At 45.9% G+C, this 71,936-nt stretch overlaps 1 protein-coding gene across 1 annotated transcript; it reads left to right on the forward strand.

Annotated features, from left to right (window-relative positions):
* Window positions 1–13,013: 13,013 nt before the first annotated feature.
* Window positions 13,014–42,623, forward strand: ERCC6 (ERCC excision repair 6, chromatin remodeling factor). Its single transcript, XM_075257776.1, has 21 exons — window positions 13,014–13,109; window positions 16,081–16,443; window positions 16,610–16,730; window positions 18,521–18,632; window positions 18,747–19,446; window positions 20,609–20,734; window positions 22,923–23,081; window positions 23,642–23,777; window positions 24,011–24,181; window positions 26,440–26,616; window positions 28,028–28,144; window positions 28,222–28,317; window positions 29,136–29,354; window positions 30,335–30,445; window positions 30,959–31,078; window positions 32,660–32,754; window positions 33,457–33,602; window positions 35,608–36,078; window positions 36,420–36,609; window positions 36,996–37,074; window positions 40,344–42,623. Exons 2-21 carry the CDS (start codon window positions 16,082–16,084, stop codon window positions 40,758–40,760), a joined length of 4,125 nt encoding a protein of 1,374 aa, XP_075113877.1. The 5' UTR covers window positions 13,014–13,109; window position 16,081; the 3' UTR covers window positions 40,761–42,623.
* The last annotated feature ends 29,313 nt before the right edge of the window (window positions 42,624–71,936 follow it).

The raw sequence follows: 71,936 nt of genomic DNA on the forward strand, positions 1-71,936 counted from the left end.
AAAGGCAGTCCCAAATAAGCTTGTATTTTTTATTTTGTTTTCATTGCATTTTTGCCATTCCCCAGTCTATGTGGAAAACATAGCATTCACTGGTAAAATTAATATGTTGTGTCCTTCAATAAGCAGGTATGGCCCAGATAAAATGAACTCTAATTCACATTGCTGTGAATCTAAGTAAGTGAATCTGTAAGTCTAAGGCCCCGGGTGGCATCCTGTAGCAAAAAAAAACGTGATGGCAACGCATCTTCCGCATGTGCAGTATAGGTGGATCATCACTGCAGAGAACAGGGCAGCGATATAGAAGAGCGCAGGCTGTCTCACAGAAAGGTAAGTATATTGTATGATGGGGTCAGGGGTTGGGCTGAGTAGGTAGGGAAGAGCCGGATAGTTAGAGAGACGGTGGGGGTGTATGGCAGGGAGGGAGAGAGGAAGGAGGGGGGAGTGAGGAAAGAGGGAGGAGTGGGGAAGGAAGTGGGAGTAAGGTGAGAGAGATTAGTCAGGAAGTTACATAGCAGGAAGCTGAAGCCAGTAAACAAATGCAGGAGATACCAAGGGCTCACAGAGAAACACAGAAATTACTCAAAATATGGCTAAAGATATAAGGCTAAGTTCACACGTGAATTACGTGTGGCGAAACTTGGTCTGGGAAAAAAAAAAAAGCTTCCTAATTAGGAAGCGGTTTTTGGACCTTGAGGCATTTTTTGGAGCATTATCTGGAGCGTTTTTTGGTATAAACCGCTTCAGAAAACACCAGGTGGTTTTCACCTCCCGGACAGTGAACGGTTGCGGTTTTTGATCGCGGTTTAAGGGTGAATTCACACTGAGTAAACGCTAGCTTATTCTGAACGTAAAACACGTTCAGAATAAGCGGCGTCTAAAGCAGCTCCATTCATTTCTATGGGAGCGGGGATACGAGCGCTCCCCATAGAAATGAATGGGCTGCTTCTTTCACTCCGTGCAGTCCCATTGAAGTGAATGGGGAGTGCCGGCGTGTACGCTCCGGCATGAGCAGAGCTTGCCGTATACGCCGGCACTCCCCATTCACTTCAATGGGACTGCACGGAGTGAAAGAAGCAGCCCATTCATTTCTATGGGGAGCGCTCGTATCCCCGCTCCCATAGAAATGAATGGAGCTGCTTTAGACGCTGCTTATTCTGAACGTGTTTTACGTTCAGAATAAGCTAGCGTTTACTCAGTGTAAATGCACCCTTACAAAAAAAAAAAAAAAACGCGACATGGTTTCCACTTCCCATTCACTTCTATTGACTTCCTGAGGTGGAATCCGCCTCAAGAAAGCTCAAGACACTCGCGGTCTCTATAGACCACCATTGTGAGGGGCAGATTATGACGTGGATTCCGCACCATAATCCTCCCCCTCTGTGCCCGTGTGAACGGGCTCTAAGGGTGCATTTATTTACCCATTAATAGCTTTTGCAGACATTTTTTTTAATAAAAAACATTTTTGCCCAGAAAACCCCTTTAACTGGTAAAAAGTGGGGAGAAAATAAATTTATAGCAAGCATTGATGGGTGAAGTGAGGGAAGTATGATTTCTGCCACGTTTTGCACAAGTTTATTGCATCACAATAGAAAAATAATGATTGAGAAGTAAATAATTACTACGGCCTCTTCACATTTCATTAGTTTAGATAAATATCTCATAACACAAAATCACAAAATGTTGCTTTCGGACAATAAATTGCACCGCACTTATCTGCTGTAAAATGTCTTCCTATGTAGAATTTTACAAACTCTTGCGCTTGCTTTCTCTTCTATATTGTTGTCTCTTTATAATTAGGATGTCGCACATCTGCTCTGTGATTTTTTAGGACCCAAGGGCCACGTCTTTCATTGGCAAGGATTTGCTGCTTTTTGTAGACCAGGCAGTGCCTGCTCTGGTCCCTGCTAAATCTCCAAGTAAGACTGAGGCTCATAGCTTTTAATTACCATCCTGTGGCTGGGGCATCATCTTTCATGAGCTTTATGTAGATTCCTATTACAGGGTACATCATTAGTGGACTGCCAACATCTCACTTGCAGCTGCACTCATCATAGGATGAGCTTGATATATGTCCAAATGTAACACATACACATAATATACAGTTATTACAAACCAGCATTTAACCATCATCCAATATGCTGAAGTTCAATGTCTACAAATCTACAGATGTTCAATGCACAATGTTGGATTGGGCATAGAAAGCAAATTGAAATGAATTGTAAGTGCGCACTGTGACTATCGTATTCCTATTAATGCCTGCATGTATGTCATTCACACTGCCAATGTGGTAAATAAAAGATGCATTCAGATGCAGTGCTTGCAACAGGTAACCAGGCGCAATCCTAATAGGAATTTCACCAAAAACAAGCTGGAAGTAATACTTATACTTTTATACATATTTAGAATGATGTTTTTAGAATAAATATGCATCACTCATTGATATAAAGTTACCTTTTAATAATGAAAACCTTTGGTAAAAAATTCCGCTTTAACCAGGAAGGATTCAAATCGACTCCAATATATATAAAAATAAAATTTAACTTTTATTGTTGTCCATAACAAGTAAAAAGTTACATTGTAACTCAGAAGATTAGCTGAATAATGCTGCGCGTTTCGGTACACATGTACCTTCCTGGTTGGAGCAGAATTTTGTATTGACCACTGGTTTGAGTCCACACAAAAAAAGAACGGACATGCTCATTCTTCAGGCCGAGTCACCTTCGCCTGAAGACACACTCATTGGGCCTAATCCGGAGCGGAGTGCGCGACTGGATGATGGTGCACTGCACTGGCATCCAGTCGCGGCTACCCATTTTTTAGTACAGAAACTGAGGTGGCCTCCGCACTATGCACTCAGCCTAAAGGGAGTCTGTCAGCAGGAAAATCGGTATTGAATTGTAGGGTGGCTTCCAAAGATGCCTTTCTTGTTCTGCATTGTAACTCCATTTATATGAAAATCTGTATTTTATTTATATGCAAACTAGCAGAAACGGGCTTTGGGGGCATTTCTAAGGTTGGGGCAGTTATCTAGAGCCCTTTTCAGTTGATTTGCATATGAAAAAAGGATTTTCATGGAAGTGGCTGATTTCCCAGGTGGTTCATAGACATGGCTGAAATGGGCACACTCTGCCATGGCATGGGGTCTGATTACTTGTCCGGACGTCATAAGTATACAGGAAATGTTTCAGAACCTGCTTGATCCACTCAATACTTTGGTGTTAAGGATTTCAGAGCACTCTGCCCTCAGTCTGAGATAATGTACCGTATTTTCCGGACTATAAGGCGCACATAAAATACTAGAATTTTCTCAGAAATTGCAAGTGTGCCTTATAGTCCGGTGTGCCTTATATATGGATCTGTCCTACCTCTAATGGAAGTTGCAGAAACTCAATTTGAAGCTGTCTCTTCCCCAATACAACTGGTTGGGTCCCGGTCGTGCTGTCGCTGGTCTCTCCGCCGCGCCGAAGTGACCGTTTCGTGACTGCTGCACTCTGTGGCGCCCCCTCGCTGCCTTACATGTTCTTCACAGCAGTCTGTTGTGTGGGCGGGGCCTGGGCCTGGGCCGCAGCCCCGCCTAGTTTCTGTGTCACACTGGAGAGCGGGGAGCGCATCATCCCCCGGAGCTGCTGCTGCTTCTGTCCCCTGTGTCTCACACAGAACAGAAGCAGCAGCAGCTCTGGGGGATGATGCCCTCCCCGCTCTCCCGGCAGCCGCGGGCAGGAGGTCTGTGGGGGTCTGTGCTGAGGGCACCAGCATTACTGGCAGTGGTGTTGGCTCTGTGCTGGGTGCCCGGGCAGTGCTATGAGCCAATCAGAATGTCTGCATCAGAGCAGGCCCCGCCCCTTAGACGTGTTAAGCCCCGCCCAGTTTTGGTAAACTTGTGGGCCCCGCTCACACACCAGCCCAAGCCTCCACCCACACAGTAGATAATTTTAAAATGGTCAATTTATAAGTAGCTCAACCCCTATACAAGTGTGAGCACCCCTGCTGTAAATGGTTTGAGCACTACGGCCACCGTACACAGGAGCTGTGATATGTACAGCTCTGTGTGCAGCAGCCCAGTGACATAACTGTGCTTCATTCAATATCCAATGTACAGCGTCTTATAATTCAGCACATCCTATAATCCAGCGCATCCTATAATCGCACCCTATATGGTGCGCCTTATAGTCCGGTATGCCTTATATATGAACCTAGATGCCTTAGCAGGCATTTTTTGCAGGTGCGCCTTATAGTCCGAAAAATAGTATGGTAGGTAAAAAATGCATAAAAATATCTTTATTCAATTCATGGCCAAAAGTGAGAATGTTTAACATCTATATGTGTTTGTTGGGCATCCCATTCCACAGCCATGGAGGTTAAAATTGCCTTGTACCCCACTTTGAGTTGATATGAGCCTCGACTGTTTTTGGAAGGCTTTCCACAGGATTTTTTTTTTTTTTTTTACCCTTTCCCACCGATGGCATTTTTTGATTTTCGTTTTTGACTCCCCTCCTTCTAAACCCTATAACTCTTTTATTTCTCCGCTCCCAGAGCCATATGAGGTCTTAATTAGAGATGAGCGAACACTATTCGGAACAGCTGTTCCGAATAGCACGCTCCCATAGAAATGAATGGAAGCTGCCGGCACGCAGACTTTGCCGGCGGCCGGTCACTTAACCCCCCGCATGACGGCTATGTCCATTCATTTCTATGGGAGCGTGCTATTTGAAACGGCTGTTTCAAATAGTGTTTGCTCATCTCTAGTCTTAATCTTTGTGGAACAAATTTTGAAGATTTGAAGAAAAAATGCATTTCTGCGACTTTGTTACGGGCTTCGGTTTTACGGCGTTCACTGTGCAGCCAAAATGACATGTCCCCTGTATTCTGTGTTTTCGTACGGTTCCAGGGATACCAAATTTATATGGTTTTATTTACATTTTAACCCCTTAAAAAAAAAAACTGTGTTAAAATTTTTTTTTCTAAAATTCGCCATATTCTGACAGCAATAACTTTTTCATACGTCTGTGTACAGGGATGCATAGGGCGTCTTTTTTTGCGGGGCCGGGTGTACTTTTTAGTTCTACCATTTTCGGGAAATGCTATTGCTTTGATCACTTTTTATTCTAATTTTTATCAGAATCAAAAAAGTGAAAAAACAGCAGTTTGGCACTTTTGACTATTTTTCCCGCTACGGCGTTTACAGTACAGGAAAAATATTTTTATAGATTTGTAGAGCGGGCAATTTCAGACACAGGGATACCTAACATGTATGTGTTTCACAGTATTTAACTACTTTTATATGTGTTCTAGGGAAAGGAGGGTGATTTGAATTTTTAATCCTTTAAAAAAAAAAATTATATTTTTTTTCACTTTTTTTTTTTATTTATTTTTTTTGCATTTATTAGACCCCCTAGGGGTCATGAACCCCAGGGGGTCTGATCACTAATGCAATGCATTACAATGCTAATGCATTGCAATACATTGCAAAAAATCATTTCTTTTGCAGGCTGCATAGACCTGAGAGACTGCAGACCAGCTGGGAGTCTTTACAAGGCTAGTGATTTAAAGGATTCAGTCATGTCCCCCTTTCCCTTCTTTCCTTAAGGCTATACATAGAGATTAAGTCTGAGGCCCCAATTTGCGGAAACTAAGCTTCTTTTGTTGCAGATTTTGCTACAGTTTTCTGAGCCAAAGCCAGGAGTGGGTTGATCAGAAGGGAGGAGTATAATTGCTTCCTACATTTGTTGCATTCCTGTTGTAACCATTCTTAGCTTTGGATCAAAAAAACACAGCAAAATCTGCAAAAAACAAAAACAAAAAAAAAAAACTGCGTTTCCGTAAAGTGGAGCCTTAGCCTAAAGGAGTTTTCCAAACGTCGAACTGCAGTTTCCATTGTTTGGACATACTTTTGTGTCATTGGCAAACAGGAAACCCTTACCTACCAAACCTTCTACTATGTTAACTACAAAAGTATTAAAAAGAATATTAGCGACCGCAGACCCTTAAGGTACACTAGTTGTGACTTGTGCGTCCTTATAATGCACACCATTAACACCACACTGATATCTACCGTATTTTTCGGACTATAAGACGCACTTTTTTTCCCCCAAATTTCGGAGGAAAATGAGGGTGCGTCTTATAGTCTGAATGTGGGTTTGCAGCATGGCCGCGCTACTGCCACCGCTGGTTTTCTTCAGCGGCAGTAGCGCGGCAATCCGCAGGCCCCGGCAGCTAAGACACTCCCCGGCATCTGCTGTAATAGACCGGCTGATGCCGGGGAGTGTCTTAGCTGCCGGGGCCTGCAGATTGCCGCGCTACTGCCACCGCTGGTTTTCTTCAGCGGCAGGAGTGTGACAATACTGCAGGCCCCGGCAGCTAAGACACTCCCCGGCATCCGCCGGTCTATTACAGCAGATGCCGGGGACTGTCTTAGCTGCCGGGGCCTGCGGATTGCCGCGCTACTGCCGCTGAAGAAAACCAGCGGTGGCAGTAGCACGGCCATGCTGCAAACCCACTGCTCCTCCGCAGGTCCCGACAGTTAGTTAGCCCCCCCCCCCGGCCTCATACCTTTAGTGATGCAGGCCGGCTCCTGCACGGCGAGGCCGCAGGAGCCGGCCTGTTCCGATGACAGCCGGGAGCCTAATGAAGGCTCCCAGGCCTGTCATAGATATATATTACTATCGCGGCTGGTCTATGACCCTCCGCGATAGTAATGTATAGAATCTCCCATAGACGGCAATACACTTGTATTGCCGTCTATGGGACTTGCAATCAAATGATTGCAGGTTCAAGCCCCCTAGGCGGGGGATATTAAAATAGTAAAAAAAAAAAAAAAAACCACTTAAAAAAAATATAATAAAAAATAAAATAAATAAAAGTTCACCTCCTTTCCCTAGAATACATATAAAAGTATAACATTACTGTGAAACATATACATTAGGTATCCCTGTGTCTGAAAATGCCCGGTCTACACCTGGCCCCACAAAAAAAACGCCCTATACATCCCCGTACAGCTGCAGGGTCACCTGTCAATGTGGCCTTGCAGCTGTTCCAAAACTACAACTCCCATATATTAAATATTTTACCATTTTTTGCCTGAAAATTTTTTTTCCCTATTTTTCTCCTCTAAAACCTGGGTGCGTCTTATAGTCCGAAAAATACGGCCGGCTGGGAATCCACTGAAATATCAAGAGATTAAGTCTAATTTTTAATAATTCAGCTCTTTATGTGGCAATGTATGAAAGGGTTTACTGAAACCCAAGTAGTATTGATCAAAATTCCACAGGGAACACTAACTCAATGTACTAACAACTCACTAGTTGACAAAATAAAACTAAATTTTATTGGTATGTATTAAAAAGATCCAATCCTGGGTAAGGCGATTTATCTACTAGATAATAAAGGCAATATAATATTTTATGCCGATATCAGTGTGCCAAATCACTGCAAAGCACCTGGATGTAAGTGTGTATATATCTATTCTTACTGCAATACCACTTTGCTATAGGTGCAGCAGAAAGAAAAATATATAAAACCCAAAGCTATATGATGAATTGCTGAGGGAATTAATCATTCAGATCAGTCCAAACCCTAAAAACGCAAGGTGGATAGATCTCTCCAAATCACTATGCGCTGTGTACACAAAGCCATACTGCAGCAATGGCGTATGACCTATAAGATCCTACTGGGTCTACCTCACATATACTCAGTTGGCTCATGGCATATAGTCTAATTAAACTCCCATGTGTTCAGCCTCTTGGAGCCAAAATGTAGAGTTCTTAGCTCAAAACGCAGAGTGTGGCCACTTATCCATACACCGAGTTGCGGACTCCAGATAAAGTGTTCATGCACCAATAAATACAAACCCTCTCTGACTTGTTTTTCTCCCTATCTCTACGTGTTTCAACTTGTTGCTAAGATTTTGAATACCCACGTCCACCATCATGGCGTGGGGAACGGTGGTTATTACTGCCATTATTATCTATCCAGTGGCGCTGTAGCTCTATTGAACAACCTATGGGTTGTTATAACAGTGTAGGGAATAGACCGCTCCTATCACTGTAGGGCTACTATAGTGGAAAAGTACAGGGTCAGCTACATCTGACTTTGGTACCAGTCTTTAATTGTCAAACTATATTTCAACACAAAATCTCCAGAGGATCCCCCTGAAATGGGGGTGAAACGCATAGAGATAGTTTTAGTTTTATTTTGTCATTCTACTAGTGAGTTGTTAATACGTTGAAATCCAAGTAGGCAATATCCACCTTCATCCAAGTAGGCAATATCCATCTTCATCCAAGGAGGCGATATCCACCTTCATCCAAGTAGGCAATATCCACCTTCATCCAAGGAGGCGATATCCACCTTCATCCAAGGAGGCGATATCCACCTTCATCCAAGGAGGCGATATCCACCTTCATCCAAGTAGGCAATATCCACCTTCATCCAAGGAGGCGATATCCACCTTCATCCAAGGAGGCGATATCCACCTTCATCCAAGGAGGCGATATCCACCTTCATCCAAGTAGGCGATATCCACCTCCATCCAAGGAGGCGATATCCACCTTCATCCAAGGAGGCGATATCCACCTTCATCCAAGTAGGCGATATCCACCTTCATCAAAGTAGGCGATATCCACCTTCATCCAAGTAGGCAATATCCACCTTCATCCAAGTAGGCGGTATCCACCTTCATCCAAGTAGGCGATATCCACCTTCATCCAAGTAGGCGATATCCACCTTCATCCAAGGAGGCGATATCCACCTTCATCAAAGTAGGCGATATCCACCTCCATCCAAGTAGGCGATATCCACCTTCATCCACGTAGGCAATATTCACCTTCATCCGACACTTTTGTGACATAGTTAAAGTAAATCTAATCCAATAGGAATAATCAATCTTCAATAAAATGTAACTTTTAATACAAGCCAATAAAACCACATGAACTAGAAAAATCTAAATACACAACTCGCACGTACAAATAAGGTCAAGACGAGGACCGTGTACTTGAGACACAGCAGTCTCCAAAAAATTAAACCAGACAACTTACCAAATGATAACGGAGTAAACGCTGAAGACGACACATGTACTGCAGACCAGGCCCAATGTCAAGAGAAAGAGTTCATGTATAGAATAGTAGGTGCACAGACAGGGAAGGTAAAACCAAGGGATAACATGTCCTTGAGGATTTCCTACAAACTAGGCAGGGTAAAGGGATTCACATACACCCTAAGCCTAACTCATGGTCACCACCCTAATAGCTAGTGTCCTGACTGGAACCTAACCCTGTAATCGGGCACCCTGAAAAACTCCTGAAAAATTCCTGAGCTTTTCGCGCCATTTCCTGATGTACAACTTGAAAAAAATTGGAGATCCAGTTGTGCACCTATGGAGTGACTTATATGGAGTGTGACCATTGCAGGGGGCATACCTATGACAGGGGCATTGCTAGGAGCAGAGGTATAACTAGCAAAGATTGGGACCTATAACAAACTTTTGACTTGTCCCTATGGCATAGTGCACCCTTTACTGGCTCCCACACCGTATACCGCCCAAATTACACACACTATAATGTCCCAAAGTAGCCTGCAGACAGTATAATATCCCATAGTGGCCTCTGCACAAGGCGTAATGTCCCATAGTGATCACCCCACACAGTATAATATCCCATAGTGGCCCCTGCACAAGGTATAATGTCCCATAGTGATCCCCCCACAGTATAATATCCCATAGTGGCCCCTGCACAAGGTATAATGTCCCATAGTGGCCTCTGTACAAGGTATAATGTCCCATAGTGATCCCCCACACAGTTTAATATCCCATAGTGGCCCCTGCACAAGGTATAATGTCCCATAGTGGCCTCTGTACAAGGTATAATGTCCCATAGTGATCCCCCACACAGTTTAATATCCCATAGTGGCCCCTGCACAAGGTATAATGTCCCATAGTGATCCCCCCACACAGTATAATATCCCATAGTGGCCCCTCCACACAGTATAATATCCCATAGTGGCCCCTCCACACAGTATAATGTCCCATAGCGGCCCCTCCACAAACTATAATGTCCCATAGCGGCCCTTCCACAGAGTATAATGTTCCATAGTGGCCCCTCTGCACAGTATAATGTCCCATAGTGGTCCCCCCCACACAGTATAATGTCCCATAGTGGTCCCCCCACACAATATAATGTCCCATAGTGGTCTCCCCACATAGTATAATGTCCTGTAGAGGCCTCTGCACACAGTATAATGTCCAATAGTGGCCCCTGCACACAGTATAATGTCCCATAGTGGCCCCTGCACACAGTATAATGTCCCATAGCGTCCCTTCCACAGACTATAATGTCCCATAGTGGTCCCCCCCACACAGTATAATGTCCTGTAGAGGCCTCTTCACACAGAATAATATCCCATAGTGGCCCCTCCACACAGTATAATGTCCCATAGCAGCCCCTCTCCACACAGTATAATGCCCCATAGCGGCCCTTCCACAGAATAAAATGTTCTATAGTGGCCCCTCTGCACAGTATAATGTCCCATAGTGGCCTCTGCAAATAGTATTATGTCTCATAGCGGCCCTTCCACAGAGTATAGTGTTCTATAGTGGCCTCTCTACACAGTATAGTGTTCCATCATGGCCCCTATGGTGTTCGTTGCAAATATTGCGACTTTGGCATAACCCGAACTTTTTGGCTTAGACCATCCACATACTATTATTATACTCTGGGATCTGAAAATAATATATAATGATAGGAGGCCCAGGTGATGAGAAAAACATAAAATCCAGTGGTACACACCCCTCCTGCACTCCATCTCTACTCCCTGCTGTTCAATAATGTCATAGACATGTGTCACGACGGCGTCATTATCCGATGTGGAGCCGGCTTGACCCATGTGACATCTGCGATTTCACTACAGAGGCCGAAGACATCATGGAGTCGCTCCAGAGAGGTGAGTAACACTGGTTTTCTGCTTGCTCACCACCCCTGGGCCTTCAATCATTTTACTCTGGTGTCTAAGGAGACTCCAGAGTATAATAATAGCAGTATTTGTTGTGGTTCGCTAAACAAATAATCTTGCCACAGGCCCGCAGCCTTACTTACTGATGCCTGGTCCTACTGACAGTCACCTCCACTTCTTCTACTTCCCTCCAGGGGGCCCTAGAGATATGATATGGGTTGAATGGGGCGCTCTGGAGGGCATAAAGGGAAGCAGGAACGATCATCAGTAATTAAAGGGATTCTACCATTAAAAACTTTTTTTCTGTGGATAAGATGTTGGAATAACCTTTAGAAAGGCTATTCATCTCTTACCTTTAGATGTGATCTCCTCCGCGCCGTTCCTTAGAAATACCAGTTTTGACCGGTATGTAAATTAGTTCTCTCGCAGTGATGGGGGCGGGCCACAGCGCTGGAAATGCGATGGTGGCGTCCCCATTGCTGCTCGAGAACATGATCCTGCCACGCCTCTATCTTCGGCTGGATCCTCCCCTTCTTTCCTCGTCTTTCTTTAGCGGCGTCACCTCCGACGCCTGCGCAGTTGGCTCTGCCAGTGAGACAGTAGTAGAGCCGACTGCATATGCGCGCAATTATGGCCTAGGAACTATGGCCGCCGGCCGGCATGCGCAGTCGGCTCTACTAGTGTCTCACTGGCAGAGCCAACTGCGCAGGCGCCGCCGAAGAAAGACGAGGAAAGAAGGGGAGGATCCAGCAGACGATAGAGGCGTCGCAGGATCCTGTTCTCGAGCAGCAGTGGAGACACCCCCATCGCATCTCCAGCGCTGGGGGTGAACTAATTTACATACCGTTAAAAACCAGTATTTCTAAGGAATGGCGCGGCGGAGACCACATCTAAAGGTAAGAGACGAATAGCCTTTCTAAAGGCTATTCCGACGTCTTATCCACAAAAAAAGGTTTTTAATGGTAGAATCCCTTTAAATAGGGCCCATTACCTGCTGCAGGGGCTTACCGGGCCCCCAAAAGTTATGGGCCCTGGCTAGGTGTAAAAGGGGTGCAACTAGGACATGTGCCCCTCCAGTGGCGTAACTAGGAATGGCGGGGCCCCGTGGCGAACCTTTGACATGGCCCCCCGATGATCTTTTCAGACCCCAGAGTATAATAATCGGAGACCCAGGGGAAGAACAACATAAAAAAAAAAAAAAAACCCACTGTAACTTACCTGTCTCCCGACTCCCCGCTGGCGGCCATCTTCAATGACGTCAGGGACGTCATGTGACCGGGAGCCTGTGTCGCGACGCATAAGGACGCAGGCCCCGATCATGTGACTTCTGAGACGTCACACAAGTAGGCTGAAGCCTGCGCGGAGCCTGGAGAGGTAAGTAACACAGTTTTTTATGTTCAGTTACCTCTCCTGCACTTCCGATCATTATACTCGGGGGTCCGAAAAGACCCCCGAGTATAATAGTGCTTGTGGGGCCCGCAGTGTCACTTACCGATCCCGGCCCCTGCCAGGATCGGTAAGTATATAGGGCCCGTTAGCGGCTGGAGTAACTCCAGCCGGTAACGGCCTATTAAAAAAAAAAAAAAAAAACGCAGCGGTAGCGGCTGAATGTCCCGGGCCCTGTGGCAGCTGCTACTGCTGCTACCACGGTAGTTACGCCACTGTGCCCCTCATATTAAGAAGAAGGAAGGCCAAGTAGCCAATTGTTTTGGCCAAGGCATTTGGATAAAGGGTCAGGCCAGCATAGTGCGCTCATTAGACAGAGCTATTGTAGAGTAGAGCATTGCATCTGCTGCGGACAGTAGGTACTATGTGCACCTCCTATCTGGGGACAGCCGAGCACTTGTGACCCTACACGAGCACTTTCCTCCATTCTCACCGTTTAGCACTGCTATAATTCCAACTCTAGCACAGCATGAAGAATGGAGCGCTACAGCGACACTACACAGTACAGAGGAGGCGACTATACCCCGCGTCACCACTAGCGGTCACCAGAGAGGAGTCGCCGCCTCATTCACTTCATGGACAAGGGACAGACCTGAACCGCAGTGCGCATGCGTCTGCGGCACAACCGGAAGTGACTGCTTGTGTAAGCTGCTGGACGGAGAGAAGGAACCGGAGCGGTGCCGGAGCGTGTGCGAATAACTCTCCGTTTACACTGCGATTAGGTGACAGTAAATATTTATGTCATGTGTGAGCGTTATCGCCGACTGTGAATCAGTTATATAAAAAAGTGCTTTTAGTGAACGAGAGGAATCCTCCATTGTCGTTGTATGAGGGCAGATCTATTAAATAACATCACGTGGTGCTGGAGAGAACAAGAGGTTTATATAGAATCCTCCTAAGATTAGGACTGAGGCTTCCTGGTGACTTTGTCACTGTCAGAGATCTCCATGTTTCTCGCCCTTCATTACAGGTGATGACAGTAGTATATCAGTGCACGACGTGGCGACAAATCCATCTACTTGGGTTCTGTGGGATAGTAGTGATGTAGTCGCAGCAGATGGCGTGTTGTGACACGACCGTATTCGCTTTCTTTACTAGTGATGGAGGGGGTACGACATGGGGATCATCTGCGGTGTAAAGTGTTTGCTTGGGCAGGACAGTGTCACATTACACCTGCCTGAGATTTGCCCCGGCACATAGCTCCTACCTGCTTGTGTGTATGGGACCATAGCAAATAATGGATCAGTGAGTTAGACATTAAAGTCATGGCAGGCCCAGGACATAGGATCTCCTAAAGATGCGGATTCACATCTGCTTTGGAGACTCTGTTGCAGTCCTGTAACGCTGACTTTTCTGTCCTGTCGTTTCAGTTCAAAAGAATAAACGTCTGGTGGATGCCATTATAGTCATTGGGGTCTGTCAGGCTGTATTGGCATTTAGTGTTTTAGTGGCCCATGTGACACATGGGTGCAGATGGAAACATAGCGCAAGGTCTTATTCGCACATCCAGGGCCAGTTTTGTCCATGAAAACCGGTCTGTTATTCAGCTGTGGGAATGTCCATCACTCTTCTCTTCCGTCCATATGTCATCCTTTTCTCATGTCCATTTAAAAGAAAAAATGAATAAGACCCTGGCTACACTGGTGCTATGTATAACAGTGGGGTGGCCTCTGACGGTTCAAGGGGATTTCTGGTCTTGCTGTGGTACTATCTGCTTCTGTCCTCTGTATGGGCTAGTTCACACGTGAACTGCCCGCGCGGGTTTTGACACAGAGAGAGACGCGGCGAGCCGCGTCTCTCTCTTGTCAAAACCCGCCCGCCGCGACCATCGCGGTCGCGGCTTTCACCTCCGCTGTCGGCTCAAATGAATGAGCCAACATGGAGGGTGCTGCAGCCGGGCGGAAGCCGTGCGGCGCAGCCCGCGCGGCTTCCGCCTGAAGAAAGAGCATGTCGCTTCTTTTCTCCGCTAGCAGCAGCCCGCCGCTAGCGGAGAAAAGAAGCCCGGCGGTCTTCATAGACCACCATTATAAGGGGAGGTTTTGGACGCGAAATCCGCTGTCAAAAACCTCCCCTTATACTCACGTGTGAACTAGCCCTAAAGGTTCTGGCACTGAAGGCAGCCCAGATCAGCTTTTCAATTTTGGGTGTAGGACCCATTGATCTAATTCTGGTAGTCCTGAGGACTGGTCATCAGAATTAACTAGAAAACTCCTTCAAGACCAATCCTCCAATAACTGTATTCTTATGTAATAATAATACATTTTATTTCTATAGCGCCAACATATTCCGCAGCGCTGTACAATTTGTAGGGTTCAAATACAGACAGAAAGATGCATTACAAAGAAAGTCATTTCACACAATGGGACTGAGGGCCCTGCTCGCAAGAGCTTACAATCTATGAGGTAGTGGGGGTAACACAAGAGGTAGCAGGGGCGGCATTGCTTATACAGTGGTCGGACAATTTCGAGGTTACTATCATTACATAAACATAAGACTTTATGAGCTGTCGACAGTCATGTCCTTTAACATGTGGATGGAGCTTGGACCTATAAAGTTAGCCTGAGATGGCATCATATCATGTGGGGAAATGTGGGAGCGGGGACAGAAGAGGGTTAAATTTTGGGGATTCTAATTATAGTATGGAAGGGTTTACGTTAGACATTGTGATAGGCCTGTCTGAAAAGATGTGTCTTTAGTTTGTGTTTGAACTGTAGAAATTGGGAGTTAATCTGATTGTCCGGGGGTAGAGCATTCATGTCCTTTTAAGGAAAAGTTTTTGTTGAGTTTTAAGGTTATAAGAAAAAAAAGTGAAGCAATGATATTATTATTATTTATATAGCCCCATTAATTCCATGGTGCTTTACATTTGGGGGTTACATACAATACACAGAATATACAGGTAGATATAATACTAACAATGACTGACTGGCACAGTGGGGTAGAGGGCCCTGCCCGCAAGGGGTGTAGAGACAGAAGGAGAGGGGGAGACTGTACAGATGGCAGTGAGGTGATAGTGTTATTGGAGGTTGTAGGCCTTCCTGACTAGGTGAGTATTCAGGGCCTTCTTGAAGCCTGTGATTGTGGGGGTCAGTCTTATGTGTCGTGGTTCAGAGTATGGGGGATGCACGAGAGAAATCTTGGAGGCAGTTGTGTGAGGTTTGCAAGAAAAATAAGATTGCAAGAAAAATAAGTGAATCATTAAAGGGATTGTCTGAGACCCAGGGGTAATGGAAACTGATGTCTGGTCAACAGGATAGGACATCAGTATCTGATCGGTGGGGAATGTCACCCAGACCCCACACTGATCAGTTGATTTGGTTCTGGAAGCCATACACAAGTTAAATGGTTGGAAGCATCTCTGCTTCTATTCAAGTGGATATGCCATAAGTATTCATTACCCTTTGGTCTCTGACGGGCCCTTTAAGGAAGCATCAGGGATCTACCAAACAATAACATCTACGTAAGATCCAAGATGTGCTTGAATGTGTCCTTGGAAAATCTGCATCTGAGCTCTTCCCTGCCAGGTGATACTAAGATTAGCTTCTTTTCTTTAGCCTAGACCACTATGGATGCTAACATTGATCCCTTTAATATACTAGACCACCAAGGATGCCTAATTGACTGTTTTAGTACCTTACACTAGTGGTATGCCCCATTGTGTGAGCCACTTATTCATTTGCTTGTCATTTGCAGAATGCCAGAGGAAACAACACCTATGGAAGAACAACCAGAGGCATCAGACTGTGCAGAGCCACAAGATAGCCATGAATGTCCCGGACCATCAACCGCTTCAACGCATTTTCCTTTTCCTCATGCTTCTGAGATATCATCCAGAAAATTACAGTCCATCTTACAGATTGATCGGCATCAGATTCAAGCTGTGGACACGGCACAGCAAGCCCTGGAACTCCAGGGCCTTGGTCTGGCAGTGTACGACCAAGAAGTGTTGGAGCGTGGAGTCCTGCAGCAAGTCGATAATGCCATCAATGAGGCCAGCCGAGCTGCACGAGTAGCCGAAGCTGAGAAGGAACAGCAGGAACTCAAGGATGAGTTGAGGTAAGAGACATGTCAAAGAGATTTTCTGATTTTATTTTATTTTTTTTAATGGATTACAAGAAATTATAGTTGATTTTTGGCAAAGTGACTATATATATATATATATATATATATATATATATATATATATATATATATATAATCAATTTATTTCTTTTCTTCACAGCTCATGTCTCATCTCCCTAAGGCAAATCAGCAAAATCATCGATCAGCTTTCACCACAAGCTGCAACATGTAAAGAGATTAGCAGAAAACTGGACTCAGTGAAGCGGCAGAAACATAATAAAGTTAGTTATTTTATGTGGGTTTCTTTATTTAAAACTTACTACATGTTTTCTATTTGCATGACTGTAAGAGGAGCCCGAGAAAAAGTAAAAGACTTTCTTAAATGAAAATGTAGTCTGGACTACCTTGTGGCCAGATAACATAACATAGATCACTACCGTGTTTCCCCCCAAAATAGGACACCCCCTGAAAGTAAGGCATGCGGGGGGGGGGGGGGGGGGGGTCTGTTGAATTGCAAAATATAAAGCACCCCCTGAAAATAAGGCATGCCCAAAAATCATTGCAGCCAGCTGAACACTGTGCGATGTGCTCCGTGTGCACAGGAAAGCCGGCTGCTGCCTCTGCTGTTGTACCCACTGTCCCTGCTGCTGTAGGATGAGCTGGGAGATGCCCGCTGTGCATATACTGCGCGGAGTTCACTCTCCCAGCTCATCCCAGAGGCAGCACACGGAGCATATTGCACAGCATCCAGCCGGCTGCAATGCCAGTGAAGTGAGGCTCTCCAGTGCAACCGCTGGAAGCCTCACTAAACCCCGCCCACCACTTCCGCTGCCAGGACAAACAGCAGCACCCGCGCTGTTATAAAGATGGGAAAGGTAAGTAGGATACCCCCCTCCCCTACACTATCTACAACCGGCGCTCCGCTAAGGAAGTGCCAGCATGACTGCCGGTTGTCATAAGACGTCCACCGAAAATAAGACAGGTCCTATATTTAGGACGATAATTTAATATAAGACACTGTCTTATTTTCGGGGAAACACGGTATTGAACATAGATCACCAATGCCGCACCCGAAGGAAACCATCAATGTTGCCTAGCTATAACCAGTTGCTGCAAAACATTTACTGACTGAAGTGGGTGGAGTATGGACAACCTCTGCTGCTATCTCTGATGTGTGCAGCAGCAGCAGTTGTTTTTTTGACTGCGGGTTCAAAATACAGAGCTTTGGGGTTTTTTTGCAGTCTGTGACTGGAGATGCACAGGCATACCTAGGAGCCAAAGACATCAATTGATGAGGAATTTGTCTTCTGAATTAGTTGTAAAGTTGTTTATTTTAGGTGTTTTGCAGAATCCTGTGAATGAGGGGCTAAGGTGTTTCTTGTGGGAAACCCCATAAACTTCAGGACATATTAGTCTTTATACTCAACTCTTCTGCACTGTTTACTTTGTGAATCTCCCTTATGCAGAAGATGGCACAATTTTGTAATGTGATCGTTCGTGAAGTTCCATAAAACATTCAAACACACTTTGCAGTACAATGACATGATGAAATTTTGAATAGTCATAATTTGGTGGCATGTTAAAGGAGTTATACAAAAATGGGAGGTCCTTTCCCCCCACTGCACTCCCATTCACTTCAACGGGAGTGATAGTTGAAGTACAACACTAGGCTTTCTCCATCGATCCCATGGAAATGAATAGGAGCGCCAAAGATAACTTTGTACTTTATTTCAGCTGTCTCTGGTGCTCCCATTGAAATGAATATACCCTATGCTATCCTATGGATAGAAACCAATAGATTTTCCTTAAACGTACAACTCCCAATCTGCTTTCTGACTACGTGGCTTATGTTTCATAATAGGGGCACAATGGCGATGTATTCACTTTTGCTTGTGCCATTGTAAATTGCATACGTTGTTGATATGAAGAGGCATTGGCATCATTCTCTACCCCATTGGAACCTTTTTCAAACCTATTATTTTTGGTTTTATGTCAAGATATGTTATACCACATGACGCCTGCTCAGTGGCCACTACTGATGCTTTTGTTTTATGTGTTTTTACCCTCTCAGGAACAGCAGCTGAAGAAAATCAAAGCTAAACAAAGACGTCTAAGAGCAGCTTTGGGGATCAACCAAGAGGAAAGTGAGACAGAAGAGCCGCAACTGGATAATCTTGGTGATGGTGAGCCCTCAACATCTACTCATGTCTCTCTCATTTCTCTCTCTCAATCTTGGTGTCAGATTTTCTTGTCTTTGAATAGTATAAGCATATCCACATAGTTGTTTATTTCACCAGATGGGTTGCCCACATCCTTGGGCAGTATGTTGATGCCTTCCCAAGACAATGAGTGGGAAGAGCTTATCCGCACAGGGATGATGACACCCTTTGGCACCAAGATCCCCCCGAAAGAGGAACGTAAGCCAAGAAAACTGATGCTAAATGAGTCCTCAGATTTTGAGAAATATCTTGCTGATCAAGCACAAATGGCTGCACAGAGAAAACGGCCTTTTCCTTCTAAAAAAGGGAAAAAAGAGAAGATGAAAGCAGAGGTGGAGAAGGCGAATAAAGTTTTGAAGTCGGGGAATAAAATGACCTCCGTTCCGTCTGCTGAGAAAAGATTAAAGAAAAGGATTAAAAAACTACAGAGCAAAGCCTTGCAGACACAATCCAGGGCAGGAATCCCACGTAAAAAAATGGATGCTTTGTCTTCACAAGGTAGTCAAGGAGATGATAGTGAGGGGTCAGTTTATTCACCTGATGAAAGAGAGCAGAGCATGGAGGAAGAGGAAGATGAGACCATGTATGATAGCCCAGGCTCTGAATATGAGCTGAAACCTCTTCAGCAGAAGAGAGTTACAAAAAGGCCAAGACATCGGGGTATGGACCCAGAGTTTCTTCCAAGTTCTGATGAAGATGGAGAAGAGATACATCGCTCGTCTAAGGATAAACGATGCAGAGATGATGGTGATGCCAAACTGTATAAGCATCGCATACGGTAGGTCGCCCTGCATTGATTGAATATATTGGCTTGAAAATATTCTACTTTTTGCTTTTGTAAGAATCAGTAACGTGAGTGTCAGTGACGGGATGTATTGTTAGGCAGAGGTTAACTGTGTGTGAGCACCAATATAGCCTGAATATCATTGGGTGGAATAACATAGTCTACACTGTAATGCAAACCTATTTTTGTAACATACAGTCATATAGCAGTATGATGAAGCTCATATGGACTCACTTTTGCCCTTCACCAGGTCACTTACATTTTCTTAGTATACACTCTGAACGCAAATACTCCGCAGCAAAACTAAACAGGCTGCTTCTTTTTTCAGCATCTGTCACTGCCTCTTATTGAAAACAATTAAAGGCAAATTCCATGGAATTTGGAGCTGAGATTGAGGAAGAATCCACCACAAAATCAGCTCCGTACTCATTGTGAGCATACCCATAGTAGTCATTGCATGCATGGTGTGAATGCAGCCTCGAGGACACTTTATTAGTAATGATTTGTATTGTTTTATTACCCTAATTGTCCAGTAGAGGGCATAGGAAAGATGACTAATGGGGTTATACCATAGTTTTATCTACAGGGGAGGATTAGTGGGGTCCAAGTACAATGCAGGCGTTATCAGTCCTATAGAGATGAACAAAGTGCTAGCTTGACAGCCATGCCATTAGTATGTGAAGTAGAGGACCCGCATTCTCTCTTGGACCCTGCAATTAGACCTCCACCGATCAGATTATTATTACCTATCCTGTGTAAAGCGTTAAAATCATGGTACAACCTCTTTATTGTAGTTCTAATTATAATTTTACGCTGCTGGAAATAGGATTTCTTTGTTGCTTAAATCTTAGGCTCCATGCACATGACAAACGTGCTGTTTTTCATTGATCTTTATTCATTTTTATGACCACATATGGATGCCTTTATATAATCACAGACCCATATATGTGGCCCGGGGGAAAAACTCAGGACGGGGCTTGACAGCAGTGAACGAGGCCATGAAGGCAGGGACAGCACACAAATGTCATCATTGTGCTGTTTGATCACAGCCCGGCTACACGGACACACCATTTCTAGTGATGATTTGTAATGTTTTACTACCCTGACTGTCCAATAGATGGCCCAGTTTTGCTTCATCTTCTTTACTATACTTCAGGCAATACCTAAAGCAGGAGTCTAAGGAGGCCGAGCAACGGCGAATGGCGGAGGAGTCTGAGGACAGTGATGTGGAATTTGATGAAGGTTTCTGCATACCAGGTTCTCTCTGGAAAAAACTCTACAAGTAAGTACTAGTCGTTCTTTCAGGTCTAGCATGTTCTACATAATATAGCAGCTGCAATTGGCTGACATGTGACTATTAAATCCACAGCGTTTCAGTGTCACAAATTTCACGTCTTTGAATGTAGAGGGATGAAATATGCAGCCAATTCCGCCACGTGTCCAGTTGACCAGTCATATGACTGTAAAGTCCATCACGGTTTTTATGTGGAGGCCTGATAAAAGCTTCCTGCCCTTTCAGAGACACTACTATCATGCTTGCAGGACACTTTGAATACATATATGATACAGAGCCAGCTGTCCATATCTGCCCATAAATAGCAGGAGTATAGCTTATGAGCTATAAACAGATCCAACCCAATAAATATGAAAGCGATATTCCAGAAGGTCTTCATAGATTGCAGCCTGGGATATAACATTGTTTATTAATGGTTAACACATGTTTTATTCATCTTACAATTTACCATCATGTTTCTATCTGTCCTCTAACAACTTCATGAACAGCAGTACGGTTCTGAAAACTCCTTTATTTTGGGTAGCAGTGTTAAGCTGGCCATGCACATTAAAATGGATCTACCTAATCTGCTCACCATCTCGTGTGTATGGGGTCCTCGGGCTGCCCCCCTTCCAGCGATTGATGTCAGGGAACAAAATGGTTGGGCAGTTGGATTTCCACATGGGCAATCTTTTTAGTATAAGGGACATAGGTTACGGCCAGAGGTATCTAGCAGAGGCTTTCTCCACTCTCCCCATATGTAAGAGAAGTCTTTTTGGCTGAACCCATTGTGCATATGAACGTAGGGGTCTGGAGACGCAACTTATCGTTGTCTAAGGTATATGGCCTGCCTTAGTCCAGATCTATCAGGACAACTATTATTCAGAAAGAGCCAAGCGGGAATGGAAGTTTAAATGTGCATTTTAGCCTTTGCGCTGTGGACTTTCTAAATGTCACCATTAGTGCTTGTGAGTCTTGTCGTGTCACCAATGGTTGACAAATCTGACCCTTATGTATGTGAATCAGAGAACTATACCGTGCACATCTTCCATAAAAATAGTACAAGCAAATAGAAGACATTTGGAAATAAATCAATAAAGGGAAGCAAATCTGAACCTGTGAAACACAAGATATTTCTTTACATATTTTTAATTTATAGTGCAGTATAGGAACAAGGGACTGCAGAGTGGAGGAAGTGCAGGTTTTTTTTTTTTTTTTTTTTTTGAGAAACATTGATTTCTGTTTCAAGAGGAGGGGTCAGGGCAATTGTAGCTGTCTGCAGTTAAATCTTGCAATATAGGCCCACCTTCAATGCATTTAAAGCCTGATGTGCATATCCACAAAAAGATGGTTATCTAAGGGTCAGTGCACACAGAGTGTTTTGGTGCTGATTTTGACGCTGAATCCACCTCAAAATCAGCCTCCAAAAAAAAGCCTTCCAATAGAACTCTATCGGGAGGCTGATTTTTAGGCGTATTCAGCGTCAAAATCAGCACCTATGACCAGCCGCAATAGTAATGTATAGAATCTCCCATAAAATAGTGAAGAAGAAGGAAAAAAAAAAAAAAAAGCTTTAACAAAATATAATAGAAAAATAAAATTAATAAAAGTTCTAAATCCCTCCTTTCCCTAGAATACATATAAAAGTAGGAAATGACTGTGAAACACATACACATTAGGTATCCCTGTGTCTGACAGTGCCCGGTCTACTGAATATAGGGTATCTGCAGTGCTCCTGTTCTGTCGGGAAGGGGTTAATAGGAGCACTGCAGATACCCTATATTCAGCCAGACTGAATTCCAAGTGGGGGAAAAAAAACAGGCTCAGGGAAGGGGCAGACAGACAACCAAAACACCCCCTCCCCTTTCCCAGCAACTACTGCACCCAAAAACTCTGACCATTTTAATTTTTGAAATTTTCCAGTAGCTGCTGCATTTCCCCCCCTAGGCTTATACTCGAGTCAATATGTTTTGCCATTTTTTTGTAGTAAAAGTAGGGGCCTCGGCTTATATTTGGGTCGGCTTATACTCAAGTATATACGGTAACATAACACAGAAAATGCACATTTTCTTAAAGTAGCCTCGATCCGGTGGTCCAACCCTAAAATCGGTAGTCCTAGCTTCTGGTACTTGTATAGTTTTCTGTTGGTTCCTTATATCCATTGTGTTTGTCTTTATTTCTCCATTCCGTTCTACAGGTACCAGCAGACAGGTGTTCGGTGGCTGTGGGAGCTTCATTGCCAACAGGCAGGAGGCATTTTGGGAGATGAAATGGGATTGGGCAAAACCATCCAGATAATTGCCTTCCTGGCAGGCTTGAGCTACAGCCGGATAAGGACACGAGGCTCTGATTACAGGCAAGTAGCTGCCCTGTAGACTGCCAGTCTGAGGCAGCCATGAATATTTCATCAGCATTATTACAGAGAGGGCGGGCCTGCTGAATTATTCACCGCATTTCAATTAGATAGCTCCTTTAATTCGCTTACTGAGGAGGGGGTTGCTTTAAAGTCAGTTTATGACAGGGAGGGGAATTGCAGGGCACAGGAAATTAAAGAGCTCACACTAGTAATGAATTCTTGGCTTGCGCATCTGCGTCTTCGATTCAGCATTTGTCTTCCCACTGACTGCTTGGTACCTTCTTTGGTAACAGAGATGTGGATATGTCATGGACACAGCGCTGTGAGAAGAGAATATTAATATATTGGAGAAAGTATGCAATGAATAATATATGCTCTTCGGGTTTTAACCCTTATTTGCTTTCGTTCAGTCTTTATTAATGTGGAAATCTGGAATAACTTTAGATAAATGATATCCATTGTAAGAAATGGGATGCAATGTAAGTGCTGATTTCATGCAGATCCATACGTAGCTCTCCACTGTCAGTAAAGACCCCCATACACATGTTGTTATTCCCTAGGTATGAAGGCTTGGGTCCAAGCGTCATCGTATGTCCGGCCACTGTCATGCACCAGTGGGTGAAGGAGTTTCATACTTGGTGGCCGAAACTTCGTGTAGCCATACTTCATGAAACTGGGAGCTTTGCTGGTAAAAAGGTGACCTGTCCACGTAATTTTTTTTTTTTTACAGATATTTCAGATTAGATTTTAACTTTGTTGCTGTTTATTTTCAGCTAAATAAAATTTTAAAATCAGCTTGTTAAAAAACATTAAAGGGGTATTCCCATGACACTTGTTCACTAACCTGCAGGCTGTTGTGCTCTCTTCACTTCCTGCTTTTCGCAGGAATTTTTTTCTCTTGGTTACAAATTCTTTTGTCTGTTTTCTAGATTCGATTAATTGGGGAAATAGGCAACAGTCGTGGCATTCTTATCACTTCTTACTCGAATGTACGTTTATTGCAAGAAGAACTGGTAAAATATCACTGGCACTATGTCATCTTAGATGAGGGGCATAAGATCCGTAATCCCAATGCAGGTGTAACAATGGCGTGTAAACAAGTGAGTACATAAAACATTGCAATGGGTATACGGAAAATTCAATGCATAAAATAGGTCAACATGCTGCGCTTATAGATTTCTTCAGTTTATAGGTGTCAGAACTCATTTTTCTGATAGAGAGCTCCAAATCTGTGCATAGGCATCGAGTTAAAATGTTGGCTCCCTGCGGTCCCTACTGCATGTAGTTGTGAGTTCACTGCATCCTGGTAAGTTCTGTGTGCAAACAGAATGCAGAGAGCTCCCTCTAGTGGTGACTGCAGGCAGCTAGTTAAAGGAAATCTGTCAATAAAAAATTGACCACTACTCAAATTACATGGGGGTGTAGAGGTCTTTAATATACAAGTTTCAACATAACATTCATTGCCCCAACCATTACTTACACCTTGAAAAAAAAATGATTTATTTCAATATTTAAATGAGCTGTATGCAGTTGCATTAAGGCCATTTTTGGAGGGCTGCAACCTCGCCTATCTAATCTGTGGTTGGTATTAACCCCTTCCCGGCATAGTATGTAGTAATAGCAGGATGATGTTGGATCTTTAAACATGGCAACTGCAACCCAATGTCCATAACGGGGGGAAAAATAATTAAAATGGCCAAATTGCCGTTTTTCACTGCTCCCTCCCCCCCCCAAAAAAAAAACCCCCTAAAATTTAATAAAAGCAATCAAAGCAATAGATATTACCAAATTGGTATAAATAAAAATTACATCTGGCCTTATACAGCCCTGAAATTAAAGAAAAGATACTGGTATCAGAATATGGCGACGTCAAAAAGTGTTTGTTTTTGTCAAAGTTTTGGGCTTTTGTAAAGGTGTTAAAGCATGACAAGAACTACATAAATTTGGTATCTACATAACCGGAATGATCCTTAGAATACCGGTAACCTGTAATTTTGACTACACAGTGAACACTGTAATGAGCAAAGACCATAAGAAAGTTTTTCTCTAATTCCACCCCTTTTTTTATTTTTATTTTTTACCAGCTTTACAGTACATCGTGTGTGTGTGTATATATATATATATATATATATATATATATATATATATATATATATATATATATATATATATATATATTATAGTGACATTATGAGGTATAATTAGTTCTGCAAAAATGAAGTCCTCACTTGGCTATGTGAACAGAAAAATACAACTGTTATACCGTGTATACTCGAGTATAAGACAAATTTTTCAGCACATTTTTTTGTGCTGAAAATGCCCCCCTAGGCTTATACTCGAGTCAGCAAAAAAAAAAATATATATATTTTTAGGGGGGGTGGGGAGCTCTATGAACAGCAGCAATATCAGTGTATAGAATCTCCCATAACATAATGGAGAAAAAAAAAAAAAAGCTTTAAAAAAAATACAAAAATTAAAAGTTGTAAATCCCTCCTTTCCCTAGAATACATACAAAAGTAGAAAATTACTGTGAAACACATCAGGTATCCCTGTGTCTGAAAGTGCCCAGTCTACTGAATATAGGGGATCTGCAGTGCTCCTGTTCCGTCAGGAAGGGGTTAATAGGAGCACTGCAGATACCCTATATTCAGCCAGGCTGAATTCCAAGTGGGGGAAAAAAAACAGTCCTCAAACTCAGGGAAGGGGCAGACAGACAACCAAAACACCCCCTCCCCTTCCCCAGCATCTACTGCACCCAAAAACTCCGACCATTTTAATTTTTGAAATTTTCCAGTAGCTGCTGCATTTCCCCCCCTCGGCTTATACTCGAGTCAATATGTTTTGCCGGTTTTTTGTGGTAAAATTAGGGGCCTCGGCTTATACTCAGGTCGGCTTATACTCGAGTATATACGGTAATTTTTGGAAGATGAGAAGTAAAAAATGAAAATTGAGAAATGTGTTAAAGTCCCTTAAAGACAAATGTAATGTAAGGAGAGGCACCACAGAAATAATATAAGTTAAAGGGGTTTGTAAGACTTGGATTTTGATGGTCTGAGGTTAGTATAGGTGATCAATATCAGATCAGTAGCTGATTGAAGAGTCCATGGTACTCAGGCATATGTAGTGGCTTTGCTGGTATAGGCCCATTAAATGACAACATGAGTAGTGGACATCAATATAGCATCAATCTAAAAATCTCAGAAAACCCCTTTAAAAGGAAGAAAGCCGTTTATTTAGAATATGGCCAGTCACTAATAATGCGTCATCAGTGAACCCTAATACTGTATAATACGGACGTTAGAAGGTTATACATTCTTGTGCTTACTAGTGGTTTTCAGACTTTTCTTCTTCTTACCAGTTCCGTACTCCTCATCGCATCATTCTGTCTGGTTCTCCAATGCAAAACAACTTGAGAGAGCTATGGTCTCTCTTTGACTTTGTCTTCCCTGGAAAACTCGGCACTCTCCCTGTGTTCATGGAGCAGTTCTCTGTCCCCATCACCATGGGCGGTTACTCAAACGCTTCTCCTGTTCAGGTATGGTCTTTACCTTTTTATTTTCCCACATCCCAATAGTGCACATACTATGCCATGTAAAATGTCACTTGAGATCCCAGTCATTTTTACTGGTTAGAGCCTGTTTACTAATAATATCTAATATAGTTGGTGCAGACTTAAATGCACCAGATTTAGTAGTGGCTGATGCTGTATAATAGACTGGATTTTTTTTTTTTTTTTTTTTAATGGAGATTGTGAGCCCCATATAGGGATCACAGTGTCCATTTTTTTTTCCTATCAGTATGTCTTTGTAGAATGGGAGGAAATCCATGCAAACACGGAGAGAACATACAAACTCCTTGCAGATGTTGTTCCTGGCGGGATTCGAGCCCAGGACTCCAGTGCTGCAAGGCTACAGTGCTGACCATTGAGCCACCGTGTTGCCCCCCTAATAGACTGCATTATGTTACACAATTTAGTTGGCTTCGCTTCTGACAAACAAATAGCGCACTGTGTTTCATCTTTAGCTCCACCCCTTTTCCGCGAAGCTTACCCTCTTGTCATATAAGGCACAGAAAATATCTAAAACATATCTAAAGTGCATTTTCTTTAGTGAGGCCATATGACCATGACCATGTGCCGGATCCTTGGTTGAATGGTTTAGATGGCCTTCAGCTAACCCATTCATTTAGTGCAGTGAGCCCGGGCCACAAAATCAACAGGAATAAGACCTGTACTGAATTTGGCCTATAATACACTGTCCTGTGATTGGGGCAATAGGATATAATGGGTCAGTGTGCTAGTTTGATGACAATGCATATGGTAGTGTGCATGAAGGCTGAATCTGACCTTTTGTCGCAGGTAGGGGCTAATAGGATATTTGTCAGCATTACTCAGATATATTGCCTTGTATTATATGAGCAGTCAGCCTCATAGTATTACAAGTCCCCAAGTGCGTGTGTATGGAGGCTGATGGGAAGGAAATGAGTGTTCACCTGAAAAGTAGATTGTGTCTATAACACGCCTAACAGGACATCTTAGGACCACCCCATTGAGAAGTTTCCTGTAAGGACACTTTCACTCCGTTGACAGCAGGTTTAGCATCCATCATCTCTGTCTTAATCTGTTTAATCCATGAGCCATTAATAAACAAATTCCCCTCCAGGGCTTATAAAACATTCAGCTCTTAAAAAAACCCAAAGAATAAGTTTGCTGGTAATGGAAAAGAGATGAATCTGACAGCTGTTGGCAGGATTTAGGTTTTAGATGGGATTTATACAAACAATTTTGGTTAATTAGTAATTTAAGTAGTTGCTTGAAGCTTTTGGAAGCCACAATGCTTACGATTCCTAACCATCGAGTTTGGTATAACCTCTTGTTTGAGAAAGTGCCGTCATTGAGTGCTCTGAGACAAAGGAATAACACAAGTAATGTGTATTTCATATCGTAGGTAAAAACCGCTTACAAATGTGCCTGCGTCCTGCGCGACACCATCAACCCTTATCTCTTGAGACGTATGAAGGCGGATGTGAAGATGAGTCTCTCCCTTCCGGACAAGAACGAACAGGTGACCAGTGTTGTTGCTGTATGGTGCTTGTCACATGACAGAGCTTTGTCTCATTCATTTTACCCTGGTGCTTTTAGGTGCTATTCTGCCGGCTGACAGATGAGCAGAGGCAGGTGTACCAAACCTTCATAGACTCCAAGGAAGTGTACGGCATACTGAATGGTGACATGCAGGTAATCAGATGTAGAAATTGATAAAATTGATAAATAGTATTTACAGCGTGCAAAGATCTTTAAGCAATAGTGCGGTTGTATTGTCTCCAAGACAAAAAAACTTCTTAAGATAAGCTAATCTTTTAGTTGTCCCACAATGGGGAAATTCAGTGTGATACAGCATCATGGATAGTCCAGTAGTATATAGCAAGAGAGAAACACATGCAAGCTCGTAGCAGGTAGATACTAGGAGTCATAGCAACTAAAAAGACAAACGGCAGGATCATTTAGGTCTCTGTGCAAAGTGATATTGATAATACAGCCCGACCGCGCTTGGAGGTCACGAGGAGGGGGCACAGCATGTAGACATAACAGGCAGAAACAGCTTTTTGCAGAAGTGGGGGACATATGCTCAGGGCTCGTTCACTTCTGCGCCCGGTCTCCGTTCATACAGGTTTCCGTTTTCTGCACAAAACAGGGCAGGAGACGGAAAGCTGCAGGACTCTTTTATACCCATTCATTTGAATGGGTGTGAAAGATGTCCGGCTGTGTGGTGGTGAGCGTTTTACGCTCTCCGCCGCGAAACCAGTTTTTTTTAAACCGCACACAGAGTCGGACATGTTCGGTTTTAAAAAAATGGTTTTGCGGCAGAGAGCATAAAACGCTCACCGGCGCTCACGGCCGGACCCGGTCTGACAGGTTTTCGTCTTCTGCATGCAGAAGACGGAAAGCTCAGAACGGAGTACGGGCGCTAATGTGAACCCAGCGTTAATAGTATTTTAAGCTGTACGCTCATCATGTAGGGTCACAAGTATTTCACCTTTATGTTTCTTCTACAGGTTTTTCCTGGCCTGATTGCCTTGAGAAAAATCTGTAATCACCCAGATCTATTCACAGGAGGAACTAAAATTCTTAAGGGAACAAAAGATGAGGATATAGAAGAAGGAGAACAGTTTGGTTTCTGGAAGCGCTCTGGAAAACTGATAGTGGTGGAGTCACTTCTGAAGATTTGGCATCGGCAAGGCCACAGAGTTCTTCTGTTTACTCAGTCACGACAGGTTAGCTAGTTACACTAAACGCTTACTTTGTCAGTCGTGTATTTTCTATGGTTACACGCACTGCCTATGTCCCATCATTAAAGCGTAACTAAACTTACAAACAACTTTTTGATTTTCTGCCTTTTGCTGTTAATATGAAAAATGAAAATCCCTTTCATTCAGCACCAGAAGTACCGTATATACTCGAGTATATACGGTACGTCTCTCGGTTGTACAAAGCCCGAGATATAACTGAAGTAACCCTCGTTATGTTCACCATACACAGTACACTGTACAATGAAATAAACAAGGAAAAAATAAATACAAAACATATTAATGACACAAAAATGGCCAGAAGATCAGAAGTTGATTTAGATCATAAAAAATGTAAATGTTTGCTGTTTGCCCGCCGTTAAAGCTGATCAGCAAATTGTTCTGACATTAACTTCCATAATTTGGTGCCACCTGGTGTTCAAAGTGTATAGCAATGTGCATGTCCACCTATGTGCTTCACTCTGATGTTTCCATACAACCCAAGGTGATGTGCTAGATTCACTGTAGAGCACTAAGTAGAAATAGCTTTCTACCCAGTCTTTACTTCAGGACAGCAAATGGAAGTGAATTTTGTCCCCGCAGAAAGATCTGCCGTTAATAGAGGATCACTATGCAGAGACTTGGCAGAGGGGAGAGTCACTAAGCATGTGTGTCCGACGCCATTCCAATAAGTGGATCTGCACATTGCTATAAACTTGGAAGGTGGCGCCATACTATGCAGATAAATGTCATGACTCTTCCATAGATTGTTTTTGACAGCATGTAATTGACAAACATTGTCCAATTTTTTGGTTATGAAATATGACATGGGTCATGTGCATTGTCTTTGTATGTTTTTAGAAGTTTGCCAGTACTTCTCATGTAAGCAGTGCTGCCTTGTTAAGTGTAGGATTGACTTTATAAATGCTACAACTTCATCCATTTGTCTCTTAATGTTTGCCTATTAGATGTTACAGATCCTGGAAGCATTTGTTCTGAAAGTGGGTTATACGTATCTTAAGATGGATGGTACTACAACTGTTGCGTCACGGCAGCCTCTTATTGCAAGGTTTAATGAGGTAAAGGAACGGTTATTTTTCCCCCTTTCTTTTTAAGGGAACCTGTTACAGCTATTTGAGACACTAAACCACTCACAGGTCCACTTTGACTGGTGGATTAGTGTCCTATATAGCCCACTCTTTACAATCTGCACTGTATTTGAATATACAAACCTTTTATATGTACCTATATATGAGTCCGGTGAAGCTCACGCGACCCATCTGTGGTGGTCCTAGTGCCTGTGCAGCTCTTTACTGAAGCCAGGTATGTGCGGGTGCTGCACAGGGGCTAGGCAAGTATAACATTTGGCCATAGACAGCATTAACATTTGGGACACTAAACCACTGCTCCATAAGGACATGAGGGTGGTCTAGTGTCCTCGATGTCCCTGACAGGTTTCTTATTAAATGAGTGTCTGGTATAAGTATAATATTGCATGTAGAGACTAATAGGTTGTAATTGTGCTGTGCAGAGTGTAGATTGAGACTATTAGATTTGCTTTGTTGTTGTCAGCCTGGTTGTGTGTGTTACAGGACACCTCGATCTTTGTATTCCTTCTTACCACCAGAGTTGGAGGTCTGGGTGTGAATCTTACTGGAGCCAATAGGGTTGTCATCTATGATCCAGACTGGAATCCCAGCACAGATACACAAGTAGGTTGAATCTATAAGAACATTTTCTGAGTATGAAGCGTATGTAATGGGGTTTCCCTAAACTCCATGTGTTTTGGATCCTGATGACATAGGATAGATCATCAGTATGTGATTTCTGACCCCCTACCAACCAGGTCATCAGACTGCCGGAGTCTTTATAAAGCCTCAGGGAACCGCAGCATTGCTTTCACTTGAAAGAGAGAAGAGCATCCATCTTCCAGCAGCTGGATCAGCTTATCATTGTGGGGTCTGGGTGTTGGATGCTGATGACTTATCCTGTGGATAGGCAATCTCTTTACAAAACACATGCTTTCATACACAACCCTTTTAAGTGTATGACGCATTAGTAAAGGTGTTATCAAGGCCTAATCAAGGTTCTAATGTTAATATCAGATCATTGGGGGGTTGACTCTCCTTTGCGATCAGCTTTTTTTAATGGGTTGTGTCAGTCGGGTAAGTGCTGCAGCCTTTTCCTTATTTATATTTCTATGGCAATCAGTTGTTCTGGAGAAAATCTTACTTTCAGTAGTGTTGGTGCTAGATACAGCATCGTCCCATCTAAGGGACTGTCTGGACAATTGTGAAAAGTTACGAATTTGCAGTGCTTGCCCGAGTGATGCAGTCCCTTCATACAGCTGATAGGTGGGTGCCAAGGGGTCGCACCCTCACTGATCTAACATTGACTAAGCCTTTTAATTATATTGGAGGGAAACTCTAGAATGAGTTTATCTATATACCTTTAAAGTTAGTGTTATGTCACTTACTAGTAGGTGTTTCTGGAACCTCTGCTGAATTTTTAAGATTGTATAAGATGAGCCCCCTGTAGTTCTGTTGGGCCACATCTCTATAGCACAGGGCTCTTTTCCATAACATGCCACCAGATGAAGACGCATGTGACGTGACCATTATGTCATTCAGCCTCCTCCATACTAACCTACTAGGCTCTACTAGTGCAGACAGAGAGGAAGGGACAGAGTGACATGTGTTGTCATACGCTTCTCCATCTGCCACCATGTTATGTAGGGGAACTCTGTGCTGAAGAGAACTGCAGGAGCACATGTCTTATGAAATCTTAGAATTGCTGCAGGGGTATCAGAAGCGCCTACTACTAGATGAAAGGCATTTACTTTAAAGTGGACAATCCTTTTTAGGGTGGGTTCACACCTGCGTCCGTGCGCACTTTAAGCAATCCTACTAGGTTTCCGTCTTCTGCCCCGAGAAACTAGACAGAGGACGGAAACCCGGCAGTCAGTTTTCAAACCCATTCAAGTGAATGGGTTTGAAAAGTGAGCGCCCGTGAGCGTTTTGTGCCTCTCCGCGGTGAAACCGTTTTCTTTTTTAACCGGACACAAAGTCCTGTATGTCCGACTTTCTGTCCAGTTAAAAAAACAGTTTCGCCGTGGACAGGTACAAAACGCTTACGGGCGCTCAGTTTTCAAACCCATTCACTTGAATGGGGCAGGAGACAGAAACCCAGCAGGATTGCCTAAAGTGTGCACGGGTGCAGGTGTGAAACCGCCCTAAGCAGTTTTATCGTAAGCTAAATTGTTCAGAAATTTTTTTTTAATCTTTCATTTCCAGGCTCGAGAGAGGGCATGGAGGATCGGTCAGCAGAAACAAGTTACTGTTTACAGGCTTCTTACCGCAGGAACTATAGAAGAAAAAATCTACCATAGGTACTTACTGTAAAATAGCTATTGAGAGCTGACTGTACAACAAGCTGCTGCTACATTGCTGATGTATTGTTTTCTTAGTTCTGGTCCTGGAGTCCTGTCAGGTCTTTTTTTCAGGATCTTATATGTCTGTGTTAGAAGATAATGTAGTTTCAAGGCATTAGTCACATGTTCGGATATATTTACATGCTGGCTGTACATGGTTTTCCTGCGGATTGATACGAGTTTGCAGTATGTTTGGACACAAGGTTTGTACAGATGAAGTAGTTTTCAGTAAAAGCATGTTCAAAAGTCTCATATAAAAGCGTCCCAAAGAAAATCCTCAAAACGTGTCTTTGTTAACTTTCATTGGGGTCTAGGATGTAGAAATCCCCAGGACTAGAGTGGAGAAGTCCCATTTATAATATTTCGTGCATTTATGCCAGGCGTGGCCTTGTGGCGTATCATGTGAAGGGCCCGGGTCCATTGTCAGTTCAGTATGGTGGCACCATTTTTTGTAGTTCACTTTCTATAAAAGTCCGGATTAGGAAACCTTTCCAGGCATCGTGTTGTTACAAACCTATTGGAGTATACACATTAAATGGTCATTCACCATCCAAATGTTGATCTATGAAGCATTTATTACTCTCTTTATATGAATTACTGTTATTTTTACAGGCTAATATGTAATTCTTGGCATGCATATTTTCTTTTTTTTGCTTATAGACAAATCTTTAAGCAGTTCTTAACCAACCGAGTTTTGAAAGACCCAAAGCAGAGGCGCTTCTTCAAATCCAATGATCTGTATGAGCTTTTCACCCTGAGCAGTCCCGATGCAAATCAGGGAACAGAAACCAGTGCTATTTTTGCAGGTATGGGGAAAATACCAAAGCCATATGGATGTATTTCTAACCAGTTCAGGTCTTTAAAATTAGACACCGCTTAGATGTTTTCAGCCAGGCATTATTTCAAGGGCTAAAACTTTTTTCTTTGTTTTGCTTGTGAAATGATGCCTACAATAGTTTTGTTTCTTATGAAAAGTGTGCTTTCTTATTACATGCATAATTAAAATTTTATAGGATTTTAGTTTGACAAAATATGCCATATGCCTTTTTTTTAGCTATTTTTTCTAGTACTGACATAGTAATGCCCTCATATAGACTTATTTTTTGTGTTCGTCATTGTCTATCATAAATTTTTTGCTTACCCCAGCACACTTAGGTTGGCAGAACGAAAGCAATTGGCAGGGCAAATGTACTTTGCCCTGTACTTTTCACTGTAGGATAAGGTTTTCTTTATTAGAGCTGTTCTAGCTTCCTGGTAATCACATGATCAGACACTTGACCACTGGGACTAACAGAGGAGTAACTAATATTCAGCTGCTCTCATTGCTCCACATCTGCCTAAAGCTTGGTACTGTCTATGTAGGGATAGATAGATAGATAGATAGATAGATAGATAGATAGATAGATAGATTTATATATGCACACACGTATACATATGTATATGTGTTACTTATTGGAGATGAGCGAGTAGTATTCGATAGAATACAGGTATTCGAAATAATCGTACTCGATCGAATGCTACCAGCTATTCACAGTAAATATTCGATTCAGAGCCAGCGTTGATTGATGAACGCTGGTTCTGCAGCAGGCTCGTCCTTGCTAGTCGGGAGAGCCGGCAGCTTGCTGTTACGAGGGAGCTGACTTTTTCTCATAGGAATGCATTGACCAGCGTTGACCGTAGACTCCACCTCCTCACAGACGAGGCTCCGGCAGGACCAGCGTTGATTGGCCGAATGCTGTACACTGGCCAATCAACGCTGGTCTATTCATTCCTATGAGAGAGTCAGCTCCCTCGTAACAGCAAGCTGCCAGCTCTCCTGACTAGCAAGGATGAGCCTGCTGCAGAACCAGCGTTGATTTGTCGCAGGCTCGTCTTTGCTATTCGGGAGAGCTGGCAGCTTGCGGTTACGAGGGAGCTTACTTTTTATCAGCGCAACTGAAAGCGTTGTGCAGTTAAAGCGCACGGACCCCATAGACTATAATAGGGTCCATGTGCTTTAACTGCACAGCGCTCCTCCTAAACACTCTCCTCCTGCTACTCGTGGACTTGGTGACTCTCCTTTAGTCGAAGAGTGGTTTCCCCTGAAATGAGCATTTTTTCCCATAGACTATAATGGGATTCGATATTCAATGGAGTAGTCAAATATTGAGGCTCTACTCAAAACAAATCTCGAATATTTCACTGTTCGCTCATCTCTATTACTTATACATTCAGAATTATATCAGCTTTGAAGTTAGATGGAATCTGTTTTTTTTTTTTTTCTCCCTAAGGGCTAGTTCACACAGGGGTTCCGCGTGAACTTATTTTGTCGCGGCTGCTGCAATGGGATGCTGTTGCTGTGCACCAGCAACCCGTCACGGCTTTCTGCTCCGGATTAGGCCCAAATGAATGGGTCTAGTCCGGATGGTGCTGTCGCGAGGTGGACGCCGCGGCTGAATCAGCCACAGAATCCGCCTGAAGAAAGGGCAGCTCGCTTCTTTTTTCTGCGAGTGGGTACAAACCATTAGCGGAAAAAAGAACGCCAGCGGTCTACATAGACCTCTATTGTGAGGGGCGGATTTTGAGGCAGATTCCACGTCAAAAACTGCCACCTCTTGCCCGATGTGAACTAGCCCTAAGCTGACCCCAGCACTAGCAGAATTAAGTAATGACCTTTCCTATGATGCCCCTCACTTGATGGAATATAACTTAAAAAAAACAAAAATGAAAAACGATTTCCTATCTGTTATTATGAAAACACACATTGATATAACCTTCCTCTAAATCCGTTCTGTTATGGTCCTATCACGTTACATATCTTCTTGCTTGTAGGAACTGGATCTGATGTGAAACTTTCAAAGTATCCAAAGAGACAGCAGACATCAGAAGTCAATGGTGTTTTTAAAGAGGATTCTTCATCTACAATTAAAGGTGACCAACCTGTGCCCTGGACGTTCTCACCATATGGAAGTACTACTAACTCCATTGGCGCAGAGACCTCAGAGCAAGCCAAAGTACTAGCCAAGTCTGGTTTGGGTGGAAATGCTGATTGTAACTCAGGAGCCAAGAAAGAAAGTGACCAATCAATTCCTGTGGCTCCTGCACCACTTCACCACAAACACAAAGCCAAAACTAAACACCAGGTGAAAGAGAAAAGAAGAAAGAAAGATGCCAAGTATGAGGGAGAGAGGATCTCTCATCTAGTCAAGCAGAAGCCATTTAGTAAGGAGGTGAAAGAGGAGCAGGAGGAGAGCAGGAAGACTAGCGATGAGTATGTCCTGGAAAAACTGTTAAAAAAGTCTGGTAAGTGTTAACTTGCAATGTGTATTCTATTTCATATAGAGTATATAACGTAGCTAAGTATGAGCCATTAAGGGGTTATATTACTATCTGATAAAATGAAGGAATATGCAAGGATAGGCTATCGCGTTATCGAGCTCTGCAAGACCCTTCACTGTTTTTTCCTGCACACAAGTGCCTGGCCACCTGCCATGTAGCATGACCCGCATCGAGTGAATTGCATCACTATATAGGAAAGATGATTTCATTCTTAGGATTGGTCCCGAGATTGGATTTTCTGCCCGTAAAGTTTCAGAATGAATATGTAATAACGCATACTTTCTATGTCTGAACTCATTCTTTAGGTGTTCACAGTGTGATGAAACACGATGTCATTATGGATGCCTCGAATGCAGATTATGTGCTTGTTGAAGAAGAAGCCAGTAGAGTAGCCCAGGAGGCTATGCGAGTTCTAAAAGTCTCTCGCCAGCGTTGTCACGCTGCCTCTTCTGGCATTCCAACATGGACCGGGACTAATGGTGCGGCAGGGACTAGGTGGGTGCATTGGGAAACACTGATTACTTCTATAGTTGTTTGCTGAAAAAATATTTGTGTGTTGTGTTAGTATAGCACAATGTTTGCACTTTAATGCTGCAAAACTTTGCTGCTGTGGTCAAATTGCATAGGGTTCGTGCACAGTTCCTCCCGTAGGGCTGCCTAGATCACTGAAAATGAGGTGTAGTTTCCCATATTGACATGTAGATGGTGCTATGTGTGTTAAATTATTTTTAAATGGGACAAAAAAAAGGAACAAATTGCTTTATCAGACAACGGAAAAAATGTATTTTGCGTTATTTGAGTTCAAAGTTTGTTGATGTAGCATTTACCTGTTTGTCTTGTCCTATAATAAGACAATACAGCTTTATATGTTTTACTTCTAGGCGGTTTGGTCAGAAAAAGAACCCTATGTTACAACGTGGTGCTGTACCTGAAACCAAGATTCGCCAGGAGAAGTGCAAGGTAAATATTTCTTGGTTACGAAAATGTCATCAGTGGAAATCCTGTAAGAGTCTGGCTGCTTGGAAACTATTAATAATTATAACTCTTAAAGTAATTTTTTTTGTGGATAAGACGTCTTTAGAAAGGCTATTCGTCTCTTACCTTTAGATGTGATCTCCGCCGCACCATTCTTTAAAAATACCAGTTTTTACCGGTATGTAAATTAGTTCTCTCGCAGCGATGGGGGCGGGTCCCAGCGCTGAAAATGCAATGGGGGCATCCCCACTGCTGCTCAAAAACAGGCTCCAGCGACACCTCTGTCTTCGGCTGGATCCTCCCCTTCTTTCGTCGTCTTCCTTCTGCGTCACCTCCGACGCCTGCGCAGTTGGCTCTGCCAGTGAGACACTAGGTGAAGAGCTACGGTACTGGCACTGCTAACTCTTCACCAGATCGTGAAAGCCGACAGTGCCCTGAATTCAGCACACTGTCGGCTTTCTAGCGGTATATAAAACCGCATGTGCCCCAAGTGATGAATGGTCCTCTTTAAGCTATAACTGTCCAGTTTGATCATTCGGAAGGTGCGGTGCTACCTTGTGAGAAAACCCATGTAAATAATAGACAAAAAGTCATGTCATTGCAGGAAGTTCTGGAAAATTCTTGTCTTGTTACTAGGACAGTGATCAGTCTTCTAGGGCAAAAATTGAAGCCGACCCCTATACTTGAGTTGTTCTGCCCATGCACACACTGAAACTTCTGGAGAGTAGACAATAGTGTAATTGGGTTCTCCAAGGTGTAGCACATCCCAGAGAACCGGTGCAGCATAAGAAAAATCTTGGATTTGGAACTGGAAGCATGAAATTATGAGGGATGTTAGCCTTAGATTGTAGTCGGATTGGAGAGCCCCCATGTAGGGTTGGGGTGTAGGGCCGTACAGTATGGTGAAGAGCTTTGTGGGTGAGAGTGAGAAGTATAAATTGCACTATAAAATGGACGGACAGTCAGTGACTGGTACAAGGTAGAGGCGTCAGTGCAGTGACTGGGCAGAAGGATAAGCCTGGCTGCTATTACAGGATGGGTATACAGTATTATGTGTACTTACTATTTATTTGCAGCATGTACTGAAATATATATGAGATCATGTTCTGTTTACTGTTGAAACAGAAGGAGATTAGAGGAAAGGTGTTCAGAGACCATTATAGAAGGACCTCTTCCCGGCGCTGTGATCTCTACTGGGCAAGCTTCCCCACACAGAGCAAGGATCAAGAGCACTAATGTGACAGCCCAAATTGCTTCAAAGTCAAACTGACAGTGATCTCTGTGCTTGAAGGCTGCCCAGGAGAGATCACAGTGCTGGGAAGTAATTGCCGTCTCCCAGGAATCTTTTTTTTATTTTTTTTTCCCCAAGATTTGCATCTAATTGATCTCAACGAAGCCTGCTACATGTGTTTTTTAATTACACCCTTGTGATTCCCTTCACATGAATGGACATTGCTTGTAATAATCCGTCATGTAACTGGAATTTATTACGTGGAAAACACAGTTGTAGCTGTTTAAGGATAGGTTGATGCTATTGATTTTTATAGCAAATACAGTATTTGCTAACATTAATAACGTACTTGTATAGCAGTAAGGAGACGGCAGCAGCTCTAGGCTCAAGAACAATTTCTTGTGACTTCCATCAATGAGCTAATGTATAGGCAATTATATTACCGTAATTGTTACAGCTTGTTGAGATCAATGGAGCTCAACAGATTGTTAAAAATGAGCATTTTTCAAGTAACTTTTGACTAAAATCAATGGAACATGGAAAATAAATTTCTCATAAGTTATGGAAGTAATGAATATCTTCAAAACTCAGTAAGAATCTGGAATCTGGTTGGCGGGAAACTGTTATTATCGACTACTGAGATAGGAAAGTATCTTCATATAGGTAGTAATTGCCTACTTTGTTAAAGCTACAGGTCCATTAAAGGGGTTGTCTGTTTTCTGTTGAAATTTAAGAAATGGCATACAGTATGATATAATTAGTATGACTATGACGGATGACAGCGACGGACAATAACAACGATAATGTGAAGCCACCCTTAAGGTCTCCGCTTTGCAGGTTTCCGTCTTCTGCCCGAGAAACTGGACAGGAGACGGAAACCAGTAGTCAGTTTTCATACCCTTTCATTTGAATGGGTTTGCAAAGTGTCCGTTCGTGAGTGTCTTCTGGTCTCCACAGCGAAACCGTTTTTGTTTTTTTTTGTTTTTTTTTTCAACCAGACACAAAGTCGGACATGCAGGACTTTGTGTCCGGTTTAAAAAAAAAAAGTTTCACCTTGGAGACCAGAAGACGCTCACGGACAGACACTGACTGCCGGGTTTCCGTCTTCTGTCAGCAGAAGATGAAAACCCACAAAAAGCGGAGACTGGGCTCTCGTGTGAACCCGCCCTTAGCCTGGGTTTTTGCAGCGCTTGATAAACCCATCACTTTCGGGCCAAGGTGTCTGTCATTTAGCACTGCCTGTCACTATTTTTTTTTTTTTTTCTTTTTAGTAAAATGGAGGTAATGTGGTGGATATGTGCTAGCGGTCAGCCTCAGTTAAAAATGGAAAACTGCCTGTGTATACACTTCTCTCTGTCCATGCTGTCCCTGTGTGCTACCTTCTATATACACGTGAGATGATTGTTGGCTCATTCAATGATCTTCCGATCCACTACCATTTGTATGCACCCTTGGCTGAGTATACATGTGTATGCATGTTCTAGATGGGCAGAGTGGAGATTGCTACTGTCAGATAACTCTCCTGATGACTTCTCTTCCCCAGAAGTAAAAGGTTGAATTCGTACACACCCTACTCTTCTCTTTTCCTACATCTGCCACCATGGAAAAATCAAAAGGCCTCCATGGTTGATCCCACTAAAATGGTCAGGTTCAGCGAACGTAAATGTAATGTGTATGGCCATTGCGTGAGTTCAGTCCCACCCTTCCTTCTACCCTTTTCTTCTGTGCTCAGTCTCCATCCCTCCCTGCTATCTGTCACTGACTTCATACTGTACTGCTGTGAGAGCAGGGAGGCAAACAAGACACGAAGCAGAAGGATGACGTCAGCTCTGGGCTGTTGGTAGCTATGTAGAAGCAGCTACATGGTCGGCCTTTGTAAAGAACTGAATAGATTCTAGCATATGCTACGAGGATTATTTAGGAAACATGGGGACAAGAGAAGAAAAAAAAGTCAATGGAAAGCAACAGTTCTGTTATCCTGTTTATATAGGATTTCCTATAATATGTGTATTTCTTCTTTCAGGATGTAAAGATCATTAAACAAGAACAGGGCAAGACAGTCGCCCCCTCTCACTTCAGTGGAGAGAACACAGCCTCGGACTCGAGTAGTTCTGCTCTCTCTTCATCCAGTTTGCTTGCTCGTATGAAGGCAAGAAATCATTTAATCCTCCCTCAAAGAGAAGATGGCGAGGCCGGTGGTGGAGCTCCGACAGCAGATCCCACAGAGCACGATGAGTTACTAGCAGATATGAGAAACTTTATAGCATTCCAAGCACAGCAAGATGGAGAAGCAAGTACCCAAGAGTTGCTTGGGGAGTTCGAGCATAAGCTTTCTCCCTCACAGTCCTGTGTCTTCCGAGAACTGCTGTGCAAATTGTGCACCTTTCATAGAAAAAGTACTGGCGTCGGGGTCTGGAGACTCAAACCAGAATTTCACTGAACTTTTCTAACTTTAAAGTGACCTACGTGGTGGTGCCAAGTACTGACAACTAAGCCATTTTATCTCCAGGACCTAAAATTATCTGAGCTAGCAAGAATAAAAAGAGAAATGCTTTCCTCCATCTAAAACATTCATTTGTGATAGAAATAGAACTCCCCTTGTCTCTTGTTCTAAATGTTGGCATGTTATTCTTTTATAACAGTTATATAAGGATAAATTGCCAAGCTATTCCGTTCTGTCATGTGCGATGTTTTACCTACTACACAACAAACCTACCATATGTACTCGAGTATAAGCCGACCCGAATATAAGCCGAGACCGCTGGGAAAACTTATTGACTCGAGTATAAGCCGAGGGGGGAAATCCACCATTGCAGATAAAAAGTCTGGTCATGTGCATTGCAGCTTAGTAACCTCTGATGACATCATGACCATGTGATCAGACTCTGGTGTGGGCGGAGCTACTAGGATTTAGACTCAACCTTATCTGCAGATGTTACATATTAGTGGCTACAGGTCCTTCGATGACATCACAGTCACGTGACCTCATGACAAGCCAATCACAGAGCAGTAGCACTAAAGGACCTCCCCCTTCCAGATCCTTCCAGTTTTCTGTCCTCCGTGGACCCTGACTCGTGTATAAGCTGAGGAGAGCATGAAAAATGTGCTGAAAAAGTCGGCTTATACTCGAGTATATACGGTACATGTTATAGTTAAAATCAGTGGGCCATTTCTCCTTGTTGTCAATGTGTAACATAATGATATAGAAGACAGTCTTTGCACGCTGTGGGCACCTTAGAAATACCTGCCAGTCAGACTAAAGCTAGGTTCACTCTAGATCCTACTTAAAAACTAGAACTTTTCTTCCTGTAGTTTTAGGTGGAAACCCAGCAGACCCCATTATAGTCTATAATAATAATATGTAACCCCTTTTTAAGCAGATAGGTTTTCTGTCTTTCGGGTCCCCAAGCTGACCGAAAGGATTGAAACCTGAATGCAAGAGTGAATCTAGCCTTAATAATATCTTTGCTATTGCTTGTTAAACATTTTGCCTATGCGAAGTGGAAGTATTACAATAATGCTATCTGACTGCTTTCTAAGGCTACCTTCAGATAGGTGGAGGAATAAGTCCTGCTTCAAGGACAATAGGGTCCGCCAGCTCCATGTCTTATTGCTGTTTTTGGGGTCTGACTCTGTTGTTCAAGTTCCCCTGATGAACGGGAACAATGAAGGGCGACACTAGTATGAACCTAGCATAACATCCATCCTCTCCTGAGACATCATCGGAGCTGAATTCTGATAAGGTCAAAGATGATCAACTTTGATTTGGTCTCAATTCAGATGATCACACAGGAGAACACAGACAGACGGGGACATTTTTTGTAGCCTCTCTACTTCTTCTTTTTAATGGAGTCCCAATCTAGGAAATGCATGAGACCTTAAGAATAAGATGGGCATTTTACTGAATATATTGCTTCTATGTTTCCAGTGCCACTCAGGGAGACGGGTTGGTGAATGGGAGAAGTCTATCTGTGATATCATGTAAATAACACTGATGAAAAGCTTGGCTAGTATTGAACCGGTGACCTGTGGTCTACTGACTGTGCTCTGTGGCTTAGGTGCTGTATAAAGAGTCACTGTAGAGCTTCGGATTCCTCTAAGTTTACGGGAATCCAACCTTTGCCACAAGCGAACAAGATACTATTATACATTGCAATCCATATACTGTCATTTGTAAACTGTGAGAGGGGAATTTTCCTGCTAAATCTATAAGATTTTTGTACAGTCTATCTACCTCATTGCTGCTCAAAGAAATAACACATTGATGACTTTGTATCTTGTTCCAATGCAGTAATTTATTTAATAAAATGTTAAATACAAAGAGCTGTGTGAATGTTTATTTACCGTATTTTTCAGACTATAAGACGCACTTTTTTCCCTCCAAATATGGGAGGAAAATGGGGGTGCGTCTTATAGTCCAAATGCAGCACTGCGCTGCTGTGAGGACGATGAGGCAAGTTCACGAGTAGATAGATACTACTGTACATTGACTTGTCTATCTACTAGACAAGTCAATGTATAGTAATATCTATCTACTAGTGAACTTCGCTCAACTTACCTGCTGTCGCTGCCCTCTGCTGGTTCGGTCCTCTGTCCTTCATGTGGCTTCAGAGCGCCCCGCCTCCGCCTCCCTAGACTAGTATTATAGAGAAGGTGGGGCTTAGGAGAGTGTGGGTGGGTACTGGGAGGGAAGACATGAGTGATGCACTCACGTCTCCCAGCCCACACTCTCCAGCCGCACCAAGCCCCGCCTACTCCCTGCATCTGTATAATACTATATAATACTAGTCTTGGGGGGCACAGGGCGCTCTGAAGATAGCCCGGACCAAGAAGAACTGGGAGCTGCAGCTGTGCAGGTAAGCGGACGGGGGGTGGGGGTTAATCACTACACAGCGTGGGGTCCAAAAATTGTTTACATTTTTGGACTACATGCTGTGTAGTGAATAGGATTGTTTTTAAAATCCGATCTCCCGATTATTTAAAAAATCCCATTGACTTGCATTGGGATCGGGTTCGAATGGAAAATGATCAGAAATCGGATTTTGAAAACGATCCTGAAATTTCAAGATTGGCTCAACCCTAGTCAGGTCTTAAAGATGGCGGCCGCTCCTGCAGTGCAGTTTCCATTACTGTACAGTTTACTCCGCTGTACAGGAGACCCGATGGCTATGGCAATTACTACTAGCCGACCTGTTACTGTGCCACGTGGGAGCCTCCTCTGACCAGCCTCAATAGTAATATTGAGCATCTCACACTATATATATATGTGTATATATATATATATATATATATATGTATATATATATAGTTCAAATCACTGCCATATCCGTAGAATACATATAAAACAAAAACATTACTGTTGAAACACATTTGGTATCCCTGTGTCCGAAGACCCCCGGTTCTATTTACATTGGTGAAATATTATATTATTATGTTATTAAATATTTTACAAAATTTTTTTGCTTCAAAATTTTTTTCCCCTATTTTCCTCCTCTAAAACCTTAGTGCGTCTTATGGTTCGGTGTGTCTTCTAGTCCGAAAAATACGGTGTATCGCTGCTACTGTATCGCCATTATATACAAAGATGGTTAAATCAGAACCTTAGTGTTCAATTGTATGTTTATTTCTGCCTAAATATGTTCTATGAACGCAGATGCCAAATAATTGCTATTGTGTTACGCATTGGTGGAGAATTTTTTGACTCTTGGAAAGGTTTGCTGGGGCAAGTTTTTTTTTTTTTTTTTTTTTATATAAAGTACACTCAGAATTGGTTAAAAAAAAAAACAAGCATAAAATCTCTCACCTCACCAATTTCCCACCGCACTGTTTGGTGACCTACCTTTCCAGTCTCTACTACCCAGTCACTCTTTCTTTTATGTTTTTAACTCCTACTAAACTTATACCATATATACTCGAGTATAAGCCAACCCGAATATAAGCCGACCCCCCTAATTTTACCACAAAAAACTGGGAAAACTTATTGACTCGAGTATAAGCCGAGGGGGGGGAAATGCAGCAGCTACTGGAACATTTCAAAAATTAAAATGGTCGGAGTTTTTGGGTGCAGTAGTTGCTGGGGAAGGGGAGGGGGTGTTTGGTTGTCTGTCTGACCCTTCCCTGAGCTTGAGGACTGTTTTTTTTCCCCCACTTGGAATTCAGTCTGAATATAGGGGATCTGCAGTGCTCCTCTTAACCCCTTCCCGACGGAACAGGAGCACTGCAGATCCCCTATATTCAGTAGACACAGGATACCTAATGTGTTTGTGTTTCACAGTAATTTTCTACTCTTGTGTCTATTCTAGGGAAAGGAGTGATTTACAACTTTAAATTTTTTTATTTTTAAAAAGCTTTTTTTCCCCACTATTTTATGGGAGATTCTATACATTGATATTGCTGCTGGTCATAGAGCTCCCCTCCTTAAAAAAAAAATATAATAATATTTTTTTTTTTTTTTTTTTTTTTTTGCTGACTTGAGTATAAGCCGAGGGGGGCTTTTTCAGCATAAAAACTGTGCCGAAAAATTTGTCTTATACTCGAGTATATATCACATGATATATCCTCTATTAATTGTTACAATTTCATACATTCGCATGAAACAAGCAATTCCTTGGCCTAATTAATTGGAAAGTCCAAAAAACTTGTTACATAATTTCTATATATTATTATACAAAAGGACTTTGCAGTTAATATGTTTGCGCTGCGGAATATGTTGGCGCTATATAAATAAAATGTATTATTATATTATTATTTGCAGTTCATTTTTAGTTGCAGACATTTTGTCACTAAATTTGCCTCATGTGCACATTGCCCTAAAGATTACCATACACTTGAGAGATCCGTTAGCTGATAGCTCACTTGGCCAAAAGATGTTCCTCCGAACCCCTCTGCTAAACATGTATGTGTTCTCCATAGGGAAATGGAATAAGCTGCTGTCACCTGGCTGCGGTTTAACATCTATAAGACCAAAAGAATTGGACATATTGAAACCTATCACCTCATCCTTCTTTATTCCATCGTCTGCCATTGGAACAAACTAGAGATGCTAATGTGTGTATACTAGAGATGAGCGAACACTAAAATGTTCGAGGTTCGAAATTCGATTCGAACAGCCGCTCAATGTTCGTGTGTTCGAACGGGTTTCGAACCCCATTATAGTCTATGGGGAACAGATACTCGTTAAGGTGGAAACCCAAATCCGTTTCTGGAGGGTCACCAAGTCCACTATGACACCACAGAAAATGATGCCAACACCTCTGGAATGACACTGAGACAGCAGGGGAAGCATGTCTGGGGGCATCTAACACACCAAAGACCCTCTATTACCCCAACATCACAGCCTAACAACTACACACTTTACACACTCAATACCACCTCTCTGACAGTAGGAAAACACCTTGAAACGTGTATTTGGCACTTGCAGTGAGGAGAGCTTGTCACCAGCAGTGAATTTGGCCCTTGTAGTAAGTTGAGGTTGGCACCAACATTTGTTTTGAAAATCAGGGTGGATTGAGCCTCTAACCAGCAGAGTTGGGGCAAATTCATGGTGGAGGGAGCCTCTAAAAACCCCAGTTTGGACCAATTCATGGTGGAGGGAGCCTCTAAAAACCCCAGTTTGGACCAATTCATGGTGGAGGGAGCCTCTAAAAACCCCAGTTTGGACCAATTCATGGTGGAGGGAGCCTCTAACCAGCCCAGTTTGGACCAATTCATGGTGGAGGGAGCCTCTAAAAAACCCAGTTTGGACCAATTCATGGTGGAGGGATCCTCTAACCAGCCCAGTTTGGGCAAATTCATGGTGGAGGGAGCCTCTAAAAAACCCAGTTTGGACAAATTCATGGTGGAGGGAGCCTCTAACCAGCCCAGTTTGGACCAATTCATGGTGGAGGGAGCCTCTAAAAAACCCAGTTTGGACCAATTCATGGTGGAGGGAGCCTCTAAACACCCCAGTTTGGGCAAATTCATGGTGGAGGGAGCCTATAAAAACCCCAGTTTGGACCAATTCATGGTGGAGGGAGCCTCTAACCAGCCCAGTTTGGACCAATTCATGGTGGAGGGAGCCTCTAAAAAACCCAGTTTGGACCAATTCATGGTGGAGGGAGCCTCTAAAAAACCCAGTTTGGACCAATTCATGATGGAGGGAGCCTCTAAACAGCCCAGTTTGGGCAAATTCATGGTGGAGGGAGCCTCTAAACAGCCCAGTTTGGGCAAATTCATGGTGGAGGGAGCCTCTAACCAGCCCAGTTTGGACCAATTCATGGTGGAGGGAGCCTCTAACCAGCCCAGTTTGGACCAATTCATGGTGGAGGGAGCCTCTAAAAAACCCAGTTTGGACCAATTCATGGTGGAGGGAGCCTCTAAACACCCCAGTTTGGGCAAATTCATGGTGGAGGGAGCCTATAAAAACCCCAGTTTGGACCAATTCATGGTGGAGGGAGCCTCTAACCAGCCCAGTTTGGACCAATTCATGGTGGAGGGAGCCTCTAAAAAACCCAGTTTGGACCAATTCATGGTGGAGGGAGCCTCTAAAAAAACCCAGTTTGGACCAATTCATGATGGAGGGAGCCTCTAAACAGCCCAGTTTGGCAAATTCATGGTGGAGGGAGCCTCTAAACAGCCCAGTTTGGGCAAATTCATGGTGGAGAGAGCCTCTAAAAACCCCAGTTTGGACCAATTCATGGTGGAGGGAGCCTCTAAAAAAACCCAGTTTGGACCAATTCATGGTGGAGGGAGCCTCTAACCAGCCCAGTTTGGGCAAATTCATGGTGGAGAGAGCCTCTAAAAAACCCAGTTTGGACCAATTCATGGTGGAGGGAGCCTCTAACCAGCCCAGTTTGGACCAATTCATGGTGGAGGGAGCCTCTAACCAGCCCAGTTTGGACCAATTCATGGTGGAGGGAGCCTCTAAAAAACCCAGTTTGGACCAATTCATGGTGGAGGGAGCCTCTAAACACCCAGTTTGGGCAAATTCATGGTGGAGGGAGCCTATAAAAACCCAGTTTGTTTGGACCAATTCATGGTGGAGGGAGCCTCTAACCAGCCCAGTTTGGACCAATTCATGGTGGAGGGAGCCTCTAAAAAACCCAGTTTGGACCAATTCATGGTGGAGGGAGCCTCTAAAAAACCCAGTTTGGACCAATTCATGATGGAGGGAGCCTCTAAACAGCCCAGTTTGGGCAAATTCATGGTGGAGGGAGGCCTCTAAACAGCCCAGTTTGGGCAAATTCATGGTGGAGGGAGCCTCTAAAAACCCCAGTTTAGACCAATTCATGGTGGAGGGAGCCTCTAAAAAACCCAGTTTGGACCAATTCATGGTGGAGGGAGCCTCTAACCAGCCCAGTTTGGGCAAATTCATGGTGGAGGGAGCCTCTAACCAGCCCAGTTTGGGCAAATTCATGGTGGAGGGAGCCTCTAAAAAACCCAGTTTGACCAATTCATGGTGGAGGGAGCTTCTAACGAGCCCAGTTTGGACCAATTCATGGTGGAGGGAGCCTCTAAAAAACCCAGTTTGGACCAATTCATGGTGGAGGGAGCCTCTAACCAGCCCAGTTTGGGCAAATTCATGGTGGAGGGAGCCTCTAACCAGCCCAGTTTGGGCAAATTCATGGTGGAGGGAGCCTCTAAAAAACCCAGTTTGGACCAATTCATGGTGGAGGGAGCCTCTAAAAAACCCCAGTTTGGACCAATTCATGGTGGAGGGAGCCTCTAAAAATCCCAGTTTGGACCAATTCATGGTGGAGGGAGCCTCTAACCAGCCCAGTTTGGGCAAATTCATGGTGGAGGGAGCCTCTAAAAACCCCAGTTTGGACCAATTCATGGTGGAGGGAGCCTCTAACCAGCCCAGTTTGGGCAAATTCATGGTGGAGGGAGCCTCTAACCAGCCCAGTTTGGACCAATTCATGGTGGAGGGAGCCTCTAACCAGCCCAGTTTGGACCAATTCATGGTGGAGGGAGCCTCTAACCAGCCCAGTTTGGGCAAATTCATGGTGGAGGGAGCCTCTAAAAACCCCAGTTTGGACCAATTCATGGTGGAGGGAGCCTCTGAAAAAACCCAGTTTGGACCAATTCATGGTGGAGGGAGCCTCTAAAAAACCCAGTTTGGACCAATTCATGGTGGAGGGAGCCTCTAACAGCCCAGTTTGGGCAAATTCATGGTGGAGGGAGCCTCTAACCAGCCCAGTTTGGACCAATTCATGGTGGAGGGAGCCTCTAACCAGCCCAGTTTGGGCAAATTCATGGTGGAGGGAGCCTCTAACCAGCCCAGTTTGGACCAATTCATGGTGGAGGGAGCCTCTAAAAAACCCAGTTTGGACCAATCATGATGGAGGGAGACTCTAAACAGCCCAGTTTGGGCAAATTCATGGTGGAGGGAGCCTCTAAACAGCCCAGTTTGGCAAATTCATGGTGGAGGGAGCCTCTAAAAACCCCAGTTTGGACCAATTCATGGTGGAGGGAGCCTCTAAAAACCCCAGTTTGGACCAATTCATGGTGGAGGAGCCTCTAAAAATCCCAGTTTGGACCAATTCATGGTGGAGGGAGCCTCTAACCAGCCCAGTTTGGGCAAATTCATGGTGCGAGGGAGCCTCTAAAAACCCCAGTTTGGACCAATTCATGGTGGAGGGAGCCTCTGAAAAAACCCAGTTTGGACCAATTCATGGTGGAGGGAGCCTCTAAAAAACCCAGTTTGGACCAATTCATGATGGAGGGAGCCTCTAAACAGCCCAGTCTTGGGCAAAATTCATGGTGAAGGGAGCCTCTAACCAGCCCAGTTTGGACCAATTCATGGTGGAGGGAGCCTCTAACCAGCCCAGTTTGGGCAAATTCATGGTGGAGGGAGCCTCTAACCAGCCCAGTTTGGGACCAATTCATGGTGGAGGGAGCCTCTAAAAAACCCAGTTTGGACCAATTCATGGTGGAGGGATCCTCTAACCAGCCCAGTTTGGGCAAATTCATGGTGGAGGGAGCCTCTAAAAAACCCAGTTTGGACAAATTCATGGTGGAGGGAGCCTCTAACCAGCCCAGTTTGGACCAATTCATGGTGGAGGGAGCCTCTAAAAAACCCAGTTTGGACCAATTCATGGTGGAGGGAGCCTCTAAACACCCCAGTTTGGGCAAATTCATGGTGGAGGGAGCCTATAAAAACCCCAGTTTGGACCAATTCATGGTGGAGGGAGCCTCTAACCAGCCCAGTTTGGACCAATTCATGGTGGAGGGAGCCTCTAACCAGCCCAGTTTGGACCAATTCATGGTGGAGGGAGCCTCTAAAAAACCCAGTTTGGACCAATTCATGGTGGAGGGAGCCTCTAAAAAACCCAGTTTGGACCAATTCATGATGGAGGGAGCCTCTAAACAGCCCAGTTTGGGCAAATTCATGGTGGAGGGAGCCTCTAAACAGCCCAGTTTGGGCAAATTCATGGTGGAGGGAGCCTCTAACCAGCCCAGTTTGGACCAATTCATGGTGGAGGGAGCCTCTAACCAGCCCAGTTTGGACCAATTCATGGTGGAGGGAGCCTCTAAAAAACCCAGTTTGGACCAATTCATGGTGGAGGGAGCCTCTAAACACCCCAGTTTGGGCAAATTCATGGTGGAGGGAGCCTATAAAAACCCCAGTTTGGACCAATTCATGGTGGAGGGAGCCTCTAACCAGCCCAGTTTGGACCAATTCATGGTGGAGGGAGCCTCTAAAAAACCCAGTTTGGACCAATTCATGGTGGAGGGAGCCTCTAAAAAAACCCAGTTTGGACCAATTCATGATGGAGGGAGCCTCTAAACAGCCCAGTTTGGGCAAATTCATGGTGGAGGGAGCCTCTAAACAGCCCAGTTTGGGCAAATTCATGGTGGAGAGAGCCTCTAAAAACCCCAGTTTGGACCAATTCATGGTGGAGGGAGCCTCTAAAAAACCCAGTTTGGACCAATTCATGGTGGAGGGAGCCTCTAACCAGCCCAGTTTGGGCAAATTCATGGTGGAGAGAGCCTCTAAAAAACCCAGTTTGGACCAATTCATGGTGGAGGGAGCCTCTAACCAGCCCAGTTTGGACCAATTCATGGTGGAGGGAGCCTCTAACCAGCCCAGTTTGGACCAATTCATGGTGGAGGGAGCCTCTAAAAAACCCAGTTTGGACCAATTCATGGTGGAGGGAGCCTCTAAACACCCCAGTTTGGGCAAATTCATGGTGGAGGGAGCCTATAAAAACCCCAGTTTGGACCAATTCATGGTGGAGGGAGCCTCTAACCAGCCCAGTTTGGACCAATTCATGGTGGAGGGAGCCTCTAAAAAACCCAGTTTGGACCAATTCATGGTGGAGGGAGCCTCTAAAAAACCCAGTTTGGACCAATTCATGATGGAGGGAGCCTCTAAACAGCCCAGTTTGGGCAAATTCATGGTGGAGGGAGCCTCTAAACAGCCCAGTTTGGGCAAATTCATGGTGGAGGGAGCCTCTAAAAACCCCAGTTTAGGACCAATTCATGGTGGAGGGAGCCTCTAAAAAACCCAGTTTGGACCAAATCATGGTGGAGGGAGCCTCTAACCAGCCCAGTTTGGGCAAATTCATGGTGGAGGGAGCCTCTAACCAGCCCAGTTTGGGCAAATTCATGGTGGAGGGAGCCTCTAAAAAACCCAGTTTGGACCAATTCATGGTGGAGGGAGCTTCTAACGAGCCCAGTTTGGACCAATTCATGGTGGAGGGAGCCTCTAAAAAACCCAGTTTGGACCAATTCATGGTGGAGGGAGCCTCTAACCAGCCCAGTTTGGGCAAATTCATGGTGGAGGGAGCCTCTAACCAGCCCAGTTTGGGCAAATTCATGGTGGAGGGAGCCTCTAAAAAACCCAGTTTGGACCAATTCATGGTGGAGGGAGCCTTTAAAAAACCCAGTTTGGACCAATTCATGGTGGAGGGAGCCTCTAACCAGCCCAGTTTGGGCAAATTCATGGTGGAGGGAGCCTCTAAAAAACCCAGTTTGGACCAATTCATGGTGGAGGGAGCCTCTAACCAGCCCAGTTTGGACCAATTCATGGTGGAGGGAGCCTCTAACCAGCCCAGTTTGGGCAAATTCATGGTGGAGGGAGCCTCTAACCAGCCCAGTTTGGACCAATTCATGGTGGAGGGAGCCTCTAACCAGCCCAGTTTGGACCAATTCATGGTGGAGGGAGCCTCTAACCAGCCCAGTTTGGACCAATTCATGGTGGAGGGAGCCTCTAACCAGCCCAGTTTGGGCAAATTCATGGTGGAGGGAGCCTCTAACCAGCCCAGTTTGGACCAATTCATGGTGGAGGGAGCCTCTAAAAAACCCAGTTTGGACCAATTCATGGTGGAGGGAGCCTCTAAAAAACCCAGTTTGGACCAATTCATGATGGAGGGAGCCTCTAAACAGCCCAGTTTGGGCAAATTCATGGTGGAGGGAGCCTCTAAACAGCCCAGTTTGGGCAAATTCATGGTGGAGGGAGCCTCTAAAAACCCCAGTTTGGACCAATTCATGGTGGAGGGAGCCTCTAAAAAACCCAGTTTGGACCAATTCATGGTGGAGGGAGCCTCTAACCAGCCCAGTTTGGGCAAATTCATGGTGGAGGGAGCCTCTAACCAGCCCAGTTTGGGCAAATTCATGGTGGAGGGAGCCTCTAAAAAACCCAGTTTGGACCAATTCATGGTGGAGGGAGCCTCTAACCAGCCCAGTTTGGACCAATTCATGGTGGAGGGAGCCTCTAAAAACCCCAGTTTGGACCAATTCATGGTGGAGGGAGCCTCTAACCAGCCCAGTTTGGACCAATTCATGGTGGAGGGAGCCTCTAACCAGCCAAGTTTTGTGAAATTCATGGTGGAGGGAGCCTCTAAAAAACCCAGTTTGGACCAATTCATGGTGGAGGGAGCCTCTAAAACCCCAGTTTGGACCAATTCATTATGGAGGGAGCCTCTAAACAGCCCAGTTTGGGCAAATTCATGGTGGAGGGAGCCTCTAACCAGCCCAGTTTGGACCAATTCATGGTGGAGGGAGCCTCTAAAAACCCCAGTTTGGACCAATTCATGGTGGAGGGAGCCTCTAACCAGCCCAGTTTTGGCAAATTCATGGTGGAGGGAGCCTCTAACCAGCCCAGTTTGGGCAAATTCATGGTGGAGGGAGCCTCTAACCAGCCCAGTTTGGACCAATTAATGGTGGAGGGAGCCTCTAAAAAACCCAGTTTGGACCAATTCATGGTGGAGGGAGCCTCTAAAAAACCCAGTTTGGACCAATTCATGATGGAGGGAGCCTCTAAACAGCCCAGTTTGGGCAAATTCATGGTGGAGGGAGCCTCTAAACAGCCCAGTTTGGGCAAATTCATGGTGGAGGGAGCCTCTAAACAGCCCAGTTTGGGCAAATTCATGGTGGAGGGAGCCTCTAAACAGCCCAGTTTGGGCAAATTCATGGTGGAGGGAGCCTCTAAAAAACCCAGTTTGGACCAATTCATGGTGGAGGGAGCCTCTAAAAAACCCAGTTTGGACCAATTCATGATGGAGGGAGCCTCTAAACAGCCCAGTTTGGGCAAATTCATGGTGGAGGGAGCCTCTAAACAGCCCAGTTTGGGCAAATTCATGGTGGAGGGAGCCTCTAACCAGCCCAGTTTGGGCAAATTCATGGTGGAGGGAGCCTCTAACCAGCCCAGTTTGGGCAAATTCATGGTGGAGGGAGCCTCTAAAAAACCCAGTTTGGACCAATTCATGGTGGAGGGAGCTTCTAACGAGCCCAGATTGGACCAATTCATGGTGGAGGGAGCCTCTAAAAAACCCAGTTTGGACCAATTCATGGTGGAGGGAGCCTCTAACCAGCCCAGTTTGGGCAAATTCATGGTGGAGGGAGCCTCTAACCAGCCCAGTTTGGGCAAATTCATGGTGGAGGGAGCCTCTAAAAAACCCAGTTTGGACCAATTCATGGTGGAGGGAGCCTTTAAAAAACCCAGTTTGGACCAATTCATGGTGGAGGGAGCCTCTAACCAGCCCAGTTTGGGCAAATTCATGGTGGAGGGAGCCTCTAAAAAACCCAGTTTGGACCAATTCATGGTGGAGGGAGCCTCTAACCAGCCCAGTTTGGACCAATTCATGGTGGAGGGAGCCTCTAACCAGCCCAGTTTGGGCAAATTCATGGTGGAGGGAGCCTCTAACCAGCCCAGTTTGGACCAATTCATGGTGGAGGGAGCCTCTAACCAGCCCAGTTTGGACCAATTCATGGTGGAGGGAGCCTCTAACCAGCCCAGTTTGGGCAAATTCATGGTGGAGGGAGCCTCTAAAAACCCCAGTTTGGACCAATTCATGGTGGAGGGAGCCTCTGAAAAAACCCAGTTTGGACCAATTCATGGTGGAGGGAGCCTCTAAAAAACCCAGTTTGGACCAATTCATGGTGGAGGGAGCCTCTAAACAGCCCAGTTTGGGCAAATTCATGGTGGAGGGAGCCTCTAACCAGCCCAGTTTGGACCAATTCATGGTGGAGGGAGCCTCTAACCAGCCCAGTTTGGGCAAATTCATGGTGGAGGGAGCCTCTAACCAGCCCAGTTTGGACCAATTCATGGTGGAGGGAGCCTCTAAAAAACCCAGTTTGGACCAATTCATGATGGAGGGAGACTCTAAACAGCCCAGTTTGGGCAAATTCATGGTGGAGGGAGCCTCTAAACAGCCCAGTTTGGGCAAATTCATGGTGGAGGGAGCCTCTAAAAACCCCAGTTTGGACCAATTCATGGTGGAGGGAGCCTCTAAAAACCCCAGTTTGGACCAATTCATGGTGGAGGGAGCCTCTAAAAATCCCAGTTTGGACCAATTCATGGTGGAGGGAGCCTCTAACCAGCCCAGTTTGGGCAAATTCATGGTGGAGGGAGCCTCTAAAAACCCCAGTTTGGACCAATTCATGGTGGAGGGAGCCTCTGAAAAAACCCAGTTTGGACCAATTCATGGTGGAGGGAGCCTCTAAAAAACCCAGTTTGGACCAATTCATGATGGAGGGAGCCTCTAAACAGCCCAGTTTGGGCAAATTCATGGTGGAGGGAGCCTCTAACCAGCCCAGTTTGGACCAATTCATGGTGGAGGGAGCCTCTAACCAGCCCAGTTTGGGCAAATTCATGGTGGAGGGAGCCTCTAACCAGCCCAGTTTGGACCAATTCATGGTGGAGGGAGCCTCTAAAAAACCCAGTTTGGACCAATTCATGGTGGAGGGAGCCTCTAAAAAACCCAGTTTGGACCAATTCATGATGGAGGGAGCCTCTAAACAGCCCAGTTTGGGCAAATTCATGGTGGAGGGAGACTCTAAACAGCCCAGTTTGGGCAAATTCATGGTGGAGGGAGCCTCTAAAAACCCCAGTTTGGACCAATTCATGGTGGAGGGAGCCTCTAAAAAACCCAGTTTGGACCAATTCATGGTGGAGGGAGCCTCTAACCAGCCCAGTTTGGGCAAATTCATGGTGGAGGGAGCCTCTAACCAGCCCAGTTTGGGCAAATTCATGGTGGAGGGAGCCTCTAAAAAACCCAGTTTGGACCAATTCATGGTGGAGGGAGCCTCTAACCAGCCCAGTTTGGACCAATTCATGGTGGAGGGAGCCTCTAAAAACCCCAGTTTGGACCAATTCATGGTGGAGGGAGCCTCTAACCAGCCCAGTTTGGACCAATTCATGGTGGAGGGAGCCTCTAACCAGCCAAGTTTTGTGAAATTCATGGTGGAGGGAGCCTCTAAAAAACCCAGTTTGGACCAATTCATGGTGGAGGGAGCCTCTAAAACCCCAGTTTGGACCAATTCATTATGGAGGGAGCCTCTAAACAGCCCAGTTTGGGCAAATTCATGGTGGAGGGAGCCTCTAACCAGCCCAGTTTGGACCAATTCATGGTGGAGGGAGCCTCTAAAAACCCCAGTTTGGACCAATTCATGGTGGAGGGAGCCTCTAACCAGCTCAGTTTTGGCAAATTCATGGTGGAGGGAGCCTCTAACCAGCCCAGTTTGGGCAAATTCATGGTGGAGGGAGCCTCTAACCAGCCCAGTTTGGACCAATTAATGGTGGAGGGAGCCTCTAAAAAAACCCAGTTTGGACCAATTCATGGTGGAGGGAGCCTCTAAAAAACCCAGTTTGGACCAATTCATGATGGAGGGAGCCTCTAAACAGCCCAGTTTGGGCAAATTCATGGTGGAGGGAGCCTCTAAACAGCCCAGTTTGGGCAAATTCATGGTGGAGGGAGCCTCTAAACAGCCCAGTTTGGGCAAATTCATGGTGGAGGGAGCCTCTAAACAGCCCAGTTTGGGCAAATTCATGGTGGAGGGAGCCTCTAAAAAACCCAGTTTGGACCAATTCATGGTGGAGGGAGCCTCTAAACAGCCCAGTTTGGGCAAATTCATGGTGGAGGGAGCCTCTAAAAACCCCAGTTTGGACCAATTCATGGTGGAGGGAGCCTCTAAAAAACCCAGTTTGGACCAATTCATGATGGAGGGAGCCTCTAAACAGCCCAGTTTGGGCAAATTCATGGTGGAGGGAGCCTCTAAACAGCCCAGTTTGGGCAAATTCATGGTGGAGGGAGCCTCTAAAAACCCCAGTTTAGACCAATTCATGGTGGAGGGAGCCTCTAAAAACCCCAGTTTGGACCAATTCATGGTGGAGGGAGCCTCTGAAAAAACCCAGTTTGGACCAATTCATGGTGGAGGGAGCCTCTAAAAAACCCAGTTTGGACCAATTCATGGTGGAGGGAGCCTCTAAACAGCCCAGTTTGGGCAAATTCATGGTGGAGGGAGCCTCTAACCAGCCCAGTTTGGACCAATTCATGGTGGAGGGAGCCTCTAACCAGCCCAGTTTGGGCAAATTCATGGTGGAGGGAGCCTCTAACCAGCCCAGTTTGGACCAATTCATGGTGGAGGGAGCCTCTAAAAAACCCAGTTTGGACCAATTCATGATGGAGGGAGACTCTAAACAGCCCAGTTTGGGCAAATTCATGGTGGAGGGAGCCTCTAAACAGCCCAGTTTGGGCAAATTCATGGTGGAGGGAGCCTCTAAAAACCCCAGTTTGGACCAATTCATGGTGGAGGGAGCCTCTAAAAACCCCAGTTTGGACCAATTCATGGTGGAGGGAGCCTCTAAAAATCCCAGTTTGGACCAATTCATGGTGGAGGGAGCCTCTAACCAGCCCAGTTTGGGCAAATTCATGGTGGAGGGAGCCTCTAAAAACCCCAGTTTGGACCAATTCATGGTGGAGGGAGCCTCTGAAAAAACCCAGTTTGGACCAATTCATGGTGGAGGGAGCCTCTAAAAAACCCAGTTTGGACCAATTCATGATGGAGGGAGCCTCTAAACAGCCCAGTTTGGGCAAATTCATGGTGAAGGGAGCCTCTAACCAGCCCAGTTTGGACCAATTCATGGTGGAGGGAGCCTCTAACCAGCCCAGTTTGGGCAAATTCATGGTGGAGGGAGCCTCTAACCAGCCCAGTTTGGACCAATTCATGGTGGAGGGAGCCTCTAAAAAACCCAGTTTGGACCAATTCATGGTGGAGGGAGCCTCTAAAAAACCCAGTTTGGACCAATTCATGATGGAGGGAGCCTCTAAACAGCCCAGTTTGGGCAAATTCATGGTGGAGGGAGCCTCTAAACAGCCCAGTTTGGGCAAATTCATGGTGGAGGGAGCCTCTAAAAACCCCAGTTTGGACCAATTCATGGTGGAGGGAGCCTCTAAAAAACCCAGTTTGGACCAATTCATGGTGGAGGGAGCCTCTAACCAGCCCAGTTTGGGCAAATTCATGGTGGAGGGAGCCTCTAACCAGCCCAGTTTGGGCAAATTCATGGTGGAGGGAGCCTCTAAAAAACCCAGTTTGGACCAATTCATGGTGGAGGGAGCCTCTAACCAGCCCAGTTTGGACCAATTCATGGTGGAGGGAGCCTCTAAAAACCCCAGTTTGGACCAATTCATGGTGGAGGGAGCCTCTAACCAGCCCAGTTTGGACCAATTCATGGTGGAGGGAGCCTCTAACCAGCCAAGTTTTGTGAAATTCATGGTGGAGGGAGCCTCTAAAAAACCCAGTTTGGACCAATTCATGGTGGAGGGAGCCTCTAAAACCCCAGTTTGGACCAATTCATTATGGAGGGAGCCTCTAAACAGCCCAGTTTGGGCAAATTCATGGTGGAGGGAGCCTCTAACCAGCCCAGTTTGGACCAATTCATGGTGGAGGGAGCCTCTAAAAACCCCAGTTTGGACCAATTCATGGTGGAGGGAGCCTCTAACCAGCCCAGTTTTGGCAAATTCATGGTGGAGGGAGCCTCTAACCAGCCCAGTTTGGGCAAATTCATGGTGGAGGGAGCCTCTAACCAGCCCAGTTTGGACCAATTAATGGTGGAGGGAGCCTCTAAAAAACCCAGTTTGGACCAATTCATGGTGGAGGGAGCCTCTAAAAAACCCAGTTTGGACCAATTCATGATGGAGGGAGCCTCTAAACAGCCCAGTTTGGGCAAATTCATGGTGGAGGGAGCCTCTAAACAGCCCAGTTTGGGCAAATTCATGGTGGAGGGAGCCTCTAAACAGCCCAGTTTGGGCAAATTCATGGTGGAGGGAGCCTCTAAACAGCCCAGTTTGGGCAAATTCATGGTGGAGGGAGCCTCTAAAAAACCCAGTTTGGACCAATTCATGGTGGAGGGAGCCTCTAAAAAACCCAGTTTGGACCAATTCATGATGGAGGGAGCCTCTAAACAGCCCAGTTTGGGCAAATTCATGGTGGAGGGAGCCTCTAAACAGCCCAGTTTGGGCAAATTCATGGTGGAGGGAGCCTCTAACCAGCCCAGTTTGGGCAAATTCATGGTGGAGGGAGCCTCTAACCAGCCCAGTTTGGGCAAATTCATGGTGGAGGGAGCCTCTAAAAAACCCAGTTTGGACCAATTCATGGTGGAGGGAGCTTCTAACGAGCCCAGATTGGACCAATTCATGGTGGAGGGAGCCTCTAAAAAACCCAGTTTGGACCAATTCATGGTGGAGGGAGCCTCTAACCAGCCCAGTTTGGGCAAATTCATGGTGGAGGGAGCCTCTAACCAGCCCAGTTTGGGCAAATTCATGGTGGAGGGAGCCTCTAAAAAACCCAGTTTGGACCAATTCATGGTGGAGGGAGCCTTTAAAAAACCCAGTTTGGACCAATTCATGGTGGAGGGAGCCTCTAACCAGCCCAGTTTGGGCAAATTCATGGTGGAGGGAGCCTCTAAAAAACCCAGTTTGGACCAATTCATGGTGGAGGGAGCCTCTAACCAGCCCAGTTTGGACCAATTCATGGTGGAGGGAGCCTCTAACCAGCCCAGTTTGGGCAAATTCATGGTGGAGGGAGCCTCTAACCAGCCCAGTTTGGACCAATTCATGGTGGAGGGAGCCTCTAACCAGCCCAGTTTGGACCAATTCATGGTGGAGGGAGCCTCTAACCAGCCCAGTTTGGGCAAATTCATGGTGGAGGGAGCCTCTAAAAACCCCAGTTTGGACCAATTCATGGTGGAGGGAGCCTCTGAAAAAACCCAGTTTGGACCAATTCATGGTGGAGGGAGCCTCTAAAAAACCCAGTTTGGACCAATTCATGGTGGAGGGAGCCTCTAAACAGCCCAGTTTGGGCAAATTCATGGTGGAGGGAGCCTCTAACCAGCCCAGTTTGGACCAATTCATGGTGGAGGGAGCCTCTAACCAGCCCAGTTTGGGCAAATTCATGGTGGAGGGAGCCTCTAACCAGCCCAGTTTGGACCAATTCATGGTGGAGGGAGCCTCTAAAAAACCCAGTTTGGACCAATTCATGATGGAGGGAGACTCTAAACAGCCCAGTTTGGGCAAATTCATGGTGGAGGGAGCCTCTAAACAGCCCAGTTTGGGCAAATTCATGGTGGAGGGAGCCTCTAAAAAACCCAGTTTGGACCAATTCATGGTGGAGGGAGCCTCTAAAAACCCCAGTTTGGACCAATTCATGGTGGAGGGAGCCTCTAAAAATCCCAGTTTGGACCAATTCATGGTGGAGGGAGCCTCTAACCAGCCCAGTTTGGGCAAATTCATGGTGGAGGGAGCCTCTAAAAACCCCAGTTTGGACCAATTCATGGTGGAGGGAGCCTCTGAAAAAACCCAGTTTGGACCAATTCATGGTGGAGGGAGCCTCTAAAAAACCCAGTTTGGACCAATTCATGATGGAGGGAGCCTCTAAACAGCCCAGTTTGGGCAAATTCATGGTGGAGGGAGCCTCTAACCAGCCCAGTTTGGACCAATTCATGGTGGAGGGAGCCTCTAACCAGCCCAGTTTGGGCAAATTCATGGTGGAGGGAGCCTCTAACCAGCCCAGTTTGGACCAATTCATGGTGGAGGGAGCCTCTAAAAAACCCAGTTTGGACCAATTCATGGTGGAGGGAGCCTCTAAAAAACCCAGTTTGGACCAATTCATGATGGAGGGAGCCTCTAAACAGCCCAGTTTGGGCAAATTCATGGTGGAGGGAGACTCTAAACAGCCCAGTTTGGGCAAATTCATGGTGGAGGGAGCCTCTAAAAACCCCAGTTTGGACCAATTCATGGTGGAGGGAGCCTCTAAAAAACCCAGTTTGGACCAATTCATGGTGGAGGGAGCCTCTAACCAGCCCAGTTTGGGCAAATTCATGGTGGAGGGAGCCTCTAACCAGCCCAGTTTGGGCAAATTCATGGTGGAGGGAGCCTCTAAAAAACCCAGTTTGGACCAATTCATGGTGGAGGGAGCCTCTAACCAGCCCAGTTTGGACCAATTCATGGTGGAGGGAGCCTCTAAAAACCCCAGTTTGGACCAATTCATGGTGGAGGGAGCCTCTAACCAGCCCAGTTTGGACCAATTCATGGTGGAGGGAGCCTCTAACCAGCCAAGTTTTGTGAAATTCATGGTGGAGGGAGCCTCTAAAAAACCCAGTTTGGACCAATTCATGGTGGAGGGAGCCTCTAAAACCCCAGTTTGGACCAATTCATTATGGAGGGAGCCTCTAAACAGCCCAGTTTGGGCAAATTCATGGTGGAGGGAGCCTCTAACCAGCCCAGTTTGGACCAATTCATGGTGGAGGGAGCCTCTAAAAACCCCAGTTTGGACCAATTCATGGTGGAGGGAGCCTCTAACCAGCTCAGTTTTGGCAAATTCATGGTGGAGGGAGCCTCTAACCAGCCCAGTTTGGGCAAATTCATGGTGGAGGGAGCCTCTAACCAGCCCAGTTTGGACCAATTAATGGTGGAGGGAGCCTCTAAAAAACCCAGTTTGGACCAATTCATGGTGGAGGGAGCCTCTAAAAAACCCAGTTTGGACCAATTCATGATGGAGGGAGCCTCTAAACAGCCCAGTTTGGGCAAATTCATGGTGGAGGGAGCCTCTAAACAGCCCAGTTTGGGCAAATTCATGGTGGAGGGAGCCTCTAAACAGCCCAGTTTGGGCAAATTCATGGTGGAGGGAGCCTCTAAACAGCCCAGTTTGGGCAAATTCATGGTGGAGGGAGCCTCTAAAAAACCCAGTTTGGACCAATTCATGGTGGAGGGAGCCTCTAAACAGCCCAGTTTGGGCAAATTCATGGTGGAGGGAGCCTCTAAAAACCCCAGTTTGGACCAATTCATGGTGGAGGGAGCCTCTAAAAAACCCAGTTTGGACCAATTCATGATGGAGGGAGCCTCTAAACAGCCCAGTTTGGGCAAATTCATGGTGGAGGGAGCCTCTAAACAGCCCAGTTTGGGCAAATTCATGGTGGAGGGAGCCTCTAAAAACCCCAGTTTAGACCAATTCATGGTGGAGGGAGCCTCTAAAAAACCCAGTTTGGACCAATTCATGGTGGAGGGAGCCTCTAACCAGCCCAGTTTGGGCAAATTCATGGTGGAGGGAGCCTCTAACCAGCCCAGTTTGGGCAAATTCATGGTGGAGGGAGCCTCTAAAAAACCCAGTTTGGACCAATTCATGGTGGAGGGAGCTTCTAACGAGCCCAGTTTGGACCAATTCATGGTGGAGGGAGCCTCTAAAAAACCCAGTTTGGACCAATTCATGGTGGAGGGAGCCTCTAAAAACCCCAGTTTGGACCAATTCATGGTGGAGGGAGCCTCTAAAAACCCAGTTTGGACCAATTCATGATGGAGGGAGCCTCTAAACAGCCCAGTTTGGGCAAATTCATGGTGGAGGGAGCCTCTAAACAGCCCAGTTTGGGCAAATTCATGGTGGAGGGAGCCTCTAACCAGCCCAGTTTGGGCAAATTCATGGTGGAGGGAGCCTCTAAAAAACCCAGTTTGGACCAATTCATGGTGGAGGGAGCCTCTAACCAGCCCAGTTTGGACCAATTCATGGTGGAGGGAGCCTCTAACCAGCCCAGTTTGGGCAAATTCATGGTGGAGGGAGCCTCTAACCAGCCCAGTTTGGACCAATTCATGGTGGAGGGAGCCTCTAACCAGCCCAGTTTGGACCAATTCATGGTGGAGGGAGCCTCTAACCAGCCCAGTTTGGGCAAATTCATGGTGGAGGGAGCCTCTAAAAACCCCAGTTTGGACCAATTCATGGTGGAGGGAGCCTCTGAAAAAACCCAGTTTGGACCAATTCATGGTGGAGGGAGCCTCTAAAAAACCCAGTTTGGACCAATTCATGGTGGAGGGAGCCTCTAAACAGCCCAGTTTGGGCAAATTCATGGTGGAGGGAGCCTCTAACCAGCCCAGTTTGGACCAATTCATGGTGGAGGGAGCCTCTAACCAGCCCAGTTTGGGCAAATTCATGGTGGAGGGAGCCTCTAACCAGCCCAGTTTAGACCAATTCATGGTGGAGGGAGCCTCTAAAAACCCAGTTTGGACCAATTCATGGTGGAGGGAGCCTCTAAAAAACCCAGTTTGGACCAATTCATGATGGAGGGAGCCTCTAACCAGCCCAGTTTGGGCAAATTCATGGTGGAGGGAGCCTCTAAACAGCCCAGTTTGGGCAAATTCATGGTGGAGGGAGCCTCTAAAAACCCCAGTTTGGACCAATTCATGGTGGAGGGAGCCTCTAAAAAACCCAGTTTGGACCAATTCATGGTGGAGGGAGCCTCTAAAAATCCCAGTTTGGACCAATTCATGGTGGAGGGAGCCTCTGAAAAAACCCAGTTTGGACCAATTCATGGTGGAGGGAGCCTCTAAAAAACCCAGTTTGGACCAATTCATGATGGAGGGAGCCTCTAAACAGCCCAGTTTGGGCAAATTCATGGTGGAGGGAGCCTCTAACCAGCCCAGTTTGGACCAATTCATGGTGGAGGGAGCCTCTAACCAGCCCAGTTTGGGCAAATTCATGGTGGAGGGAGCCTCTAACCAGCCCAGTTTGGACCAATTCATGGTGGAGGGAGCCTCTAAAAAACCCAGTTTGGACCAATTCATGGTGGAGGGAGCCTCTAAAAAACCCAGTTTGGACCAATTCATGATGGAGGGAGCCTCTAAACAGCCCAGTTTGGGCAAATTCATGGTGGAGGGAGCCTCTAAACAGCCCAGTTTGGGCAAATTCATGGTGGAGGGAGCCTCTAAAAACCCCAGTTTGGACCAATTCATGGTGGAGGGAGCCTCTAAAAAACCCAGTTTGGACCAATTCATGGTGGAGGGAGCCTCTAACCAGCCCAGTTTGGGCAAATTCATGGTGGAGGGAGCCTCTAACCAGCCCAGTTTGGGCAAATTCATGGTGGAGGGAGCCTCTAACCAGCCCAGTTTGGACCAATTCATGGTGGAGGGAGCCTCTAAAAACCCCAGTTTGGACCAATTCATGGTGGAGGGAGCCTCTAACCAGCTCAGTTTTGGCAAATTCATGGTGGAGGGAGCCTCTAACCAGCCCAGTTTGGGCAAATTCATGGTGGAGGGAGCCTCTAACCAGCCCAGTTTGGACCAATTAATGGTGGAGGGAGCCTCTAAAAAACCCAGTTTGGACCAATTCATGGTGGAGGGAGCCTCTAAAAAACCCAGTTTGGACCAATTCATGATGGAGGGAGCCTCTAAACAGCCCAGTTTGGGCAAATTCATGGTGGAGGGAGCCTCTAAACAGCCCAGTTTGGGCAAATTCATGGTGGAGGGAGCCTCTAAACAGCCCAGTTTGGGCAAATTCATGGTGGAGGGAGCCTCTAAACAGCCCAGTTTGGGCAAATTCATGGTGGAGGGAGCCTCTAAAAAACCCAGTTTGGACCAATTCATGGTGGAGGGAGCCTCTAAACAGCCCAGTTTGGGCAAATTCATGGTGGAGGGAGCCTCTAAAAACCCCAGTTTGGACCAATTCATGGTGGAGGGAGCCTCTAAAAAACCCAGTTTGGACCAATTCATGATGGAGGGAGCCTCTAAACAGCCCAGTTTGGGCAAATTCATGGTGGAGGGAGCCTCTAAACAGCCCAGTTTGGGCAAATTCATGGTGGAGGGAGCCTCTAAAAACCCCAGTTTAGACCAATTCATGGTGGAGGGAGCCTCTAAAAAACCCAGTTTGGACCAATTCATGGTGGAGGGAGCCTCTAACCAGCCCAGTTTGGGCAAATTCATGGTGGAGGGAGCCTCTAACCAGCCCAGTTTGGGCAAATTCATGGTGGAGGGAGCCTCTAAAAAACCCAGTTTGGACCAATTCATGGTGGAGGGAGCTTCTAACGAGCCCAGTTTGGACCAATTCATGGTGGAGGGAGCCTCTAAAAACCCAGTTTGGACCAATTCATGGTGGAGGGAGCCTCTAAAAACCCCAGTTTGGACCAATTCATGGTGGAGGGAGCCTCTAAAAAACCCAGTTTGGACCAATTCATTATGGAGGGAGCCTCTAAACAGCCCAGTTTGGGCAAATTCATGGTGGAGGGAGCCTCTAACCAGCCCAGTTTGGACCAATTCATGGTGGAGGGAGCCTCTAAAAACCCCAGTTTGGACCAATTCATGGTGGAGGGAGCCTCTAACCAGCTCAGTTTTGGCAAATTCATGGTGGAGGGAGCCTCTAACCAGCCCAGTTTGGGCAAATTCATGGTGGAGGGAGCCTCTAACCAGCCCAGTTTGGACCAATTAATGGTGGAGGGAGCCTCTAAAAAACCCAGTTTGGACCAATTCATGGTGGAGGGAGCCTCTAAAAAACCCAGTTTGGACCAATTCATGATGGAGGGAGCCTCTAAACAGCCCAGTTTGGGCAAATTCATGGTGGAGGGAGCCTCTAAACAGCCCAGTTTGGCAAATTCATGGTGGAGGGAGCCTCTAAACAGCCCAGTTTGGGCAAATTCATGGTGGAGGGAGCCTCTAAACAGCCCAGTTTGGGCAAATTCATGGTGGAGGGAGCCTCTAAAAAACCCAGTTTGGACCAATTCATGGTGGAGGGAGCCTCTAAACAGCCCAGTTTGGGCAAATTCATGGTGGAGGGAGCCTCTAAAAACCCCAGTTTGGACCAATTCATGGTGGAGGGAGCCTCTAAAAAACCCAGTTTGGACCAATTCATGATGGAGGGAGCCTCTAAACAGCCCAGTTTGGGCAAATTCATGGTGGAGGGAGCCTCTAAACAGCCCAGTTTGGGCAAATTCATGGTGGAGGGAGCCTCTAAAAACCCCAGTTTAGACCAATTCATGGTGGAGGGAGCCTCTAAAAAACCCAGTTTGGACCAATTCATGGTGGAGGGAGCCTCTAACCAGCCCAGTTTGGGCAAATTCATGGTGGAGGGAGCCTCTAACCAGCCCAGTTTGGGCAAATTCATGGTGGAGGGAGCCTCTAAAAAACCCAGTTTGGACCAATTCATGGTGGAGGGAGCTTCTAACGAGCCCAGTTTGGACCAATTCATGGTGGAGGGAGCCTCTAAAAAACCCAGTTTGGACCAATTCATGGTGGAGGGAGCCTCTAAAAACCCCAGTTTGGACCAATTCATGGTGGAGGGAGCCTCTAAAAAACCCAGTTTGGACCAATTCATGATGGAGGGAGCCTCTAAACAGCCCAGTTTGGGCAAATTCATGGTGGAGGGAGCCTCTAAACAGCCCAGTTTGGGCAAATTCATGGTGGAGGGAGCCTCTAACCAGCCCAGTTTGGGCAAATTCATGGTGGAGGGAGCCTCTAAAAAACCCAGTTTGGACCAATTCATGGTGGAGGGAGCCTCTAACCAGCCCAGTTTGGACCAATTCATGGTGGAGGGAGCCTCTAACCAGCCCAGTTTGGGCAAATTCATGGTGGAGGGAGCCTCTAACCAGCCCAGTTTGGACCAATTCATGGTGGAGGGAGCCTCTAACCAGCCCAGTTTGGACCAATTCATGGTGGAGGGAGCCTCTAACCAGCCCAGTTTGGGCAAATTCATGGTGGAGGGAGCCTCTAAAAACCCCAGTTTGGACCAATTCATGGTGGAGGGAGCCTCTGAAAAAACCCAGTTTGGACCAATTCATGGTGGAGGGAGCCTCTAAAAAACCCAGTTTGGACCAATTCATGGTGGAGGGAGCCTCTAAACAGCCCAGTTTGGGCAAATTCATGGTGGAGGGAGCCTCTAACCAGCCCAGTTTGGACCAATTCATGGTGGAGGGAGCCTCTAACCAGCCCAGTTTGGGCAAATTCATGGTGGAGGGAGCCTCTAACCAGCCCAGTTTAGACCAATTCATGGTGGAGGGAGCCTCTAAAAAACCCAGTTTGGACCAATTCATGGTGGAGGGAGCCTCTAAAAAACCCAGTTTGGACCAATTCATGATGGAGGGAGCCTCTAACCAGCCCAGTTTGGGCAAATTCATGGTGGAGGGAGCCTCTAAACAGCCCAGTTTGGGCAAATTCATGGTGGAGGGAGCCTCTAAAAACCCCAGTTTGGACCAATTCATGGTGGAGGGAGCCTCTAAAAAACCCAGTTTGGACCAATTCATGGTGGAGGGAGCCTCTAAAAATCCCAGTTTGGACCAATTCATGGTGGAGGGAGCCTCTGAAAAAACCCAGTTTGGACCAATTCATGGTGGAGGGAGCCTCTAAAAAACCCAGTTTGGACCAATTCATGATGGAGGGAGCCTCTAAACAGCCCAGTTTGGGCAAATTCATGGTGGAGGGAGCCTCTAACCAGCCCAGTTTGGACCAATTCATGGTGGAGGGAGCCTCTAACCAGCCCAGTTTGGGCAAATTCATGGTGGAGGGAGCCTCTAACCAGCCCAGTTTGGACCAATTCATGGTGGAGGGAGCCTCTAAAAAACCCAGTTTGGACCAATTCATGGTGGAGGGAGCCTCTAAAAAACCCAGTTTGGACCAATTCATGATGGAGGGAGCCTCTAAACAGCCCAGTTTGGGCAAATTCATGGTGGAGGGAGCCTCTAAACAGCCCAGTTTGGGCAAATTCATGGTGGAGGGAGCCTCTAAAAACCCCAGTTTGGACCAATTCATGGTGGAGGGAGCCTCTAAAAAACCCAGTTTGGACCAATTCATGGTGGAGGGAGCCTCTAACCAGCCCAGTTTGGGCAAATTCATGGTGGAGGGAGCCTCTAACCAGCCCAGTTTGGGCAAATTCATGGTGGAGGGAGCCTCTAAAAAACCCAGTTTGGACCAATTCATGGTGGAGGGAGCCTCTAACCAGCCCAGTTTGGACCAATTCATGGTGGAGGGAGCCTCTAAAAACCCAGTTTGGACCAATTCATGGTGGAGGGAGCCTCTAACCAGCCCAGTTTGGACCAATTCATGGTGGAGGGAGCCTCTAACCAGCCAAGTTTTGTGACAATTCATGGTGGAGGGAGCCTCTAAAAAACCCAGTTTGGACCAATTCATGGTGGAGGGAGCCTCTAAAACCCCAGTTTGGACCAATTCATTATGGAGGGAGCCTCTAAACAGCCCAGTTTGGGCAAATTCATGGTGGAGGGAGCCTCTAACCAGCCCAGTTTGGACCAATTCATGGTGGAGGGAGCCTCTAAAAACCCCAGTTTGGACCAATTCATGGTGGAGGGAGCCTCTAACCAGCTCAGTTTTGGCAAATTCATGGTGGAGGGAGCCTCTAACCAGCCCAGTTTGGGCAAATTCATGGTGGAGGGAGCCTCTAACCAGCCCAGTTTGGACCAATTAATGGTGGAGGGAGCCTCTAAAAAACCCAGTTTGGACCAATTCATGGTGGAGGGAGCCTCTAAAAAACCCAGTTTGGACCAATTCATGATGGAGGGAGCCTCTAAACAGCCCAGTTTGGGCAAATTCATGGTGGAGGGAGCCTCTAAACAGCCCAGTTTGGGCAAATTCATGGTGGAGGGAGCCTCTAAACAGCCCAGTTTGGGCAAATTCATGGTGGAGGGAGCCTCTAAACAGCCCAGTTTGGGCAAATTCATGGTGGAGGGAGCCTCTAAAAAACCCAGTTTGGACCAATTCATGGTGGAGGGAGCCTCTAAACAGCCCAGTTTGGGCAAATTCATGGTGGAGGGAGCCTCTAAAAACCCCAGTTTGGACCAATTCATGGTGGAGGGAGCCTCTAAAAAACCCAGTTTGGACCAATTCATGATGGAGGGAGCCTCTAAACAGCCCAGTTTGGGCAAATTCATGGTGGAGGGAGCCTCTAAACAGCCCAGTTTGGGCAAATTCATGGTGGAGGGAGCCTCTAAAAACCCCAGTTTAGACCAATTCATGGTGGAGGGAGCCTCTAAAAAACCCAGTTTGGACCAATTCATGGTGGAGGGAGCCTCTAACCAGCCCAGTTTGGGCAAATTCATGGTGGAGGGAGCCTCTAACCAGCCCAGTTTGGGCAAATTCATGGTGGAGGGAGCCTCTAAAAAACCCAGTTTGGACCAATTCATGGTGGAGGGAGCTTCTAACGAGCCCAGTTTGGACCAATTCATGGTGGAGGGAGCCTCTAAAAAACCCAGTTTGGACCAATTCATGGTGGAGGGAGCCTCTAAAAACCCCAGTTTGGACCAATTCATGGTGGAGGGAGCCTCTAAAAAACCCAGTTTGGACCAATTCATGATGGAGGGGAGCCTCTAAACAGCCCAGTTTGGGCAAATTCATGGTGGAGGGAGCCTCTAAACAGCCCAGTTTGGGCAAATTCATGGTGGAGGGAGCCTCTAACCAGCCCAGTTTGGGCAAATTCATGGTGGAGGGAGCCTCTAAAAAACCCAGTTTGGACCAATTCATGGTGGAGGGAGCCTCTAACCAGCCCAGTTTGGACCAATTCATGGTGGAGGGAGCCTCTAACCAGCCCAGTTTGGGCAAATTCATGGTGGAGGGAGCCTCTAACCAGCCCAGTTTGGACCAATTCATGGTGGAGGGAGCCTCTAACCAGCCCAGTTTGGACCAATTCATGGTGGAGGGAGCCTCTAACCAGCCCAGTTTGGGCAAATTCATGGTGGAGGGAGCCTCTAAAAACCCCAGTTTGGACCAATTCATGGTGGAGGGAGCCTCTGAAAAAACCCAGTTTGGACCAATTCATGGTGGAGGGAGCCTCTAAAAAACCCAGTTTGGACCAATTCATGGTGGAGGGAGCCTCTAAACAGCCCAGTTTGGGCAAATTCATGGTGGAGGGAGCCTCTAACCAGCCCAGTTTGGACCAATTCATGGTGGAGGGAGCCTCTAACCAGCCCAGTTTGGGCAAATTCATGGTGGAGGGAGCCTCTAACCAGCCCAGTTTAGACCAATTCATGGTGGAGGGAGCCTCTAAAAAACCCAGTTTGGACCAATTCATGGTGGAGGGAGCCTCTAAAAAACCCAGTTTGGACCAATTCATGATGGAGGGAGCCTCTAAACAGCCCAGTTTGGGCAAATTCATGGTGGAGGGAGCCTCTAAACAGCCCAGTTTGGGCAAATTCATGGTGGAGGGAGCCTCTAAAAACCCCAGTTTGGACCAATTCATGGTGGAGGGAGCCTCTAAAAAACCCAGTTTGGACCAATTCATGGTGGAGGGAGCCTCTAAAAATCCCAGTTTGGACCAATTCATGGTGGAGGGAGCCTCTAACCAGCCCAGTTTGGGCAAATTCATGGTGGAGGGAGCCTCTAAAAACCCAGTTTGGACCAATTCATGGTGGAGGGAGCCTCTGAAAAAACCCAGTTTGGACCAATTCATGGTGGAGGGAGCCTCTAAAAAACCCAGTTTGGACCAATTCATGATGGAGGGAGCCTCTAAACAGCCCAGTTTGGGCAAATTCATGGTGGAGGGAGCCTCTAACCAGCCCAGTTTGGACCAATTCATGGTGGAGGGAGCCTCTAACCAGCCCAGTTTGGGCAAATTCATGGTGGAGGGAGCCTCTAACCAGCCCAGTTTGGACCAATTCATGGTGGAGGGAGCCTCTAAAAAACCCAGTTTGGACCAATTCATGGTGGAGGGAGCCTCTAAAAACCCAGTTTGGACCAATTCATGATGGAGGGAGCCTCTAAACAGCCCAGTTTGGGCAAATTCATGGTGGAGGGAGCCTCTAAACAGCCCAGTTTGGGCAAATTCATGGTGGAGGGAGCCTCTAACCAGCCCAGTTTGGACCAATTCATGGTGGAGGGAGCCTCTAACCAGCCCAGTTTGGGCAAATTCATGGTGGAGGGAGCCTCTAAAAAACCCAGTTTGGACCAATTCATGGTGGAGGGAGCTTCTAACGAGCCCAGTTTGGACCAATTCATGGTGGAGGGAGCCTCTAAAAAACCCAGTTTGGACCAATTCATGGTGGAGGGAGCCTCTAAAAACCCCAGTTTGGACCAATTCATGGTGGAGGGAGCCTCTAAAAAACCCAGTTTGGACCAATTCATGATGGAGGGAGCCTCTAAACAGCCCAGTTTGGGCAAATTCATGGTGGAGGGAGCCTCTTAACAGCCCAGTTTGGGCAAATTCATGGTGGAGGGAGCCTCTAACCAGCCCAGTTTGGGCAAATTCATGGTGGAGGGAGCCTCTAAAAAACCCAGTTTGGACCAATTCATGGTGGAGGGAGCCTCTAACCAGCCCAGTTTGGACCAATTCATGGTGGAGGGAGCCTCTAACCAGCCCAGTTTGGGCAAATTCATGGTGGAGGGAGCCTCTAACCAGCCCAGTTTGGACCAATTCATGGTGGAGGGAGCCTCTAACCAGCCCAGTTTGGACCAATTCATGGTGGAGGGAGCCTCTAACTAGCCCAGTTTGGGCAAATTCATGGTGGAGGGAGCCTCTAAAAACCCCAGTTTGGACCAATTCATGGTGGAGGGAGCCTCTGAAAAAACCCAGTTTGGACCAATTCATGGTGGAGGGAGCCTCTAAAAAACCCAGTTTGGACCAATTCATGGTGGAGGGAGCCTCTAAACAGCCCAGTTTGGGCAAATTCATGGTGGAGGGAGCCTCTAACCAGCCCAGTTTGGACCAATTCATGGTGGAGGGAGCCTCTAACCAGCCCAGTTTGGGCAAATTCATGGTGGAGGGAGCCTCTAACCAGCCCAGTTTAGACAAATTCATGGTGGAGGGAGCCTCTAAAAAACCCAGTTTGGACCAATTCATGGTGGAGGGAGCCTCTAAAAAACCCAGTTTGGACCAATTCATGATGGAGGGAGCCTCTAAACAGCCCAGTTTGGGCAAATTCATGGTGGAGGGAGCCTCTAAACAGCCCAGTTTGGGCAAATTCATGGTGGAGGGAGCCTCTAAAAACCCCAGTTTGGACCAATTCATGGTGGAGGGAGCCTCTAAAAAACCCAGTTTGGACCAATTCATGGTGGAGGGAGCCTCTAAAAATCCCAGTTTGGACCAATTCATGGTGGAGGGAGCCTCTAACCAGCCCAGTTTGGGCAAATTCATGGTGGAGGGAGCCTCTAAAAACCCCAGTTTGGACCAATTCATGGTGGAGGGAGCCTCTGAAAAAACCCAGTTTGGACCAATTCATGGTGGAGGGAGCCTCTAAAAAACCCAGTTTGGACCAATTCATGATGGAGGGAGCCTCTAAACAGCCCAGTTTGGGCAAATTCATGGTGGAGGGAGCCTCTAACCAGCCCAGTTTGGACCAATTCATGGTGGAGGGAGCCTCTAACCAGCCCAGTTTGGGCAAATTCATGGTGGAGGGAGCCTCTAACCAGCCCAGTTTGGACCAATTCATGGTGGAGGGAGCCTCTAAAAAACCCAGTTTGGACCAATTCATGGTGGAGGGAGCCTCTAAAAAACCCAGTTTGGACCAATTCATGATGGAGGGAGCCTCTAAACAGCCCAGTTTGGGCAAATTCATGGTGGAGGGAGCCTCTAAACAGCCCAGTTTGGGCAAATTCATGGTGGAGGGAGCCTCTAACCAGCCCAGTTTGGACCAATTCATGGTGGAGGGAGCCTCTAACCAGCCCAGTTTGGGCAAATTCATGGTGGAGGGAGCCTCTAACCAGCCCAGTTTGGACCAATTCATGGTGGAGGGAGCCTCTAAAAAACCCAGTTTGGACCAATTCATGGTGGAGGGAGCCTCTAAAAAACCCAGTTTGGACCAATTCATGATGGAGGGAGCCTCTAAACAGCCCAGTTTGGGCAAATTCATGGTGGAGGGAGCCTCTAAACAGCCCAGTTTGGGCAAATTCATGGTGGAGGGAGCCTCTAAAAACCCCAGTTTGGACCAATTCATGGTGGAGGGAGCCTCTAAAAAACCCAGTTTGGACCAATTCATGGTGGAGGGAGCCTCTAACCAGCCCAGTTTGGGCAAATTCATGGTGGAGGGAGCCTCTAACCAGCCCAGTTTGGGCAAATTCATGGTGGAGGGAGCCTCTAAAAAACCCAGTTTGGACCAATTCATGGTGGAGGGAGCCTCTAACCAGCCAGTTTGGACCAATTCATGGTGGAGGGAGCCTCTAAAAAC

This window comes from Leptodactylus fuscus, chromosome 10, assembly GCF_031893055.1.
Source record: "Leptodactylus fuscus isolate aLepFus1 chromosome 10, aLepFus1.hap2, whole genome shotgun sequence".
NCBI classification, from domain to species: domain Eukaryota; kingdom Metazoa; phylum Chordata; class Amphibia; order Anura; family Leptodactylidae; genus Leptodactylus; species Leptodactylus fuscus.

Excerpts from the sequence above, each read along its gene's own strand:
- ERCC6 (XM_075257776.1), top strand. The coding sequence starts at position 16,082 with ATGCCAGAGGAAACAACACCTATGGAAGAACAACCAGAGGCATCAGAC. Across the intron at positions 30,446-30,958 it reads TTATTGCAAGGTTTAATGAG|GACACCTCGATCTTTGTATT; the intron begins GTAAAGGAACGG and ends TGTGTGTTACAG. Across the intron at positions 32,755-33,456 it reads GAAGAAAAAATCTACCATAG|ACAAATCTTTAAGCAGTTCT; the intron begins GTACTTACTGTA and ends TTTTGCTTATAG.